The following is a 72089-nucleotide window of genomic DNA, read 5'->3' on the forward strand; positions in this document are numbered from 1 at the left end:
AAGCTAAGCAGGGTTGGGCCGGGTTAGTACCTGGATGGATCAATCCTTGATTTAATTTAATGTTGTTGTTTTTTTACATTTAACCGAAGCCTTCATGCAAATCGATTTATATACATCTGTCTAAGTAAGTGAATCATCTATCCATCAGTAATTATAAGAAATAATAATCTGGGCCAAATCCAGGGTCCAGTTACAATGCTGGAAGAACATAATTTACTAGTCAGAAAGGCTTCAAACACCATTGTAATCGTGTCAGTTCTTGTAAATTAGCCTACACCATCATTTTAAACATACATTTTTAGGTTAGATTCAACTTATTGCAGAGTACAAGCATCAGACAACGAAATGCAGTAAAAAGTGTATGTCAGAAGCGTGAATCAAACCCCCATCTTAAAAATAAAACTATGCGCTGATAGCAGCGACTGATACCACTCTGCCATCCAATAATTTATAGCCTGCTGTAAAAATGTGTTTTGGCTTTGTCATTCTGGGGTATTCTGTGTGGATTGATGGCTAATTATTTTAATTTACTACATTTTAAATTGAGTCTATAACACAATTTTACCCACAAATGTGGATAAATGTGGAGTATGAATACTTTCTGAAGGCACTGTATTTATAATTGTTCCCCTATCTAGTCACAATCACAAATGCAAAAACAAAAAGGAAAGAAGCTCCCGCTTGTTCCCCAAGGTTCCCTGTGTGTGCATTATAATATCAGTATCAGTACAATCATTGACTTCCTGTCCTAGCCAGACAGCTTTGGCAGAGGGAGGTCCGGCCCTGATTTGAGATGAATGGGGACGAAGCATGTTTGAACAGTAGGATTTAGCCAACATCTGCTGTTAGGTTTGCTCTCTGTATTGCGGTGTGATGAAAGCCTTGTATAAAAGCCACAATGCAAATACAGACACAGGCAGACTCACTCCATGTTTGCCTTTTGTTTGATTTTGTCCTTCATAATTGGTGGCTGATGAGTTGTTGTTTAGACAAGTGGCTTGTACTTCTGGGAAATGTATAAAACTGGAGAGGGAAAATAGTGAAGTGTGAAGAGAATAAGTTAAGGGTATGAGAGAGTTATAGATCAACACTGTAATACAATACATATTGTACACATATAATATAACAGATGACCATTCTTTTCAATAGCATTTGAAATTAAAATACAGTTGTGTTTAAGAAGTGGGTTCAAATGATAACTAGTGTACATTGAAAGGTAATGCCTATCACGTGTCTTCTTCACACACATGGATACAATACAGATTGACACTGAAGAATAGTTTTTCCAAAGAGGAAAATCAGCTCAACTTCACATGAATTTTTTATTGCCTCAGTAAAGGCAGACTCTTTTCATCTCAATAGAACGCTATAGTCAAGCTCAACCTCTGGAGGGCACTATTTTCACAATGTGAACAGTGAGTTTAATAAATCCATATCACCATAGCCTAAGCTTTGATGATACAGACAGTGTTGTGTTTATGGAGTGATTTATGTAGGAAATCTCATTAAAACCATGTCAGCCTTGTTGAAATGTAAATTATTAAAATTATTATGAATGTGACCAATGTTTTTTGCACTGCCAACACTATTTACTGTAGCAGTATGATGTCATGAGAATACACAGTATACTGTGAGTATGTGTATATAACTCAGTTGTAGATATCTGACATTTTATGTGTAGTGCTGGTAAAAATGTCGAATTACATTACATTATATGTAGCAAAAATCATATAATGAGAATGTTCAGTGACAATGATTAATCAATGATACATAGTTGTATCAGTGTTACTCTGGACTTTTTTTTCCAAGACCAGTTAACTCAGTTAACTCATTGTTGCTTAGCTGAAGGCATGTGGGGAGCAGCAGCGTTGTAAGAGGCATAGCTCAGGTCACTGCTATCACATATCCATGTATATTTAATAAGCAGATCAACCAGAAAACAATTGTGTAACCTGACCACCTAATAGATTCATGGGTCTTTGAAGTTAGACTCTGAGGTGTGTAGAGGATGATTATCAGAACCCTGCACTATGGTAAAACAAACATATTATGTTCACAGACAGTCAAGAGAGGAAATTAGATTACGGAATAGTGTAAATAATGACGGTTTCACCTTTTACTTCAAATAACAGTCACATAGTAAATCTGGATCTACTGTAATGTGATGAGTTGTGGGTTCATAGAAATACACTAGGCTTATAAGTCAAAGGGAAAATGTAAGCATGTCATGTGTACAGTGGCTGGTCAAGTGCATACATACATACAGTCCATGAGGACTGTGCCGTCCCCTGTAGCCTCTCTCTCTCTCCCCTTTTCCCTTAGTGGATTCTTAGAGAACATCCTGAGCAGACCATTTACCCAGTCAGCCCTCAGAGCAGCTCAGTGTGGGGGGGCAGGCCCCAGGGGCCCCCAAAGACTGTCGCTGCAACCACTCCTGTCTGCCAAAACCCTCCCCAGGCCTCCCCTGTACTTGTCAAGAAAAACTGCCATGTTTAAGGCCTCTCCCTCAGGCCCCCCACTTTAGCTACTGTTTACTGTGGTGGTACTGATGCATCTGATTTTAAAAACACAAATATTTTGCTATGGCGCAGATTTGCTTTTTTTGAATGGTGGTGCCACAAAGTACCTAATGGAAAGGTGTAGCATTTTTAGCAGAATGTTTAGTAAAAGGGGAATTAGCTGGAACCGCACTGAATTGTATCATTATACACTTTCTTGGTAGTTTTTCGCAATTAAAATGAAATGGAAATGATTTTCTCAATCAAAGTTAAGTTCTCAAGTTAGGTGTTGTAAGAAATACCACTGGTATCTATGTTTTTCTGGACAAGAGGACTTGGCTGTACTAGTTTTGAATAGAGATGCCATAGTGGACTGAAAGCTAATGGAGAGCTTCAGGTCTCACAAGGGAACATCCTGACCCTTTTTGTAAAAGCTTTGCCCCCCTGTACTAAACAATTAAAGGGAGGGGCTGTAAGGGAGGGGTCTAAGTGTGTGAGTGTGTTTGTGCACATTTGTGTGTACTGTACTTTGTGAGAGGCTGTCGGTGCAGATGTTGTCTGGCCCTTTTTTCACATCTTTCAACATGCCTTAATGCTGCTTTATGTAACAGAGTGGGAGGGAGGTGAAAGCTCCCAAGGTGGGACAAAGGCCCAGACACCTCAGTCTTTCCTAGACACGAGCATCTGCCGGCAGGCAAGCGGCCACTGGGGGAGATGCATCAACAGATCCATACTGGAAGGATCGTTCAGTCTTTACCAGGGACCTGCTCACCCTTTTGTAAAATCGGCATTTTGATGACAATTACCAGTGTCGAGTTGTTGTCCCAATCAATACACACAGAGAGGCAACCTTAATAGACACAGATAACTTGCTGCCTGCCATGCTGTATGTTGGTGCTGTGGAGACTGACACCCCTGTCTGGCCATGATCAATAAACTGGCGTGTGTCACAGGCTCACAGGCATGGCCAAGTCCACTCTCTGCTATGGTGTGCAAAGGCTTGGTTACCCCCGGCGATGGAGCAACTCCCCAAGGTGGAAGAATGGGAGATGTTACATGTGAACTGGCTGTCAAAGCAATTCTTTCTCCAGTGGTTAGAGATGCTGACACACTGTGTTTGGGGTTCCAATGTCTTGTTGGAAGTGATGGAGGCTTTTAGCCTTTTTTTTTTAACTCTCTTTATCTGTTTAAATGTTCGCTCAAGTGTTAGAATTTCTATTCCACCTGCCAAAGACATGTCTCAGGCACCTCCGGCCACTGTTCCTTTCAGGTCAACTGATCCTCCCCTTATTCGATCTTCAATAGAACCACTGACTTACAAGAAGCTACTTTCTATTAAATCTGTTAGGGTTAGGGTTACTGTAACCCTACATTTACATTAATTAATTGTTGATTTAAAAAAAAAAAAAAAACATAATTGTGATGATACTGTATGATGGATTATATATTGATTGTCTTTCATTGCTATTTTGAAAATCAACACAACTTTTTAAGTTTTTGATTAGTTTAAAATATTGACCTTTTATAATGTACTTTCAGTAGGCTACTGCTCACCCGGGACTGTTTTTTCAGTGTTGTTGCCAATTGGGGCGTGGGGAGTGGGGGTAAGACTCTGAGTAGAGTTGGCCAGATCAGATTCTCCTTGTGATCATAAATGTTTCAGAAGGTGCCAGAGGGGGAATGGTGGAGTCACAGCCCTGCCAGAGACACCCTGCCTGGATCCATTTCCTTTTACTGTGGCGTTGTCATTTAGGAAGACTCCTACCGCACACAGAGCCATGGCAACCGTGGGCCTACTACTGTACGGAGGAGAATTTGGTAACTCTTCTTTCACACTCAGATGAAGATAATAAAGGGGATATTGTATTACTGTTTCTATGTACTGCACATCTCTTTTCAAGACAGAAACCTACTAGTATTTGTCTCATTTCAATTACCCCTGATTAGGGTTTGATGGCCACACGTTTCAAATGACACAATCATCCTATAGCCTTCTCTAGTAGGCTGTGTACTTCAGTTTGTTCAAGTCACTGGTGACTAAACTGAACTTTTTTTTTTTTCAGCCCTGAATGCAATGTGGTTATGTGTGTTTGTTGAATTTGACCAAATGTGAAGATTTTTCAGGGGCTCTTTCCTGCATAGCACGGGCCCAGCACGGGCCTCTGGGGTTGGGGAAGTACTTACCGGCCCTCTCCCCTACGCTCCGATCCCCCACGCTGGCATTACTGAGCTTTGATCCTGCTGCAGTCTGACACATGACCACACAGCCCCCTGAACGGGCATTAGTGCAGGCTTCAGCAATCCCAACATCTGTGCCTCCCAGCGCCGCCGTCGCTCAAATCATACATTAAATCAGAACACAAAAAGTAACTTTACTTGAATGCCTCGGCATAAATATTTGATCATTGCTGGGAATAAATCTTTTGTCATTTTGTCTTCCTTCCTGCCCGTTCTACCTCCTCTTTTAGATCCCCCACTCCTCCTTTCTCTCTGTGTCCTATTTGGATACACGGGCACGCTTGGCTTGGTCATTTGTGAAATGGATCTTATGAATTTTTCAAAGAGATTCATAGCTGCAATCAGGCCTGGTTAAGTTGAGGACTGTATCACAAAGCTACATCTTGTGCTGCTACACTCACTCTCTCTCTCTCTCTCTAAATCACATGCTGTTTGCATAGACAAGATTTTGGCAGATAGGGGAGAGGGGCGTGGGTTGCTTGGGTGTGAGAGGGTTGTAAACACTGTGAAATTCAACTTTGTGTTCTCAGATTGCGTGTTAAGATCAGAAACGCACTGTGTAGTAATAAGACTTGGAATGAGCCCTCTGTCACTGTGCACTCCAGACACGGTCTCATGTACTGTTAGATGACACATGGTAAGTGGTGTACGAGGCAGAGCGCCAGTGTTTCGTATCAATGATGAACAAGAGGATTCAACTCTTACATAAAGGCCTTTAAAGCTCTAACTTCTTGTCACTTATAGGTTTTCAGGATTTCCCTGTCATATGCAATCCCATCCCAGAAGAGAACCCTTTGTTATCAACCCCCTTTTAACCAAAGTGAATCCTTTTAGCACCCTACTCAAGATTCATTCACTAATAAAAATTGACGCAAAGGCAACGTGACACAGGGATGGTGTCAGAGCCGACCAGGTAAAAGGATTCGGGGGGAACGCCGCTGTTCTAAATGTTGTATCTGTGCTTTGCGAAAGAGGTACAAAATACAACACGAGTACAAACGTAGAAAAAGGCTTGTCTGTGGAGTGAGAGCAGAGGAATCTGTGACACACAGTACTGCAAGCTGAGCAGTCGAAGAACCCCCTTCTTTTTTCCTGAGTGACAGCTCACATCCAAATAGTGTAGTGATATGTAATGCCAAATGAACCAGATAAACATGTCTTTAAATGAGCAGACAGCCCTTGCAGACCCCCCCTTCCCCCTTTCACCAGAGCGGTGGGTTTCCCCCTGGACGCACGCTGTTCAGGGCCTCAGACCCTCGGATGCGGGGCTAATGGAAAGCTTTCAACGCATGCTTGAGAAACACGTCGGCTCTCATTTGGCCTCGGCCAGGGCTCTGATGTCGCTAGCTTGCGGTCACTTGCCACTGGCCCTCTCTCGCGTGACTGAGGACCCCCACTCCTCATAGACACACACACACACACACACACACACATACATACAAACCACCTCACAGCCAAGGGACATGCAATGTTAAACAGGCCTGAAAAGAACAAGGAGCCTCAAAACAAAAGTCTTTATCACATGGGGACGTACCAGAGCACACTGAAAAGCCCACCATCTCCCTGGCCTGGAGCAGGGATGGAAGTGTCCCGTCAAGCTGGGAGAGAGCCAAGAGGGGCCAGATTTTTTGCCGTCTTACTTTCATTTCAAACTATCTTGAGTGTCTCTGAAAAATCCATATGAAGAGATCAAATGTATAGGATGGAGTTGGAAAACATCCAACATCACATGACACCTTGCCATTGACCTAATTGACATCTGAATAACATGAATTGACTGCAGAGTTGCATACAATTAAATAACTAGAAAAAATATAAAGCATGTTAAGTTTCCAAGTGCATATCTGTTAACATTGTACAGTATATTACGGAGGTATGTAACTATTACTTGAGTGTTTGAGAGAACGTGAGCTTAGAATGATAAGGTTCTATCTCCGTTTGGGGTAGTTCAGAGATATTGAGTGTCAAAGTGTTGACATTCCATTATGTTTTATGAGATGGAACCTTTGTATTTTATGAATTACTAACTCAAAAATGTCAAAATTTTAAAAAGAACACCACACAGGCATTAATAAACACCTAATGGATCAGATTATGTAAAAAACTAAATTTTGACCAAAAATGGAGATAGAACCTTATAAATCTAACGTCACGAGAAGCCAACGGCCTGTCAGTAAAACAGGATTTGTCCTGGGCTGGCCCATGCTCCCATCTCTTCAGAGAAGCCTTGTTACCCTGAACCGGCCAGCTTTCCCACACACGCCTGTGCAAGCTGTCATCTGCTTCAGTGATGTCCTCCTCTTGTTATTATTTTTCTCTTATTCTCTTCCCTTTTCTTTCCAGAATCATGAATAGTGTGGTGCGTTTGCCTTGCTGTTGACAGCTGTGCAGTTGGCTTGCAGTCTATTTTTCGGATCAGGTTAATAATGAATAACCCCCTTGCAACAAAAGAACACTTGGGTTCCTGTATGAGCTGGCAGGTGAGGGGAAAAGTTGCTCTCTTTCTCAACTGTTGACTGATTAATCAAGGTCACCAATTAAATACACAGCTGCACAGCAGAAAACTCTTCGTCATTGACCTCATATGATAATAGTTAATTTTTATCATGTTTCAAATTATAATAGAGATTCAAACATCAACAAATATCCTCTTAACAAATTTAGTCACAAAAATGACTTTGTTGTACAGTATTGTTCAGCTATCTGATACGTTTTCCAGATTCTGGTCTTCTGTCAATGAACATTTCTAGTGATTAGCACTTTTAAAATAGAATATTTTTCCTAAATACATTTTGTGTCTGAGATTGTTTTGAAATCATTACCTATTATTCTGGCTTCTAGGTAAATTCTACCTCAAACAAACATGTGTAAAATCTACTGATCCATGTGTCTATGGGACTGTAGACTGGTGTGTATGGGGATATAGACTGGTGTCTATGGGGATGTAGACTGGTGTGTATGGGGATATAGACTGGTGTCTATGGAGATATAGACTGGTGTCTATGGGGATAAAGACTGGTGGCTATGGAGATATAGACTGGTGGCTATGGGGATATAGACTGGTGTCTATGGGACTGTAGACTGGTGTCTATGGAGATATAGACTGGTGGCTATGGGACTGTAGACTGGTGTCTATGGAGATATAGACTGGTGTCTATGGGGATATAGACTGGTGGCTATGGGGATATAGACTGGTGTCTATGGGGATATAGACTGGTGTCTATGGGACTGTAGACTGGTGTCTATGGGGATATAGACTGGTGGCTATGGGACTGTAGACTGGTGTCTATGGGGATATAGACTGGTGTCTATGGGGATGTAGACTGGTGTGTATGGGGATATAGACTGGTGTCTATGGAGATATAGACTGGTGTCTATGGGGATAAAGACTGGTGGCTATGGAGATATAGACTGGTGGCTATGGGGATATAGACTGGTGTCTATGGGACTGTAGACTGGTGTCTATGGAGATATAGACTGGTGGCTATGGGACTGTAGACTGGTGTCTATGGAGATATAGACTGGTGTCTATGGGGATATAGACTGGTGGCTATGGGGATATAGACTGGTGTCTATGGGGATATAGACTGGTGTCTATGGGACTGTAGACTGGTGTCTATGGGGATATAGACTGGTGGCTATGGGACTGTAGACTGGTGTCTATGGGGATATAGACTGGTGGCTATGGGACTGTAGACTGGTGTCTATGGAGATATAGACTGGTGTCTATGGGGATATAGACTGGTGTCTATGGGGATATAGACTGGTGTCTATGGGGATATAGACTGGTGTCTATGGAGATATAGACTGGTGTCTATGGGGATATACTGGTGTCTATGGAGATATAGACTGGTGTCTATGGGGATGTAGACTGGTGGCTATGGGACTGTAGACTGGTGTCTATGGGGATATAGACTGGTGTCTATGGGGATATAGACTGGTGTCTATGGAGATATAGACTGGTGGCTATGGGACTGTAGACTGGTGTCTATGGAGATATAGACTGGTGTCTATGGGACTGTAGACTGGTGTCTATGGGGATATAGACTGGTGGCTATGGGACTGTAGACTGGTGGCTATGGGGATATAGACTGGTGGCTATGGAGATATAGACTGGTGTCTATGGGGATATAGACTGGTGGCTATGGGGATATAGACTGGTGGCTATGGAGATATAGACTGGTGGCTATGGGGATATAGACTGGTGGCTATGGGGATATAGACTGGTGGCTATGGAGATATAGACTGGTGGCTATGGCGATATAGACTGGTGTCTATGGAGATATAGACTGGTGGCTATGGAGATGTAGACTGGTGGCTATGGAGATATAGACTGGTGGCTATGGAGATGTAGACTGGTGGCTATGGGGATATAGACTGGTGGCTATGGGTTGCCTCTGTCCTTCCAACTAAGCGAGTTACATGCCCTTGTATACTGTGCGCCGGATGGCTAAGTTAACATGTATTTGTGGGAGATGCAAAGAATGTCATCAAAAACCAAAGCATGGCTAAAAAAGTATGTTTTATATTTCATGTGTTATTTGACATCAATAATAAATTGCTCAAAACCAGTGCACTCAACTCTCTAATTGCAAAACTATGTTCACCCAGTCAAGAGAGATTAATTTTGTTAATCACACACAGCTGTCTATTAGGTGTGGTTGGGCACTGTGTGTGTGTGTGTGTGTGTGTGTGTGTGTGTGTGTGTGTGTGTGTGTGTGTGTGTGTGTGTGTGTGTGTGTGTGTGTGTGTGTGTGTGTGTGTGTGTGTGTGCGTGCGTGCATGTTTTGATGGAAGGATGAGGGTCAACACTTTGGAACAGGACTAGATTTGAACCTCAGAATGCAGCGCTCTGATTACTTGCCCACTCAAATCGATTGGGCCGTTTCAGGACTTTTTCTATTCATATTTGATATGCCTGGGGGCAGTGGGGTAAGGCCTTGGAGGAAAATCTGGCCAGCCTAATGGCTCATTTGAAGACTTTGCTTGAAAAGCCTCTTTGCTCAGTCAACTACACAACATTGGAGCAGCCGAGATGATTTGAAATCATGTCCAACAGAAAGAGGAGGGGCTCTCTCCCACCAGGATCATACAGTTAGGTCTATATACAGTATACTGTATTTGGACAGAATCTTTGTTATTTTAGCTGTTTACCAAAACATTCTAGTTACAGTTATATAATGAATATAGGCTTTAAGTGCAGTACCCTCTCTTTGAGGGTATTCACATCCAAATTTGAGGAAGGGTTTAAGAATACAGCTCTTTAATATGTAGCCCCCTCTTTCAAGCGACCAAAAGTAATTGGACAATTTCTGACTCAAAAGCTGTTTCATGGACAGATGTGGGCTATTCCTTCGTTATTTCTTTATCAGTTAAGCAGGTAAATGGTCTGAGTGGCATTTGAGTGGCAAAAGTGTGGCATTTGGAAACTGTTGCTGTGAACACACAACATGCGGTCAAAGGATTTCTCAATGCAAGTGAAACAGGCCATCCTTAGACTGCAAAAACAAAAACAAAATCCATCAGAGAGATAGCGGGAACATTGGGAGTGGCCAACAGTTTAGTACATTCTGAGAAAAAAAGACCACACTGGTGAGCTCGGCACAAAAAGGCCTGGGGCCTCATTTATAAAAAAAGTACTTGAACGTCATCTTTGACTTTCACGTAAGGACATTTTTCTAAACGGACGTAAGCATTATTTATAAAACGGGCTGCGCTTGTTTAAAGTTGCGTACGTGCTTCCTTCTATAAATACCAACGCAGGTAAAATGAACGCAGGTGAATGAGGTTTGTATTAACGCCCTGTGATAGCGGCTCAATTATAGAGGCTGAATTAAGCCAAGTGCTATAATATAGGGTAGGCGTTTGTCGACGTAGAGCTATGATCGTTTCCACGGTCAAATTGACTCACGTTGAAATTTTATGAATCACTACGTTGATGTGGTTTTCTATGTACGACACGGGTAAGATCAAATGTGATCCTTTCTATAAATGAGGCCCCTGGACGTCCACGGAAGAAAACAGTGGCGGATGGTCGCAGGATCCTTTAGCCTACATGGTAAAGAAAAACCTCTTTCACAACATCCAGCCAAGGGAAGAACAGTCTTCATACTTAGTTTTAACTGAATATCTATGACCCTTTATGAGAGATTGGCCCCTCTTTTTTCTGGAGGATTTGGTTTAAAGGTTCTTGCTTTAAGTCGCTTTGGATTAAGGCCGTCTGCTAAATGCCAAAAATGTTAATGTAAAAATGTTCTTGGCCATTTTCACTTGACTATTGTTTACTCATGAGCCTTCACATGTTGTCACTCAAGCCACGGAGACTTGGGACCTGGGATACCATTAGTTTATGGGTTGTTTTATACACAACATATGCATGGTGCATTAAGAAGTAGGGTGGCCGATGTGTTAAAGGCACTTAATGACACCCCCAGAGCTCAGAGAGTTTCAATCAGAGACGAGTGAAGAGGACTCTGGTCAGGTTGAGGGTATCTCAACCTTTACTGTGCATATGTACTCTGAATGTTAGGATTGTCTCTTTTCTTTATTTTACATCAACTTCATTTGATGCAGCATGTTTCATGTCAACCCGGTATACTCCAATGATCTTTCTCTGTGTACCTTGCCTTTCCCAGTTTAGATCCCATTCCTAACCACCCCACAAACCCAGATCGACTCTACTCTCTCCTTTGGGCTATTCTCTCTGAAATATCATAATTATTGCAAGGGAGAGAGGGAATTAGTGATTACCACTGCCATATATATTTTTAAAAACTACATTCCTTTTTCCATTCATTACTTAAAGGCACATCCCTATAGTATTATCATATCCCAACATATGGTCTACCTGCAAGAATTGTAGGCCAAAAGCATTTACCCGTCTCTCTCCCAGAAACATCTCTGTCTCTGTCTCTCTCTCCCCCTTCTCGTTAAATAAGCATGTGTTTCCCCGTACTCCTCAGTCTATTCATATGGGGGTTTTAAAATATTCAGTATTTTCACAGGCCTGAATGTTGTAAGATTTGTGCAAAATAAAGCATTCGAAATTCTTCTTTGTGAGTCAGTGATTTCAATCAATGTAGAGAAATGAGCAGTTCCTGATTGAGGCGTTTCACTCTTAGCAGAATGATGACGATGATGGAGGCTACCACAGAGATGTTCCAGATGCTTTAGTCTAAAATAAATGAAATGGTTTCAATTTCGGCAGCTGGCAAGATAAAAGCTGCCGAATAAAAGATTTCCTCACACTATTTAGGTTAATAACATTCGAGTTGACTCTTGTTGTGATGTGGTGCCATGTGATGAGTCTTCCAAGTTCCACAGGTGTAAATCAATCCTGTCCGGCTTTAAATCTCTAACTTTATAGCCTACGGTGGGAATACAATTGTGTTAACCGTTAAGCTCAGTTTGTTTACGGTTAAAACAAACGACTCCTTAACTGCCTTGGTAAAAACAAACGACATTTCTAGACCTACAGGCGTTTTGGAGGGATCGACTGACATTTTGCAGCATCATACAAATCTTTATCTTTTCTTTTTTTAAAGCTATAGATTTTGTACGTTTTTCATTACATTTTTTAAAATCAACGACATCAACAATTAACTGTGTAGTTACGGTAGCTCCTATCTAAGCTGTCAGAATCGCATCCTTCGTTAATCGAAACGAATTCCTATTTGCTTGAAATGATCGAGGCATCCTGAAGCTCTGCATGGGGCCAATGCTGTGCTATAAAACTGCCCCTCTCGTGGTTCAGACAAGAGAACACAAACTGGTTTGATGAATTAATAATTTAGGAAGATAAAATCTTACTCTAATCCTATAGTCTGAAGGCACTTGAAGACTGTCCTTGTGACACTCGACTTATTTTGTGGTCTGCTCTCAGATTTCCAGTAAAATAGCCAAAGGCAAGAAAGCACTTTATGGAGCTATTACATGAGTGAAGAATACACCAGCCGCATGCTTCTCCAAATCAATGTGTGCCCAGTTTGTCTACAATTAATAACACTCAATAAATAGAGGACAGAAAATATGTTTTCTATGAAAGCTCGCGGCATGTGAACCACTGGGCCAGTCACTATCCTAAACAGAGGAAATATTGGCACGATATGATGGTTAAAATAATAGGATAATAATACCTAATATAGGCTAATATCAAATAATACTACAAATCATAAAAGTTATAATAATAATAATAATAATAAACCATTAACATTAATACAATTCGTGTTCGAGGTGTTCTGTGTGAAGGAAAGTATATGAAACCAATCACACAATTATTCATTTTGAAGGTTGTTGATAACGATCCCAATTTAGCACTCTATCGATCACGTCCGGAATAAAGCTGACATGTTTACATAAAATAAAAGAAGATTCAACCAAAATCTCTATGAAATGACATAATAGCCAACAACAGATTTACATGTTTTATAAACAGAAAACAAAGTCATGTGTGCTAAGAGTTACATGGTGCATCGTGGTAAGGATATTTGCACTTTTCTGGTCAATGAATTCGGACTTTCCCTGCTTGAAAACCTTTCAGTAAGATGCTATAACCAAAGACACATAAACAATAACCGTTCCAAATAAATGTTTAGTATAGTTTTCATATTTTATTCAAACGATAATCTGGTCAATAAATAAGATTTGACATGTATGTTATAAACGACATATAGGCTTACGTTGATATTCTCAATATAAAATACAAATGTGCAATTTTAATTTGAAGACGTAGGCTAAAATGAATAAAACATTCCTTGTTGTGTAAGATACATACACAACCCTTATATTCATTAAGTCCATTGTGTATAGACTGTTTCCCTATTATCCACAGGGTTAAACAAAGGGACTATAGAGAGCGTTGATTTTCAATCTCTATTGTCAATTGGTTTAACCGTTGTTTTTGGAAACACATGATCGCACTCTTGGTGGATATATTCAATATTGCCTATCTGGTTATTTTGTATCAATATTTTGGGTTCAGACAGTGCAACTCCCTGGGGATTCAAACCCGTTTTGACTTAGACCAAGCCCTTTCACACCCCATAGCCTACAATCCACATTACCAAACATTGTCACGTTTACGAAATTGCTAAACAAATCCAAACGTATAGGCCTTAGTATAAACGTAGGCTAAATCATAATAGCTTATCTGTGGTTTCCTGGCTGCCAAAAGCAAGTGGTTTGTTTGTTTTGGTTTGTTGAATAGTGTTTGGTCCACTCTAATATGAAAGTTTCAGTCTTGAAAAGAGAGGAGTGTTGATTCATTTGAGCCCATGTTGTGTCTCTTTGTGCCTTCTCAAGTCCACCTTGCGCTGGAAGCCCTTGCCGCAGAGGTCGCATCCGAACGGTTTGAAGCCCGTGTGTTTGCGGCTGTGCGTTATGAGGTTGGAGCTCTGGCTGAAGGCTTTCCCACACACCTGACATTTGTGCGGCTTCTCACCTGGAAAAGAAAAAAAATCATCATCAGGAAAATGCGGGTCTATTAGCCTATATATAATAATATCTGAATTAATGCAAATGCATCTGATATCTCACTAATGTCCATGTTGTAAACGGCACGCCGAATGCGTAATTGGCGAGGCTATGTATAGCCTCGCCAATTACGCATTCGGCGTGCCGTTTACAACATGGACATTAGGGAGATATCAGATGCATTTGCATTAATTCAGATATTTGAGTAGGCTACGTCCACTTGCCTGTGTGAATGAAGGTGTGCTTCTTCATGTCTGATTTCTGGTGGAACCTCTTCCCACAGTACTGGCACGGGTACGGCCTGGTGTCGGAGTGGATCAGGAGGTGCGTGGAGAGAGTGGACGACCTTTTAAAGCTTTTACCGCATATTTTGCAGTCAAAACTTCTTTCCTGTGGAAGTATTGGCAAATTATTCTTTACACGTCGGTTGAGCAATATGTTTGAATGAATGAATGAATGAATGAATGAAAGCTTTATTTCTAACATGTGAAAAAAGAAATAGTTATAACAAGAAAAAACAAAACAAAAACAAGAAAAAACAAAACAACAAGAAAAAACAAAACAACAAGAAAAAACAAAACAAAACAAAAAACACTATGTTTTGTTTATCAACCAGCCAGGCCTACATTATTTGAGACCATAATAGACTTGCGTATTAGTGTAACAGTCACCTGAGAGTGCACAGCTTTATGTTGCTCGAGGCTGACAGCGTGGCCAAAGGTTTTCCCGCAGATGTCGCAGGCGTAGGGCCTCGTCCCACTGTGAGACCGACGGACGTGGACCTCCAGCCCGTGCGGGGTCGAAAACACCTGCGGGGGGAGAAAGTGAATGAAACTATTAGAATTTGAGAACATAGAGGATGTTTGTGATTGGTATAGAGGAGTTAGAATATCCATAGCAGATTGTAATGCACTGTTACACCAGTTCGTGACATTAGAATTATAAGGTTCTATCTCCATTTTTGTCAAAATTGAGTTTTGTACATAATCTGATCCATAGGTGTTTATTAATGCCTGTGTGGTGTTTTTTTATTTTTTTTAAATATTGACATTTTTGAGTTAGTAATTCATAAAATACAAAGGTTCCATCTCACAAAACATAATGGAATGTAAAAACGTTGACGCTCAATATCTCTGAACTACCCTGAACGGAGATAGAACCTTATAATTCTAAGCTCACGAGGTGATGCAACGAATTGATTGCGAATAACAAATGGTATTTATTGATCTATTTTTACCTTACTGCATTTTATGCACTTGAAGGCACCGTTGAGAATGAGACGTGAACATAGCAGGTCAGACTCGGGTTTGATTTCGGGACTTTTGCCATGCGGGTTCCCGTCCGTAAACAGCCCGGCAGCAGCCCTGTAGTCACTGTAACTTTCTGCCCCAGGACTCCTCTCCGCAAAGAGGGATGATGGCTCGATGGCCCTGTCACCGTAGAACCCCAGGGATGAGGTCCGCTCGAGGTCCATGTGGTGGTGGTGATGGAAGGTCTGTTGGACCAGGTGCCTGATGTCCGATCCAGAATAACCGTTCCAGGTGTAAGGCCGGAAGGGAACAGCGAAGGGCTGCGTCTCATCCACCGAGGGCGACAGAGATTTCTCGGAATCGACTGTTATATGGAATAAATACATACATGTTAATCGTTGATGCGCTGTAAATAGGGAAACACGAATGTCAGAATGTTTGTCTAACATGTTTTTATTGTGTCATGAACATGAAAACGTTTGGTTTAAATTGCATAATAAAAGCATGTTTGTCTATTATAAAATTGTCTTACTATATTCTTATGAAAGATTAATGATAGCAAAACATGATTTTATTTCATGCAACCGATGTCCATGATTCATTTAGGTAGATTCGACAGACTTTTTTTTTCAGTGCATCATCACCGATTAAATTGCTTATCATATAGACTTATTGCTGTCTGTTGCTTTCAAATATGCTGTCTGTTGCTAGAAATATTACCTGGTGATGCTGAGGGAGATGGAGGCCGCCAAAAGTCTTCATAATCCGGGGAACGACCACATACACTATCCCCACAGCTGAGGGGGGACTTGGAGGAGAAATCAACGGTGTCCACCAAGTGAGAATCAGGGGAGAACCCGCCTGTGTCCACCGTCAAGGCATCCGCGTCCTCTGGAATCTTGCTTTCTGTTAATAACATGAGCAAATGATTGTAAATGATAATGACAGAAAAAGTGTCATTTACAACAAAGACAAAAACAAAACAACAACACAAAACGGTGTAATGATGTGTTATAGGCTAGACCATGCAGTATCCACTTGAAAACAACAAACATAAATGAATTGAAAACTAAAAACTCTTTATTTTTTCTAAATAATCAGCTAGAGCTTTGGACATAAGAATTCCGAGGACATTGTCTCTCAGGTCACTGTCACTAATAGAACTAAAGAACATTTATTAAAAATGAATATGTAATCCCTTAGAATTATGATTTTAGATTTCAATAATCTAATGTCTTAAATTACATGACATGCAGGCTATCACAATTTCCTATAAATAGCCTATAACTATGCATAATATGTAGACAACACATTAAGTAGCCTAACAATTCAGGAGACATTATAAACAATATAATCTTATGATAAAAACAAAAAAGAATGTATTTATAACTTAGATTAGCCTAATGGTTTGTAAAGCAATGCATTTTAGCATTACAAATAAAATGTGTATCTCACAGCAGCCACACATAAACAGACAAGGATATAATTCCCACATACCAGCACAGATATGAGCTAAGATCGTATCCAGTCTGTTGTAGTCATCTTCCAGGGACCGGGGTTGGTGGTAGCTGTGCGCCTTCTTACTCTTTACCAAAAATGACCGAGGCATTTTCAATCTCTCTAGGCCGACCTCTGCGATATCCAAAATCACTGGTGGTGGTACAGCAATCTGCGTGCTCTCCTCGGATGCAGACAGTCGCTCTGTTTTTATCCCTGAAAAGATTTCAAGACCACTGGTTGAGATGTGTGTGGTCAAGTATAAGAGATTTCGTCCCGAGAACGGAGCATGCGCAGAGACCCTCCCTCGTCTGCCAGGTGTTACCGGGACAGGTGCCTAAGGAACAGGGGCGTGTCCAGGGGGGGGCCAGGGGAAATCTGATTGGCCACCCTAAGGAAGCTGCTCTTCAGTTGTGTGCCGCCTCAGGCTTGTGATTGGTCCTTTATTCCCTAGAATAAATGCGAGCCAGCTCTCACGGATCAAGACTCTAACGCCCGGGGAATTAAAGCCCCATGGCAATCAGGATAAGTGATACACTGCTTTATCAATGTGTTACTCAATCCCTAGCTCCAGGGGGAGAGAGGAAACGCGGAGACGAGCACCATGGGTGCCAGCCAGCCTTAACTGTTGCTAAGGGTTGTGCCATGTGTGTTTCTAATCATGAGATGTGTTATCTGCTTAACAATGGTAGAGGAGCCTACAGTAGCCTATCCATATCCCTATGTGTCCGACATTGATTGGTTTAACTTTAACATTTGAGAGAATTTTTTAGGCTTTGGTGATCAAACGTGACTATGACACATTATTCAATGAAGAAACTATATAGGCCCCTACGTCGTTAGACCCCCTAACATTATCATTGACAAATATTCACCACCCAGCCTGTCACAAGTCGGTTTTTACTTTATAGTGTTCCCCAGTGGCGGACTCAGGCTGTTTGAATGGCAGGGGGGGCGAAAAGAAAAAAAGGGCACCTACTGCACAACATGGGACCCCATCAGTGCACATGGTCAAGTTTAGACCATTGGAGGGGCACCAGTAGGGCACATCCTCTCATTTTCGCCACTCAAAAGGGCATTTTTGCCACTCAAAAGGGCACTTAAGCGAGACGTTTTTCAACCGTGGGGGCACCAGGAGGGGCGGTCGCCCCCACTGCCCCCCTGAGTCCGCCAGTGGTGTTCCCTGTTCGATAATAAGAGCCTACTAGACGGCAGCACTCTGTCCACACGCCTGCGGGCTATTGGTAGTTTCGTATTTCCTTTATGTTCAATGAGTAAACAGAGCTGGGCCTTGTTCCCGGTTAGTAGGGAGGGCGCTGATTACTCGTTCAGGCCAATTATGCACAGCAGATATATATAACAACAATTAGAACAACAGAGCAGCGTATTCAGATCGCACGCCAGACAGCCAGTGGGGACCGTGCCTGCCAGCGGTGCGTCACATCGTGACGTTAGAATTATAAGGTTCTATCTCCATTTTTGTCAAAATTGAGTTTTTTACATAATCTGATCCATTAGGTGTTTTATCTTTATAATGGTTTGCATATAGGACGAGTGAAGTTGTGAGTTGTGAAGACATTGTATACGCCTGGATGGCCAACAGTTGTAAAAAAAAAAAAAAAAAAAAAAGTGAATCAACTTACCCAAACTGTAAGACATTGACCCATGCATGCACAATTTCAAGAATGAATACAATTTAATCAAGTTACACTTGGAAAAATAACGCGTTTTTTCATGGCCACTATTCCTGTCCAGTAAAGTGATATATAACTTACATTTATTTTACATGGAAGTGAAATATTTATGTCAGCTATGAACATAAACAACTATTTTGTTTCCTAAGCCTAATAGTCCTATTTCTTGATTCAAATACATTATCTTTTGATTTAAATTGGAGGTAGGTCCTAAACCCCACTAGCTTAGAAAAAACACCACTGCGTGAGTTTAGAATGATAAGGTTCTATCTCCGTTTAGAATGATACGGTTCTATCTCCGTTTAGGGTATAGTTCAGAGATATTGAGCGTCAAAGTTTTTACACTCCATTATGTTTTGTGAGATGGGACCTTTGTATTTTATGGATTACTAACTCAAAAATGTCAACATTTTAAAAATAACACCACACAGGCATTAATAAACACCTAATGGATCAGAGTATGTAAAAAAAACTAAATTTTGACAAAAATGGAGATAGAACCTTATAATTCTAACGTCACGACTGGCAGGAAATCAAAGCGCCATGTGCCCTCTGTCGATTACCACTAGGCATCCGGGCCTGTTCGAGGAGATAGGATGATAGGGTACCGATCTATTGCTCAATTTCTGGGACACTGCTGTGCCCGGAGTGTCTTTCCTAATGCTTGTTCTATAGCTCGATTTATCTAATTTAACACGATATGCATGGCCTTATCCAAACATACATGAAGGGAGAAGTTCCTTCACAGCCTATTTCAATAGACAACTTTAAGGTCAACAAAAAGGCCATTCATCCTGTTGTTCAGATGTTGTTAAACGTCAATAGTAAACATATCGCATATAGGGCTAAATGTTCATGTTTTCAGATCAACATATTCGGCCATACAATTGTTCATCTCAAAGTGACAGTCTTTTTTTTATTTAAGCCTATTCTCTAAATCTACCCTAAGTGTATACCATGCGTGTATCAAATGAAATGTAGGCCTAACGTCGTTCTTATTGCTACATTGTAACACATTTTATGACTTAATCTACTTACTACTCACTTAATCTATTTACTTTCCAAATTGTGCAACGCCATATTTTAACATTGGAGTCATTACCATAGCCTGTATTCTTCTGTCACAACTTCATTATGTGCATTGGGCTATAGGCTATTTCTTTGTGAGGCAGTAGACTAAATGCACAGGATACATTTATTGGGCATATTATTCTGTATAATTTTAAATGTTTGCTGATCGAAATGTTCAAAACAATAACAATTATACAGTGAACGAGGACATTATGAAACTGACCAACTGTATGAAGATCCATCATCCATGGTCGAATCAGTTGGCCATTTAGTTGGCCATTTTTCAATTAAATTTGTGACGCTTTTAATCCAAAACGATTTACAATTACGAATTACATGGACATTCCCCTGGAGTAACTGAGGGCTAAGTGCCTTGCTCAAGGGCACACTCGTGGTGGTGTTTCAGGCGTGATTTGGACTCACAACCTTCCGATCACCAGTCCAACTCACTATCCACTAGACCTCCACTACCCCCCTATGTAATACCCCTATGTACCCCTATGTCCTCACATTATAGGCTACAATACGGACTGTATAGCCTATCAATTGCACACCGCATGAAGTCGATTCATGTGTTAAGGTTGATAATGCTACATATAGCCTATGTAAACGTCCATCAATAGAGTTCCTGCAGATACTACAGTAGACCTATCAATCAAATGCCATGGTAATAATAAATAAAAAAACATAGTTTATCAATCATCAGTCTAGCCTCGTTGAGCTGTAACTTCCAGAAATCGATGTGTGCTTGCATAATATTAGATTACACTAACATTCAACCATAGGTCTATTTATTATTATTATTTTAAATATCTTTCCCACCTCACATTTTCTTTTCAACTGTGTGTGAACGCAAGTTGTGAGCGCATATCTGGTTTTACGCTACGCAATACTAGCCACGTGTTATAGTCTACGAGACATAATCAATCGTAAGCTTTTATATGACCACATTTAGAGTGAGAAGTTTAAGATATTTACATCTTGTATATCCATTTTGTGTCATGCATTTACGTTATTATAATGACGGCGTAAGGCTACTTCATTCAAATGTCACAGATAGACAATCGTGTTTTCTCAAGACAAACCTGAGGGAGCGTCTCAAGTAAGATCCTCAGACCAATCCGAACCAGCCCGCTCCAATGCCGCTGAATGATCTGATGTGTTGACCCAGTCCCATTGAGTGGTGCACCTCCAGGATACGTCGTTCTTAAAGCATCTGAATAACTTCCTTAACGTTATATCAGCAACTTCAACTTAATGTTGAGGAAGAAAGGGGGTGTTCCAGCATCACCTCGTCGTATAGGCTGCAGTTGGGCTATTATAATAATGTATTTACTTATGGATGTAGGATCCACTGTAATAACAGTCATGCAACCTGAAAACGATCTTAAAGTTGCTCATACATACATGTAAACCAATCTGATACCAAGAGGAAGTGAAAGGCATTCTATGCTTTACTAATAGTGATCATTACAATACATTGTAACACTGTTGGATCAATAAAGAAACGCCACTGAATACAGTTTATCAAATAGTTTGTTTATTGTGAACTCATCACACACATCAGTCTCACATACATGTTTTCAGAGAGTGATAATCATTCCATAGTGTTAACGGCTGTCATATTTCTCTTCTTACTGCATTGCATTTCCTCTGAAAGTGCCAAAACGGAAAGATGCCTCTGAAAAAAACACATTATATCTTAGATGTCTTCCTCCTCCACCGACCAAGGGACATCATTATCACAGAACCCCAATGATGATCCAGAGGATTGCAGTGCATTCTGGCTCGAGATCCTGTCATTATCGCCAAAGCCTGACTTGTCTGATTGTGGTTCTATACATGAACAATTAGTTGTAACTGGAAACAGAGGAGTTTTTTCTAGTGTTCTGATAATTTAGAAAGAGGGGGATAATATTTATCCCATATGAAACAAGTGGTGCGGACTCCTCTCCACCCATATAACGGCTGCACTTTGGTAACACTCGACACAAAGCACTTTGCTTCATTCACAGAGGAAACAGCCCATGTCTTCATTCTCTTCTTAGTATTATAAAGTATAAGTGTTCACTTTAATGTGATCTTTTTGTAAAGCTTTTTCCCCAGTAAATGTTCCCATGGACTGTTATACATTTCGTGCAAAAGAGCGACATACCAATACTTTTGTTCAACATTATTGATTCACAACACAGACAAACATACTCTCTGCGCTCGCACAAGTTTCCATAATTCCATTTCCTTAATTCCTATTTTTCCGTATGTCCATAAGTCAGTATGCCCACTTATTAAGAGAACCCTCTACATCAGTGATGGTTTACTTCAACTAGTCACATGCTCTTGTAAAACAGCATGCTAGAAATATTCTAATGAAGTGAGACTATATTAGTTCTTCCTCCAATGGGAATATATATCTCATCTGTCTCCCCCAAGAAGAATGGTATCTAAAAACATCTACAGTAAAGAGACCATGTTTGTGAAAAAATACCTGCCAAACCTGTGGGTCTTGACAACACCTCCAACTAAGAGTGATATGTCCCTTTCTTTTCAATTGTACAATACATTATAAACATTAGATACATATTTTCAAGTCAATATGGAAATGAAAAAAGAGAGAGAAGAAAACGTCCAAGAATATTTACATATATACATGGATGCAGGGTTCTCACTGGCCTTCTGGTACACCAGCCCTGATTGAAGGCATGCGGTATATATGCCAAGGCCAAAAAGCCAACATTTTATCAAGTCAATGTTGGTTGATATGGTTTTCTTTGATACTGGGCTCTTAACTATTTTTCATTGTGATTATAATAATTACAATCATCATCTTTCATTTCCCTCTCCTGATGATAAAGGGACAGAAAAGGGATCAAGAAACTTTTGATGCTGCACTTAAAAAAGCAATACAAAAATTTAAAAAAGGATTGAATTGAAGTGTCATAAAGCATAAAACATTATATTGCACAGTCTCTCTCTGTGTTGTACCAAAGTGTGGTGCTGAGGGAGTGTTAATAGTTTAGTTAGTAGTTCCTTGCTTGGATGGGGTCACCCTCTGGCAGTAGGTCTGGCTCTGTGGAGCTTAGATGGCTAAAGCCCCTAATGCTGTCCTTCTCTGACTCTGCTGTCCTTCTCTGACTCTGCTGTCCTTCTCTGGTTCTGCTGTCCTTCTCTGGTTCTGCTAGGCTCCAGAGCAGTGCACTTATGTGCATCAGGGTTTTGGCAAAGAAAAGAAAGCAGATGCAACACAAAGACAAACAAAGTCCAGGGGTGTGATTCTGCTTAGGGTGTGAAAAGGTGACACATTCCATTCTGAGCTCCCCGCTTTAGAGTCCTAGATGCTGCATTTTCCCAAGGAATGGCCCATACCATACATGGACACCCCTTCCATACATGGACACATGCCCCTTCTTTCACACTGTATCAAATGAGTCCTGCCTCCTCCTGGCTCCTGGTGGACAGTCACACAGTGGTGGTCTTGTGGCTGCTGTTGGGAGGCACAGAGAGGAGCAGGCCCTCCCCATCTTCGTCCCCCTCACTGTCAGTGTCCACCAGGCTGGGGTGCAGTGTCAAGCGGCTGTTGCTGCTCTGTTGGATGTCCAGGTGGGCGGGGGACTTGACGTCCTCTTCGTCTGAGGAGTGGTACGACTCGTCATCCGCCACATAGTGATTGACGATATGAATCCCGTCAAAAGTGGGCGGGTTGGGCAAGCCCCTCTGGCCTTTTAAGCAGCGAATCTGTGGAGACGGAGGATGAGAATCATTTAAGAGAGGAGCGCATAACTGTGTAAGATGTGCAAACATGCAAACACATTGTCAAACAAATCAGATTCAAAGTTGTGACGATGGGAAGAGATGAGAGGGGAGGAGAATATCTTATCACATGCGGTACACATGGGGAACATTCACTTTTATGTGGTAGGTATGTGTCAGTGTGTTAATCTAACGATCATGCCACACAACAATAGACAGATAAATCCAAATGTAGGTTAGGGCTGCAGAACCAGTGAGGTGGGTCAGACTATGGGGAACATGACACACCTGCCCCTGTCCAGGACTCACCTGGATCAGCCTGCCTCACAAAGACAGACATGTAGGGATAGAGGCAATCAAGTGGGCAGTTAAAAGAAACACACACTTGGATGAATGTAGTTATTACTGCTTATATAACGTCTCTAAAATACCAGTACTTCAATTAATTAATCAATTAATGCCCACAGAGAATCATGATTTTAAACAGTATTTGTACTTCACTGATACAAAAGTCGAGAGACTTTCTGATCAAGTCAAGCTACGGTTTTGTTTTGCTCAGTTCCCCTTGGCTGACTGTGAATCTCGCACTATTATGAGAATTGAGATCGCAAATAACTGTAACTGGCTGGTAAAAACAAATGTTCTTTCTTATCATTTTCCTCTCCCTGCCTAAACTGAGCCTGTGTTCTCATTACTACTCTCATACCTGATATAAATGTCTATTATCAGCCATGTGAGGCAGCTCCAGGACTAGTTCAGGTCGCGTTTTTTCATGTTATTCACATCCTTGCTGTTAGGCCATTTTCTCACCTCTCAGATCTCTACACCATAAACACTTAAATCAGCATGATTCACAGCTGCCCCAGCGTCACACACCCTGACCACCGAGTCCAACAGAAGAGAGAAGGCGGGAGTATTGCGACTGCCTCTGTAGCGCTGCCTGACTGCACTGCATCGATACCAGGCCAGGAGGAACACAATGCATGATTTAGTGCAGCTCAGTTTAACCACAAGCCACCAGCCTTTTGTTGCAGTCTTTTTTTTTCTTTTTTTTTTGTAGGAGGGGGTACAAATCTGACTACATCCTCCCTTGTAAATCATTAATCTGCAAGAGGAAAACAAGTTTTTTTTTCTTTCTTTGTTTTTGTTATTTCTATTTCTGCATCAAAGGTTTTTATCAAAAGTTTAGGGAGAAACCCATAACCCTAACCCATGTCATATTAAAAAGACAGTATTGTGTCTATCACACACAATGCACACATATGCACCACTGAATGACAGGATGCCACAGGGCTTGCACTTATAATCTCACAAGGGAAGAGCTTCATTCATGTCCTCCCTTTGTATGTACCGGACACTAATCTGATCAAAGATGGCTCACACTCTGCTGAAGTGATTGTGTCAAACCATCAAATCTGTGGGATTTCTAGTTGATCCTATGGATGACTATTTTCGTTATGAAATTCATAACCACTGACTTTATCCTCCTATCTATCTATTCAAAACAGAGAAATACACCAGGTGTAAAAGCTGATTAAAAAAGTGGCTCTTCCATTTAATCTGGGTCTGGCTCTGCTAGATGGTGTCCACCTTGAAAAATGTTGCAACTCTCAGTATGGGGAGTAGTGGCGTATGTTTGAGAAGATAGCGGAGGGGTGTGTACCCTCAGTGCAGGAAGCCTCTAGGCGTAGTTTACACTTCTACTAACCTGCTGTTGCCCTCAAAATAAAGCAAATCTGAGCAAAACAGTGACAAAAATAAGTAACATCACATAAAAAAAAAAAAAGAAGCCACCAAGGTCACAGGTAGAGATGAGGTATACTTTGACTAAACATGTTTCTATTCTAGAGCATGTCACACTACCAACGGGGCACATAAAAGGTGAAAACAAGAAGAGGAGGAAATTGCTATATCTGACACATGATGACAATTTCAATCTTTGTCAGTGTTCTGTACTCACTTCATGTTTCAACTCTGCTATCTGGTCTTTCAGATCGCGGATGTACTGGCTTGAATCTGTGTTGTTTAGTTGGCCTTGGACCTTTCCTTCTTCTTTCTGCATTGCAACAACAGAAACAACATGTCAAAAAGCAGATCTAACAACCTCACAGGTGACAGGTCAGCTACTTGCATGAGCACTGGAAAAGAGAGGACAAGAATATGTGATGGGTGGATACTTGAAATAATAGAAACAAGAATTTTAAAAGAGAACCGGAAAAGACAAGGTTGAGGAAGGTCAGTGAAGGGCTCAGAATCACTTTTATTACATCTAAAGCGTGGTACACACAAAGACTTTCTAAATCTTAACTGATTTTTTTATCTGAGAGAGACCCCACACATGAAGATAAAAAATCCTGGATTGAACAGTTTTGATCTTCCCAATACAGCACACCACATCCATAAAGATCTGTCCTACGACAGTCTAGAGCAGGGGTCTTCAACTAAGATTCAAAGAGGTCCAGTTAGAGAAAATTTCCTCAAGGAATGGTCCGGAACATCATAATGGCTAGATTGCATTATGATTCAGTGCCATATATATATATAACCCAGTCGTAGTGTTACACCTGCTGGAAAAGTTAGAACGTATCAGACAGACAGATAATGAAGCCACACCACTGGAAAAGAAGCATCACAGATGTTATGTGAAGAGGTGGCTGTTGACTGTCATTGATGGAGGGGGAAAACGAACAAAAGGGGCGTTCATTGTCGTTTGTGTTTAATTTCCTCCTGGGGCCCTGGGGATGAGGCTAGTAGCTGCGTTCAACAGCCAAACATAGCCCATGTGCTGTTTACCTTCTTTAGAGAACACATCTGCAGGCATAGGAGACAAACACATACCCCCATTTACAAACCTCAAATCACTCCCTAAAAGCAGCCGGTGTAAGTTACAGTGAGCCACAGAGAGGGGCACACAGGCTGAAGTTCAGACTAACCACAGCCTACAAAGGCGGGAACAGGCGTGAAAAAGGGGAAGATGTACATGCAGGGGGGAGGGAGTGGGGAGGTACTGTAGTGAGGTGTGATTGCCATCTCTGTCTGACCAACACCTCAAAATATATGTGGTGTTTTCGATTCCTGTGGTCAGGTTAGGTTGAGGGTGCAGAGCCCTGATAGGGTGCTGACAATGAAGGATCTAAACAAGCGGCATTCTTCCAAGAATCTGTGTTTTTCTTGAGGTTTCCCCCCTCCCAAAAGTTGCAGCGATAAGGGAGAGGCAGTTAGTTAGACTTCCTTGTGTTCAGCAGTGTGAATCACCAGGTGCCAGGCTGTGGCCAGGGATGTCAAACGTTTTTTAAGTAATGGTTTCCTCGCCTGTCTACACCCTTGACAACCCCAAAGATGGTTGTCCTCTGGCTGTTAGCTAGTCACATGCCTGTTTGTTTTTGCTTTTTGCCATTCTATTGTGACTATCATTTTCAATTATTTGACAATTTTATGATTCTGCAGAAACATCAATGGAGTCGGTGAAGGGGTTAACAATGCAGATGCACAGTGCATCTATTGGTGTTCATAAACACCAAGTATAGGACAGGAAATGTGACCATTTGACCCATTAGCAATGATGGAAAAAAATGTATAAGCAACCAACCTGCAGTACAATTTACCACAGCATTTACCTACACAAATGATTGCATTAGCTCCTATGCTCCTGTTTTCAGAGATATCTTGGTTATATAGAACTGAATTATAATTGTACAGTTCAAAGCAAAACATCAACAGCATTAAATCTCTGAGTATGTTGCGGATGCGAAACAACAAATCATACAAGTAAGTCACGCTGTCAGCGCCTTTGATAGGAAGTGGTTTCTCATCTTAAAATGAAGATAGCTGAGCTGTGGTATCACCATGGGTCACACATACAGGCTACGGAAACACTGAAATAGCCCTGGCCCTTATCACCAGCTTCGGTGGGCTTGTACCTCTTGAAACAGAAAGGAGTACAGCAGCAAGTTCTTTATAACTAAGGAGTTTGAAAATCTTCGCAAACCAATCGGGTAACTCAGCTCTTCCCCAGTCTCAAATGTAAAACAACCACGGACAAATGGGTTCTCTTGCGTATAGGAATGAGTATTCTTACAAACATAACATGTAGTGATATTTGTTCCACAGACGTGTACAGTGGGTGGGCCACAGTGATGTGTCTAGCAGGTCAGGTAGACAGACAGTGGGGACTAAATATAATCAAGCGTGTCGAGGTAGGCCGGGTGACATGGTACTGCCTACTGAATAAAGTCATTCAAATGGCACGTGTCTTCCATCCTGGTTCAGAAGAAAGTTGAGTGTTTTTCCTGTAACTCGGGCTGATAACAGAAGAGGGTATTTTAACCATATAGAATGCCCCTATAGCATTTCTCACTTTCGATTCTAACTTTCTTCAAGACTAGTGACCAGGAGAGTATTGAAGAGCTTTTTCTCCTGAGACACTGAAGGTTAAGTTGAGTCAGTATCGAGCTACCCACAACCTCAAGAGCTGCAACCAGGTACCCAAACCACAGACCAAAAGCTCACCGCCGGCACGGGTTGGCATGAGCTCTGACAGAAGTCGTGACGGTGGACCGTGGAACATTCCAACAACGTACCCAGAGAACCACTAGCTTCACAATACAATACGATTGAAGGCATAGTGATTTATATCTACACATCAAATTAGGGTTTCATAGAATTCCCCCGAAAGAGGATGGAGGAGGTGGTAGTGGTAAATTCTGGTGTTGATTCAACGTTGTTGTTGAAGCACCTAGTAACAAAACCTCAAACCACACACACTCGGTGTGTGTGTGTGTGTGTGTGTGTGTGTGTGTGTGTGTGTGTGTGTGTGTGTGTGTGTGTGTGTGTGCTGTAAAAGATCATGTCAAATGGCTGCTTATATGTGTGGGTGCATGGAAGCCTCAGAGTGTCAGACACTTGCTCATATGTGATAGCAGTCTCTGACTAGTGAGTTGACTCAGCTGGCTCAAAGTTAGAACATCTGCATTAACCTGTTTCTTACCTTACGCACTTATGGCAAGAACTGAATCAATCTCTGTCAACCTCAAACTCTCTATTCATTCTACTATCAAGAACGCTTTCTTCAATAATCAACCGTTGCTGTTTGTTAAATGATCGTGAAAATAGAATAAGCCACTTAAATCCAATCTAATGAATATGTGGTCCGTAAAATGAGTAACTCATGAATACATTCTGTGATTCACAGATGACCCCCAACACCAACTTCACTGGACTAGATAAGGAACCTCAAGATGGATATGAAGAGGCGGAAATCATTTTTAAAATCATGTGCACAGGAAGTGCACAGTTTATTTTCTTCACATTGAGTCGGCTATGCCATCTTGCCCTGATTACCTGCTCTGGTGTTCAACATGCATGCAGCAGGGTCCTTGTCCACCTTTCACAGGCTGCTGTAGAAGGACTTTTTCATTCTCTCAACACAAACACACCCCACCTTCCTCCTCACATCTATGAAGGCACTGAAATAGACATGGCTGCTTTACTATGCACCTTCCTGTACAGGGGCCGTCTCTCTGAAGGGCTGCTGCACTCAAAGTTAGCCTGTCTAGAACACAGTGTTGTGCTGTTCTAGAGGGGATGGAATGGTTAAAAACAGGGTTCCTACAAGTTTCAACAAGTCAAATTTAAGAGGTTTTTTTTAGACCTCTTTGGATATCATTTTAGACCTATTTGTGACACCATGTGATAGCTTTTTGTCATCCTCGAGGTGATGAAATTAGGGATTTCACTGCCATATAGACAAAAAAGGAAGCAAATTGGCATTTATTTTGGTTCCAACTTGATTACGGTAATTTCCACGTATATACTGTAGATGTGGTCGGACTGATTTCCTTGCAGGATCTAATTTTTAAGACCCAGCACCTCGTTTTTAGACTGAATAACTGAAATTTGAGATCTTTTTAGGCCTTGTGAATTGGATTGCTGGATTTTAGACATAAAGGCTTTTTAAGACCAGCGCGGGAACCCTGTAAAAACTGTGTATTGGATAGAGAGGGAGCTGTGTGTACAGTAGTACAGAGCCAGGCTAGTGGGAGAAAGGCTGTGGCAGTACTGTACCTGGATCACCAGCTCAGAGATCTGTTGTTGGAGCTCAGCCATAGCAGCTATGTTGTCAGCCTCTCGCAGCCTCACCGCCATCACCTCCTCCTTGTTCTGCAAGACAAAAGCAGCCGTCCGGCCAGAGTGTGACAAAAGCAGCCATCCGGGGGAAGAGTGTGAAAGGTCACAACATGCATTTGTGAACTTGTTAATTCTAATGCTAACTTGGAACCTTCTAAAACATGTGTGGACTGAACAGTTACTTGGTATGATTCTGGCAGTAATTCCTGAGAGAGAGAGGGGTGTTGCTGAGCAGCAGAGTGTTCGTTTAACAGCATCAGCAGGCCCGTCAGCACTGAGATGTTATCTTCTCAAGCAGCAAAAAACTAAAAGCAGAACAAACAGCTTCCCTTTTCTGGACCTGGACAGTGACTGTCTCCTTAGGTGACAGATCAGATAAGCGGTAGCAGATTTTCTATCAAGTCATCAAAACTGATACACTGATAATATTTCAATTTGAACTGAACATAGGGGCTCATACAATCCTGCAACCCTGACGCAATCTGAGGGTCCTACCCATGTGTCCATTTCATCACTGTTAATAAACCACGTCAACACATTACATGACCGCATCATGGGATTCCAGAAGACTAAACAGACAAACCATCACATAATTATAGTAGAGGCGTAATACTTGGTGGTGTGTCCAGAGTCAGATTTGCAGTTATTTTCTGTTTGACCTAACTTGACCATACTGCAGAAATCCCCCTAGGTGTCTACTACATGTTCCAACAGCCAGACTTTTACCTTGCAGTCGACCTCAGCCTGTTTGCGCTTGATCTCCTGCAGCTGCGTGTTCAGACCCCTGTTCTGCCCCGTCAACATCTGCACACGCTCCTGGAGACTCCGCCCCTCCAGCTCTGCACGACGCAGATGGTTGCCATGGATCTGGTTCTGCACATGGTTCACGGGATGTAAATATTGGGAGGAGGGCAGTTTACCCACTTAAAAGTTGCACTCGACATTGTCTCTGTTCATCGTAATCACAGTGTAAGATCGCTCAGAAATACATTTTAAACTCAGAGGGCCAATAGCCTATTCACCTTTTACATTTCACAATGTATTAGATCACTGACTGGTTTCCCTCCATAAACCTCAACACACCACAGCTCTATAAGATAACAGCATATTAGGAGCTAGTGTTCCTTTCACCGTAACAGATTAGTGCTGCCATCTAGTGGTTGTTGTCTGACAATGCAACAAGGACACTTCAGTTCTATCTACATTTTAATTCACTAGTCATTTGGTATATGGCTGTCTGTAGTTGATTCGTGATTCAGGCTGAATACAGACGAGGCAGTGTGACCTCTGACCTGCGTCTCCATCTCCAGCATCCTCTGGCGGGTCTCCCGGAGCTCCGCCTGGGCCTCGGCCTCCCGCAGCCTCACGGTCATCAGCTCGTCCTGCAGCTCACTCAGGGCGTTCTTCCTGGGGCTGTCCTTCCAGCGCCCGGCCGTGCGTGCTAGGTGACGCTATCGGAGAAAATCGGGCATGTGAGCAGTCACAAAACACAAAAAAATTACTTTAAAAAGTTATTTTTACAAGTTATCTTTTCTGAGTGGGGCAGTCCCACTCATATTTGTAATTTTTATTGACAGATATAGTAGAGATTTAGACAGGAAGGATGGGTGAGAGAGAGAGGAGGGATGACATGCAGTTACATGGTCAACGCTTAACCTGCTACGCCACCTAAGCGCCCCTATTTTTATTTATTTAACCCGGGACAGTGCACATTAATCAACAAATCAGTTTCCACGTCGATGTAAATGTGTTTAGTCTGGTCCTCACCTGCCAGTGGTCCTCCAGATCTCTGACCTGCTGTCTCAGCTCCTTCAGCCCAGTCAGAGCCTCCGCCTCCCGCAGCTTCGAGCCTATCAGCTCCTCCTGGAGATGCACCACGTTGTTCTCGTCTGGCAGCGACGTGTTTCTCTGGGACGGACACACACACACAACCAAAACAATGACCGAAAAGACAGTAAACCATAGCACCGTAGTTGTCCGGAGGTTGTGTCTAATTGGGGGTGGGGACCGTTTTATTCTCTCTGTGTGTCACTAAGTAGCGGGACAGTGATTGAGCTCATGAGAGGCAGGTCTTGGCCTAGGTACCACACCTGCTCCATGTCTAGGATCTTGTCTTGCATCTCCTTCAGTGCACACTGGGACTCTGCCTCTTTCAGCCTGGCCTGCACCATCTCTCTCTCCAGCTGGAGGATGGACTCCTCTGTGTATCGGGGGTTGACCTTCTACAAGGAGGGAAGGGAAGAGCAAGGAAGCGGAAAAGAGTGAAGAGTTGGTCTATTGTGTTGTTATGGTTGGTCTCAGGACAGGGACAATATTTGAATCTCAAAATGTTCTGTCTGATCAATATAAATAAGACACACAAGCATAATACTACACAGAATAATTTTTAAGCAATTTCATTTTTAAATGCATATCTCATGTACCTTTATAATTGGCTTGTTCAAACTACTTTGACATATACATTCTCAGTCCGATGGCACATATTCTCAATTTCACATTCGCATTTCGTCAGACGACAAATTTGTCTTCCTCTTTCAACCGCCAAATGAATATTTAATGTGATTTAATTGTCAAAAACAGCAACATTATGTAAAACAGCACATTATTCCCTCCACACATCAGGATGTTTCTCCAAATCCATCTCATCAATATTTCAGTGTTTTCTCTGTCTGCTTGGCCAGTGGATATAAACTGAGAGGGTCACGCTGGTTCAACACAGACGTCTGACACCCATGTCGCATCTACAGCTGCTTACACATTCATGAATCGTTGTCTGGAGATGTTAACGACTGCATATGGTGGCGGCACTGTGTGGAACAGCATGTCCCGATTTGAGGTCATGCATGCAGAAAGGATCATTATGCATAAGTGAGTGTGCTGGGAGGAGGTGGGAAGAATCCGTCTCTGTTATCGTCACTGACGGAGATTTTGCTGCTAGGCGTCATTTCATAAGAGACTGATAATCAACTACATTCAAGACATGAACATGGACAGCTTTTTCTTATGAAAAAAACAAACAAATTCTGATGAGCTCTGCATAACCTGCAGACTATACACATGTGAATAATGTCAACAACAACAAAAATGACATCATAGAATAAAGAGCACCACATCAACGCTATGGTTCCTGTCAGGGAGTGGACCACTGTTGCCTGCCTGATTAGATGGAAGGCTGGCTGGTCTGGTGGTCCTCCCTCCCAGTTGGGGGCACTGTGGTCCCTCCTTACCCAGTGTGGCTGCCGCTGCTGCTGGAGCTCCCTGACGGTGCTCTGGGCCTGCTCCAGCTGAGCACCGGCCTCCTCGCTCTGCTGCTTGACCGTGGCCAGCTCCCGCTTGACCAGGTAGTTCTCCTCCGCCTCCTGGGCTCGAGTCACTTGTCCCTTGGGACATAACCAACCAGGGGGAGGGTGAGCATGCCCGGGAGTGAAACGAACGGGGGGTGGGCAAATAAAAAATAAATAAATAAAGCGGGATTGGTAGTTTTTCAAACGCATGTCCTTTTTTCTTTTCTTCAAAAGGTTTTTGATTGAGCCTCATTGGTTGGTTTGGATTGATTAGCTCTAAGCTTTTCAGCATGTTTTTGATCAACTTGGACATGGCTGTATTATGAGCATGCACTACTTGAATTCTGGATCTCGTTCAAGCGATCGGATTCTCTCTTTTTTCTCATTCACTGATTCAAAAACATTGTAATCTAACATTTATTGTGCTATCATTTTAAGATAAGAATTAAGAGCATGCAAAAGCTAAAGTGAGCTAAAAGAAATTTGAAAAGGGGGAAAAGTGCAATGTAGGTGAAGGGGATAAGGAGAAAATAAAGATTATACCTGGATCAATCTATCTGCCAAGGAAGCACTTTCCTACAAAACAGAAATATTGACAAAAGAAAGCACAGAGAGAGAGAAACCACAGAACACAGTTTATAACAGAAAAAAGACAAACACTTGATTTTTTTGGAAAGGAAATGCAATGTTCATTTTCCTTCCTCCGTTGTTTTCACAAAAGTCTAAACGTATGTTCACATCAATGACAGTGTCACATCAATGAATGTGTCATTGGTCTGGGAGGTAGGAAAGGAACATTGGCTTGGGGGTGGATGTGGTGATAGGGATGTGGGTAGAGTGGTGGTAAGTGGTGGTAAAGTGAAAGTTAAGTGGTGACGACATGGTAACAAGGTTTTAGACAGGCAAAGCAGAGGACGGCTAAACAGACAGCCAAACAGGGAAAAGCATTACAAATCAACAGCACAATAACAGTGTTTTAGGTGCCATGCTCTTTTAAATATAGATACTCTTGGTTACTTTTAGTGTCATTCTGTTACGTTTTGGAAGCTTTTGAACCGTTTGAGTTAGTCAATATACATATATAGGCTAAAGAAAGTTAAAGTGAAGAGGAGGCGTTTGGGGACAGAGAGCTGCAGCCTTTAAGCGATGCTGTGATATAAGTGGTCATGCCTCCAGGCAAAGCGGCCGATGGGACAGATACAACACAGGTTATACTCTGCCCAGGCCTCATGCATGGTGCCCTGGCCGGGCCGTGCCAGTGCATGTGTGCCCAACACAGAGAGAGTAGATCCCAGCATGCACGGCTGGCATGCAGTGCTCCATGTCATCGCAACAGTGACGCAGTTGCCGCACTCACATTCCATCAGGCTTGTTACGATTACTACGGTTAGTAGTGTCCAAGGGAAGAACGAAACTCCCTGCATGTAGCTACAGGAGCTACATAGCCACAGATTCAAAGCATGACTTACCTGGGTGGTCCTGGGCTTGAGACTGAGACAATTTACATTCCAAATCCAACTTCCTCCTTTACACTAACAGTAAACCACTTCTTAAACACCAATTCTGGCTGCCAGTGAGAATTCTAGCTTGTCTTAGTAAGTGGACAGCCCCACACCAGCGCAGCCCAGTTAGTAAAAAGAAGACCCATGCGTCTTAGTGACCAACAGGAGACGCATGATGCATGAACAAGCACTTGATGGGTTAATGTAGGGGTGATGGCCTTGTGTGAATGCCCCTGGACAAGGGTTCACTGGTGTATATGGCTTGTGATGACGTGAATGACATGGGTATGGAGAGCAGAGCCAGGTGCTCGACCTCATCCACCTGCAACAACCTCGACTGCACTCACTTTCTCCAGCGTGTCGATCCTTTGCTTCAGGAGTCTGTTCTCGTTGCGCAACCTCTGCAAAACAAGGACACAGCCATCACACACCATCACAAACACAATCAAATCAATCCAAACATTGCGCAATACTGGGTATTTCTGAAAATCTTTTCTGACTGAACACATATTATTGCTTCTAATCTCACCTTAATCTCCACCTGCTCCTCCATCTCCTTGGTTTTGATTGTAGTATATTCCTTTTCCAACCTGAAACACCCTCTCCAGCGTCAGTAAAAAGAAGTAGTGCTGTGACTACTTACAGGTCAAACATCTCTGTTCCGTCACCCTGTAAACACTGTTGGAGTGGAGAGTACTCACTTCTTCATCTTCTTGGCGTTGTACTTGACTTGATAAGCTGCCAGGATGACCTTGTCCGGTCCGCTTTCCAGCTGGTGTGGGATGACCTTCTGAAAGTGCTGGAGCAACGCAGAGAGAGAGCAAGACACTGGATGAGTGCCAAACATGCGCAATACATTATGACCATAAATATTGATATCAACTCGGGGGTCATGGGTTCATTAACTAATCAAACAGGTTACATTATCTGTACCTGTATGCTGTAGGAGTTCTGTCTGAACATACCTGTAACATTCCCTCCATGTCAAGCTGTATGAGTTCTGTCTGATTCATCTGGAGGATAGCCAGACCCACACGGAACACAATCTCCAGACCCTGAGAGAGGCACCACATTAATGACTTGGAAGTGGAACTACATTTCGTGTACCAAACATTTAAACATGTATTATTTATTTATATAGGCTATACTGGTAGTCTATATAACAATATAACTTGTATTATTTATTATTGAATTGTTCATTGTTGACAGCTGACTGCTGTTGTTAAGCATGGAGTAAGATCCCAAAGCATTTCACTGTGTCAATTACCGGTACAACTATATGCAAGTAAGTACATTTTGATTGGATTTAAACAGATTTACACTCCACTGGCAACTGAGCTCACAAACCCACACTGAGTGTTCATTTTAGACCAGAGGAGTCACCAGATATTAGCATTGAAAAATGAGTCTAGACCAGAAGGTAATAAAGTCTAAGCATCGGATGAGTTAGTGTGTCTTTGTCAGCAGAGGGCGCTAATTGCTAGCATTTACTAACACTGACCCTGGAATTGGCTGTTGACGCAAATTCTGACCATTGAATGCTGACCAGATTCTCACTCACTTCAATATTTTTTTGTCTTTTGTTCATTCGTTTGACTGACCTCACACATGAATATGTCAAAGATCCTGGTGGCGACGGGCAGAGGGAAGGAGGTGAGGAAGATGGTGAGGAACCAGGAGGAGGCGTACATGGAGGTGTGAAAGCTCTGGGCCTGGAAGTGCACGTGAAGCTCAGGGAGATGCTCCTGTGGAGGAGGGACAGAGGGAGACAGACACGGATATAAACACAGTTGGCAGAATGTCCCCCTGTTTCTCTGTGCTGTAAGAGAACGAGTGATCTGCAATTCATAAGGTTGCTATTATAAACTTGATTTTGCCAATCTACATTAGGGCTACACTGTATCTGATAAGACAAACCATTCTCTCTTCAAACATCCCTCACAGCTCTTCTCACCACCTTGTGGTGGCTTTTGGCAGCACTTCACAATATGTATACGTTGTGGGTGCAGTGTAAGGTGCAGTGTAAGGTGCAGGGATTAAACCCCTGACAACTGTACATACGTAATCGTGAATAGAGATGACTCATTGGTATTCATAATACTGACTCACTAAATCAATGTCGACTTAAGTACTGATCTACTGCCCAGTGTCAGGTCTTACCTGGATCATACACTCAAACTGGTACATGCAGAGGCCCAGTTCAGCCATACTGGGCTTGAAGAGTTCTCTCAGTCTGTAGTCCTGCATCAGTTTCACAAACACACAGAATGCCTCCTCCTCCGGCATCTGGGCGGGGGGAAATTGGATATCAAACAAATTCCCCCAAACCATTAAATGTCCACATATTTCACCATACACACACACACATAAATCACCACCAAAAGGATTTAAGAGCCTGTATGCAAGTGTGTCTGTGTGTGTGTGTGTGTGTGTGTCTGTGTGACAAGATTATTACCTGCATGAGCAGCAGTCCGACAATGAATGCACTTCCTTGACAGTAACCAACCTCCCGGTCCACCAGGGAATAGGCCTGTAACAACAGGAAGTGAGCCTCAACAGTAGTCACGGGAGCATAGCTCTGAGTTCAGAATAAACTGCACTGCTAAGGGCTTTCAGGGTCAAGGTGTAACTGTGGATTCGACACTTTTCTACCTCGTATTCAAGCCATTCAGCAATTCAGAGGGTTCCGTCCTCCAATTAAAACTTGTACCCTGACCCTACTACCCTGAAACTCTCCTTGTGAACAACATTCCTGCTTCTGTTGAGCTTTGAGCTGCAACGTTTGCAGGAAAAGTGCTATACAAATAAAAGTTATTATTATTATTATTATAATAGACAAGGCCATTACAACAAATAGCTAGGCCAAATAAGACCTCCTACAATGACAAGGTTTGAGAGCACTGACCTTCATGACGTTGAAAAGTACTTCCTGGCCCAAGCTGTCCTTCTCCTTGAAGAATTCGTGCTCTGGGTAGGTACGTGCTATGTCCCTGCGAATCAGCTTCTCGCAGGGTGATGTCATCTTCAGGAGCTCAGAGTACTGGTCTTTGATGGGCATGTTCTGGGCGTTGCACAGCAGCTGCCATACTATTGCCCGAAAGTGGTGGGGAATCCCTTTTCTGACAAGATCCTGAATGGAAGAAAGACTAGATCAGAATACATGCAGTCTATCTAGCATGGCTTAGTGCCCTCTCAAATCAGCATAGGCTGTTTCGAGATACAAGTCCTTGGGCACAAATGTTTTCAATTATTTGTTAAGATAGAGGAAAACAAGTGGTGCTCGAATAAGAATTAATGTGCCTGTGTGTTGTCATGCGCCAACGTTTTCCCAAAGCACATCATGTACTGTACTCTCAGTCATCATAATACAATTTTCCGCCACTAAATATAATGTTGTCAGCAAGGCCTTCTGAAGAGCGAAATGTTTTTGTTGCGTATTACCGCTAATGTGACTCAATTAAGCAATTTCCTCTGCTGAGAAGGAACACTGGCGTGCACGTGTGTTTGGTGTGTGTGGTCATCAATCTGAGGAGCAGGGGGTCGGGAGCAGGGGTCCACCCACACAGGGGCTTTCAGCAGGAGAGGTCTCTTTCCTCTCTCACTGAGGTCAGCCTAAACAGCCATGCTTTGTGTTGGAACAATGCACTCGCCTACAGTACATAAAGCTGTGCCTCTGCGCCTCTCTGCAGCAGCTGCTCCCATCCTTCCATCCCACAACTGGATGATACTCTCTCACACACACACAAGGGGAAACTCATGAATTACACATATACCCGTGAACACGCCTGGAAAAGCACCCTCCCCTCCGCTCGCAACTCAGAGACTGTCACTATGGTGTTGCTCCTCTGCCTCTGCCTGTTGTAGACAGGTTTTCTTTGTCGACACTCGTGGAAAATCGGCTCAGGGGGTAGTATGCAGCGTTGAATACATGAATACATCACGGCTGTGTTAAATTAAGGAAAGTGTTTTGCTGACATTCAAGATTAGTATTCTACAGTTTTTCCTCCTACCGTGCAGTCGAACGCTCACTAGGTCAAGAGAGGGGTAAACAATGTCCTTTAAGAAATAAGTTGCTATAGGACTCATATGGGTCACTACAAATGCAATACCGGTCGTTCAGCATCTATGATTTTTTTATGAAACACAAACTACCGTGACTCCTTGATGACAACACAGAGGGACATTCGTTCACGTGGGAAAGGAGTTCTTGTGCAACCGGGGAGAGACACCGCAGAGTATCATTTGAGCAGCTCGCAGGCTAAAAATAGACAAGTTCAAGGACAACACAAACTGAACAGGGCAAATGAGGGACAACGTTGACCATGGGGATTACCCTTCAAACCAAACCAAACAGCAGAAAACAAAGAGAACAGAAACAGTATTGTACACTACAGGATCCATTCACTCAATTCACTGGTTTAGCCTACAAATATTTGAGATACTTTTGTGTAGGACTGTAGTAGTAGTAGCTACACTATCGTACAGTGCACGTGCATGACAGTGTTGGCACCCTTTCTCAGACAGGTTAGAGTGTTGCGGTAAGCTCATAATGCACTCTAAGCAGGCGTCAGCTGGCCAGCCTGCACGAGACTTGGTTGCGTCTCTTATAGGAGTGTATTATTGGGGCGCTTAGGTGGCGTAGTGGATTAAGCGCTGACCATGTACCGCAGGGATCCCGGTTCGATTCTAGCCGCGGACATATCCTGCATGTCATCCCTTCTCTCTCCCTCACCCATCCTTCCTGTCTAAATCTCTACTGTATCTGTCATTAAAAAAGGAAAATATGAGTGGGACTGCCCTAAAAAAAGAAAGAAAGGAGTGTATTATTAGGCCTGAGTCTTACCTTCAGCTGCTTCTCCTTCTTCTTCCGCACGTCCTCCCACTCGTTGACGATGCGCCCCCAGAGGATCCAGGTGTCCTCCTCCAGGTGGGAGAGGTTGGAGGAGGCGGAGGAGCTGGACACCAGAGAGGAGCCGCTGTTCCGCCGGGAGCCGTTCACAGACTTTAAAGACTTACTGTCCGTCTCCAGCAACCTGCATAGGGCAAACACAGGGAGGGAGGGAGTCAGGCTTTTTTACCATGATTTCCCTATGACAACAACACACACACACACACACACACACAGATTACTAAGTAACTCTGATGACACTACGGTATATAGCCTGCAGTCTGACTGCGGGAGCATCTTTCATGTAACACTAGCAAATGTAACCGGAAACAAAATGTTCAGATGTGAAAACATGTGAAGGAAAAAAACACTAGGCTGAGGCTACACTGAGGCTGGAAGTGGCAGTTGCACTGTCATTACAGGCTAGACATAGGGTTCTGTTGAGGAACCAGCATGCCATCGTTCTGCAAGCCCAAGCCTATGAGGACTGCAGTGAGAGTACATCAGGCTGTCTCTGAGAACATGACCGTCTACGGTGGGAAGTGAAACACACTTAAGTCACTTAAGTGAAACACGCCAAAGTTCAACATCACAGAAAGGTTACCTTGCTTATGTAAGAGAGTAATTGAGTAAACACCAGTACATCAGACAATCTAAATCCTTTCACTAGTGTCAATAGCACACAGACAAACTTTCTAGACACTGTTTATGGGTCAGTGAGTGGAACACTTTGATATAAAACAGTTGTGGCGGTTTAACACTGTGGGTAAACACCCTTTTAAGCAGCCCAATAACTGAAGCTGAACATTAATCCGAATCGTGCTGGCACTAGAGCCATTAAAATGTCCTAGCGCAGTGCTAAAAATGGAAAAGCTCATTTAAGAAGGCAGCATTTCTAGTGAGATGCATCACCGCTCTATGACAGCCACAGCTGAGCCACCGACTGCAGCAACATTAAAAGCTCTGGATATACCGTAGCGTCAATACAAATCTTTCTTTCTTTTACTGTTTTTTTAATACTGCGTATATACAGTGGGGTGCAAAAATGTGGCCATCCCTAGTCATGCCGTTCTTCTTGGTCTTCCAGATCTTGCCTTGACTTCAATTGTTCCATTGATTTTCCATTTTCTGATGATGTTTCTGACAGTGGAAATGGGTAGTTTGAAACGTTGCGAGAGTTTTTTGTAGCCTTCTCCTTGATGGTGGAAGTGAACTATCTTGATTCTGACATCCTTGGACGACTGTTTAGGAACCCATGGTTTTTAACATCAGACACAACAGCCACCGCAGTCGGATACTTTAGAAGGCATGGAGTTACTTCAGAATTATAGCTCAACCCTGGAATTATATTCTCCTCATTGAAGCCCTAAGGAATAAATCACCTTGGTCTGGGCCTTAGTAATCATCTTCTCAAACGGTAACAAAGAATAATCCAAAAGGGTTCCCAAACTTTTCCTTTTTTATCATTTAAAAACTCAGGTGTCAAGGTGTCATGTTAAACTTTGTAGCATGTAGTATTCAGGTTTGCTTTCAATCACTTGGAGATTAATTGTAACAGACATTTAAAACAGGGGGGCCCACATGTTTGCACCTCACTGTATAGTGCCCTGTGTAAGTAATAGGACAGTGAAGCATTTTCTCTTTTTTTTGGCTCTACAATCCAAAAGTTTGGATCTTAAATCAAACACTTACTGTGAGGTTAAAGCAGAGATTCTCAGCTTTTATTTGTGTACATTTTGGTTTCACGACTCCGAAAATACAACAGGCTTTATGCGTAGTCTCCCTATTTCAGGGTACCAAAAAGTGGTGGGACAGATTTAGCAAATGAAGCACTCATGTTTAGTATTTGGTTGACAATCCTTTGCATGCAATCAGATAAAAGCTGAGAATCTATACTTAAACCTCATAGTAATTGTTTGATTTAAAATCCAAACTTTTGGTGTAGAGCTAAAAGAAAAAAGAAATGGGTGGTAACATAAAGGAGGGTTAACACTATTCAAACTTATATTTTTCTAAACACCATAAACCTTTCAAATTCTCTGATGTTGAAACCTTTAGATGCCTTCTAAAAAGTTGTGTACACTGTCAAACCACAAGTATATTTCACAGTCCAAACATAGGCTATTTAAGGACAATTTCACTTGCAATAACGTATTTCGTCCAAATGACAAAAAACGCCTATTAAGGACCTCTACAGAAGAGTGAAATCATATTTGTCTGTAAAAAAGCAATGAGTGAAGTAGACTACAACAACGTTGTCTAAATCCATGGCATGGTGTCATCCATAGTGGGTTTGTGAATGGTGAATAAAGTCTTGAGGAGTGTGTCTCAGTTCACAGAGGGCTGACCTTGTACTGGACCACTGTCCCAGGTAGTCACTGGAGCCTCTGGCAGGGTGAACTGACCCTGGATCAGGTCTGAGGGGGGGGGGGACTGACCCTGGATCAGGTCTGAGGGGGGGGGGGGGAACTGACCCTGAATCAGGTCTGAGGGGGGTGAACTGACCCTGGATCAGGTCTGAGGGGGGGGGGGGGGGAACTGACCCTGGATCAGGTCTGAGGGGGGGGGGGGGGAACTGACCCTGGATCAGGTCTGAGGGGGGTGAACTGACCCTGGATCAGGTCTGAGGGGGGGTGAACTGACTCTGGATCAGGTCTGAGGGGGGGGGGGCTGACTCTGGATCAGGTCTGAGGGGGGGGGACTGACCCTGGATCAGGTCTGAGGGGGGGGGGGGGGGGACTGACCCTGGATCAGGTCTGAGGGGGGGGACTGACCCTGGATCAGGTCTGAGGGGGGGGACTGACCCTGGATCAGGTCTGAGGGGGGGGGGACTGACCCTGGATCAGGTCTGAGGGGGGGGGACTGACCCTGGATCAGGTCTGAGGGGGGGGACTGACCCTGGATCAGGTCTGAGGGGGGGGGGGACTGACCCTGGATCAGGTCTGAGGGGGGAGGGGACTGACCCTGGATCAGGTCTGAGGGGGGGTGAACTGACCCTGGATCAGGTCTGAGGGGGGGGGGACTGACCCTGGATCAGGTCTGAGGGGGGGGAACTGACCCTGGATCAGGTCTAAGGAGGAGATGTGCCTCCTTACAGCACTGAGGACTGTACAGTACTGAGGAGCAGCCCATGGCTGGGACACAAAAGGCACAGAAACCTGATCTCGGAAAAAAACACAAGGGCCTGGGCCTCTCGCTAGCAGCGTGTGACGTCACAGTGTTCCCAGACTGGGTAGGGTTACAGCCACATTTGGGTCAGGAGGGAGGGGGTTGGACACAGGGCGAGCAACCAGCAGAGGCGGTTTTAGTTACAGTTACAGTCAACATTTGGGAAAGGTAAACATTCTGCACGATACAGCGTCATGTTGAGGGAACACCAGAACAGCAATACCAGCTGGCTTAAATAAAACATAGCCTAGTTTTCAATGGCAACTATAAAGCACTGCAGTAATATGAGAGTATCTATAAACTGAAAAGGCTATTGCAAGTGCTGTAATTCATTACAGCAACAAGGAGATGGTAGGGAATACAATCCCCTATATTATAACTTGTTGTTCACAGCTCTCTAAAATTATAATTGTGTGGATATTTGCAGGCAGTTCTCATAAGTCCATCTGTCAATTTGGCACAGATTCTGTTTACTTCAGAAACACATAGGCTACAAAATGTGTATGCAGTGTTCATGCAATGCATAAAGACTAGACAAATTCACAATGTGGGCTACTTGCTCCTCCTCTGCTAATAATTCACCAGTAGACAAACAGGGACCGCTGTGTTTTCTGACAACACTGGTAAACAAAACACGTTACGTTTTTCTGAACAAGTAGAGTAGCCTATAAGTTAAACTACAGATATGGTATAACAGAAAATAATTCAAATAATATGGTACAACAACCACAACCACAACAAAGTATATTTCACCGTCCAAACATAGGGTATTTAAGGACAATTTCACTTGCGATAACTTATTTTGTCCAAATGACAAAACCTATGACTACAGAAATGAGCATCAAACATTTGCCTATAAAAAAAAGCAATGACTGAAGTAGGCTAAAACAATGATGTCTAAATCCATGGCATGGTCTCATCCTCAAAGTGGGTTCGTGAAAGGTGAACCCAGGATGGCAAAAACAAAAAAATAACACCTTGCGTTTTTCTAAACAAATAGAGTACAAGTTACACTACAAACATGGTATAGGCCTAACAGAAAACAATGAAAACAATATGATACTCAAAGAGGGACAAAAGAGAAATATGTTATCAAAATGTGTCAGTTACACTTTGCCCTTCTTGATAATTAAAGAAACAGGAGATTGTAGAAAGAGGAAATCAGCTCCTTTGCTTACCAAGACAAACTCATAGCTCCCTCCTCATGCCTTTCGTAGTTCTGTAGAAGCCACGAGACTGGCTTACAGACTGAACCACTGAGTGTGGGTCTCCCTTGTCTCACACACACACACACACACACACACACACACACACACACACACACAGCTTATCTAGTACAAAGTACAAAGGCCTTCACCAATCAAAACACTGGGTAATGTCAACCTTTAGACTGCTAACTTTGGTCCCTGTCTGCTCCACCTGTGAGAGTGTTAGTGGAAACTAAAGGTCTCGGAAGAGTTTTTTATTTTTTATTTATTTAACCTTTATTTATACAGGTAAAAACACATTGAGCCCCAAGGGCTCATTTTCAAGTGTGACCTGTTCACAGGCATACAACAACAACATCCACCACAAACAAATACAATACAAAACCTGGCCTACATAGTCTAAAACTAAACTAAAACTACATAGTCTAAAACTAAAACTAGTCTAAAACAGTCTAAGATAGTCTAAAACTAAACTAAAACTACAAAATCTAAAACTAGACAGCTAAAGAGCTAGGGACAGGGAGGGGTCAGCAATGGGCAAAAGGGAGGGTCAACTCAATTGCAAGAACAAATCATAGACTCGCACTGTACGGTATGTCTCTCAGCAAGAGCTTAAGTAACAAGGGGATTGTAAATGATGCGTCACCTCAAGGAGAAAAATAGCACTTCATATATAGCCTACAGTATAGGTTACTTGTTGTTATAATCAAGGAAGGACATTAAGTGAGAGAAAAATCTACAATCTTCACAGCACCTGTTTGAAGCAAGATCTCCAAGATGGGTCCTGTCCTTTGCCTCTAACCCCCTGACACTAGACCTCTCAATGGCCTTCCTTAATTGGAATTTCATGACTGCCTTCGTGAGATCTGGCAGATGACGGGGCATTGTCAGTCATAGAGAGCGTGTGATAGCAGGGACATGTGCCTGGCGAAAAAAGAGCCCAGCTGTGGCCCTGCTTATAGGGGTGGAGGCAGGGGGGTCAAAGGGCAGATGGCCCACAAACCCTTTAAACTCACGCCTTATGTCCACCCTTTGTGAGGGTGGTGTTCAGAGGTCTGTCCAGGACAACAGAAAGACAATGAGAAGTTTGCCTCCCAACTCAAATTCCCTCAAATCTCTCCCTCTAACAAGTGGAGGCATTTCCATACTTCTTTCCGATAATACTGTTTGCTGAAAAGTAAGGCTGCCACGATTAGTCGACTACCAAAATCGTCGCCGACATATTTGGTAATCGCCGTAGTCGAATGTTTTTTTGGAGCTGAAATAAGCGTTTTATTTTTTTTATTTTTTGCCTAGCACCAGGGGAGCCCCCCCCTCCCAAATTTCGTTGTTTGGTACCTGTACTATATCAATGACAATAAAGACCATTCATTTCATTCGATAAGCATTCGTTTTTCTTCCCTGAAGCTGCCACTGGCTAGCGTCTCCCAGTGTCTTTGATGTACATGCGCAGTGTCGGTCATCCGGGGCACACGTGACTTCCCCGGAAAAACAAACAGAGAAATGTCTTCCTGTCCTCGTACCTCTAAAGTGTGGGAGCATTTCAACCACAACGTTGAAAAAAAGAATGTAAAATGTAAAATTTGCAAAGCTGAACTCGCTTATCATGGCAGCACGTCTATGATGCGCGAGCATCTAAAAAGGAAGCACGTTGTGGCAGATGACGAGGAAGACGATGGCTCGTCTCGGTAAGCTAGTTAGCTTGTTATTGGCTAACGATATCGTTACGTTAAAAGCCTTCTTACATTATTTTACGTTGTCATCAAAGCGATACTTATCAAATAGCTAAAAATGTTGTCTTAACGTTACAGTGCTAAGAAGGCGCGTTCTACTATGAGATGAGTGAAGCAAAGCAAAACTTTTGTACTCTGTACAAGTATTTATTTTTGTTTTTGTATTCTTTTGGTTGCCTAGTGCCTAGCCTACCTCATTTTACTCAGCAGTTTGCACCCTCTACTACTCTTTACATTACATTACATGCAAGTGATGCCAGAAATAAATCTGCAAAGTTCATTAAAATATCTATTTTTGAGTGAACAATCATTTTAATTGTCTTTATTTTTAGTTAGCACATGCCTACAACAACAACTAACAACTTCAAGCTAAATTTAGAAGCTGATTTAGAAGATGATAGCTAAATAAGAGCGATTGAGTAATTGTGCGATAAGCTGTAATCTATGATCCGATTAGTCGACTAATCGTTAAAATAATCGGTGACTAGTCGACTATGAAAATAATCGTTTGTGGCAGCCCTACTGAAAAGACAGTTAGATCAAGGTTTATATTCAATAAATCTATCAATTCTTATGGTGTAATACATGGTATTCAGCCAAAGCTTTAAAAAAAAAAAAAACTAACCCCACTAATGGAAGCTGGAAGCTTCAGCTCCATTTCCTCACACAGATAATAATGTCTTGTGTGAAGTGCCAGAAAATATAGAACAGAAGGCCAAATCGCTTTCACTTCAGCTTTGTCTTACACGAGCAGACCTGGTCTCACTAATCACATCCACTGGTGCTCTTCTAACAGCAGAACCGGAATCCCCTCCGGAGGCCATTAACACTACAGGCAGAGCTTTCAACCCCTCCGGTAGACTGGAAGTCTCAGTTTTACAGGCAATAAGAGACTGAAATTCACTTTTCACTTTTTAACTGCAGCTCTGTAGGAGGTGTCGTACAAGCTTGTCATCCCAGTCCCATGAGCGTACAGTAGCAGATCTGACACTGTCTGACAGATCACTCACTCCTCATCCACTTGAGTCGGCAAAAGGCGGAGGGTTGAGCAGTCTTCATATGACGGAACTGTGAACACAAGCCCCTGCAACTGCACTTCTCAGGACCTGTTTCCATGTCAACACAGGGCCCCGATTTCGCGTGTGAGTGCAAAGTGTTGAGCAGAGCAAAAGATACCTCTCAAAAAACCCTCTACAGCATGAATTTGATTGTACCAGGTCTTCAACAACATTTAGAAGAAAAAAATGCATTTCAGTCATTTTCTATATGCATTTGCACATCATGGAAATGCTAGACGAAGTATTCAAAACTCCCATTGGATTCTTTCTCATTACATCTACCAGAACCGACGGCCGACTTTTCTTTTCTCGTTTTTAAACATCTGTGCACATGCATGCAATCGGAGCCCTGAGACTACTAAAAGCAGAGTGAGCCACAGAGGAGTGACTGCGGAAAGTGGTCCTTTATCACAAGTTGTACGCCAAGTGCTCATGAAAGGCTGTTATTCTAACAATTTGGTGCAATGTGACACATTATCCATGGAAAGGAAATGTGATGACAGATTGATATGTTGACGAAACTTGAGTGATGTCTCAGAGTATGGATGTCTCAGAGTATGGATGTCTCAGAGTATGTGATGTCTCAGAGTATGGATGTCTCAGAGTATGTGATGTCTCAGAGTATGTGATGTCTCAGAGTATGTGATGTCTCAGAGTATGGATGTCTCAGAGTATGTGATGTCTCAGAGTATGTGATGTCTCAGAGTATGTGATGTCTCAGAGTATGTGATGTCTCAGAGTATGGCTGTCTGTATGGCTGTCTCAGAGTATGTCTGTCTCAGAGTATGTCTGTCTCAGAGTATGTGATGTCTCAGAGGATGGATGTCTCAGAGTATGTGATGTCTCAGAGTATGGCTGTCTCAGAGTATGTGATGTCTCAGAGTATGTGATGTCTCAGAGTATGGATGTCTCAGAGTATGGCTGTCTCAGAGTATGTGATGTCTCAGAGTATGGATGTCTCAGAGTATGTGATGTCTCAGAGTATGTGATGTCTCAGAGTATGTGATGTCTCAGAGTATGGATGTCTCAGAGTATGTGATGTCTCAGAGTATGGATGTCTCAGAGTATGTGATGTCTCAGAGTATGTGATGTCTCAGAGTATGTGATGTCTCAGAGTATGGATGTCTCAGAGTATGTGATGTCTCAGAGTATGTGATGTCTCAGAGTAGGGCGGCTACGATTAGTCGACGTCGTCGACGTCATCGACTACGTCAATACGTCGGTTTGCGTAATATGCGTCGGTTAGTCGTAAATAAACAAAATGGCGATTTTCTTTATTTTTTTTATTTTATTTTTTTAAACCTTTATTTTACCAGGCGAGACAATTAAGTGTATGAGTGAAAAATGGATAGCTACTAGCTAATGTTACACAAGCAATGTAGCTCACCACAGTTCGTATGTCTTGTCTTCTGGTGTTAGTAACGTTAGCTATGTAGCTGGCTAGCTACGGTAGCCTATTGTCATTGTGGTGCTCGCACCTACTGTACGTTATCTAGCTCGTAGCTCGCATGCTACGTTAGCATCAATTTAGCTAATCATAACATAGCAGCGAGAGTAACGTTAGCTAGCTATGTAGCTACTAGCTAGCTATGTGTTGTGGTGATGGACAGACTTCTAAATGGCCATGTTGGCATTCAAGTTGGCTAAACATAGCAGTGAGGTGGAGACAAATAAAAAAATAAAAATCTTTTTTCCCCCGATCAGTACAAAAATGATCGTTAGACTTACCGATAAATTAGTCGTTAGACTAATCGACTAACCGACAAAATAATCGCTAGATTAATCGGTAGAAAAATAGTCGTTTGGGACAGCACTATCTCAGAGTATGTGATGTCTCAGAGTATGGCTGTCTCAGAGTATGGCTGTCCTGGGTGCCTACCTGTTCTGTTCCTCCAGCTTGGCCAGCAGCTCCACCTCGTCGGGGCTGAGTTGGGCGGGTGAGGACGGGGAGAGGGCTGGCGAGGACAGAGAGGTGGAGGAGGAGGTACCAGTGGTCGGCAGGGACATGGGCGTGGCCACCTGGCTAGCCATCTGACTGACCGTGTGCGACACTGAGTTCTTCACCCATGAGAGAGTAGAACTCAGCTTTCCCGCAACCTTGTCTGTCGCCACCTGCAGAGAGGGAGGTAGAGTAGCACCTGAGCATCATAATCTGAAATCTTTCGCATTATACAAATATGAGAAACAACAGGTGGACCTTTAGTGGCATCATTTATAGAAAAAAAGATCTGGAGGAAGAAACACAGTTTAAAGGATCAGAACAATATTATTATTATTATTATTGTTGTTATTATTATATAGTACCGTAGTCTATTGGACAGAGGAAACTGTAATTCATGGTTCAGAGTTGTTTAAATGGCCACTACTAACTTGAGGCATGAGCCACCGTTAACAAAACAAGGAGTGATTGGGTAACAACGAAATAGTACATTTTTGTGGCCATAATCTAATCACCTCAAATGAGCTCCCTGCCTACTTCTGGTTGGAAGTAACTTAGATAACCATGAATAGCCATAGATAACAGTTTCTCCTGGGCCATAGACTACTTTGTAAGGAACCATCTGACTGAAATACTGAATTTAACTTCCTCCTTTGTCTGTTATTTGGGATTTCCCGCCATGCTTTGACTAGTACGTCCGTCCCAGAATACAACAAGGTCAATGTTCTATGCAAAATATAAATGAGGTTGTAAAAGAAAGACTAAATGTGAAGCGAGTTTAATTAAAGGTGTAATTATCAAAGAGGGGGCATCACTTTACATTACAGAATGAAAGTGGTAATAACAGAGTAATAACACTGTAATAGTGTGTTAGTGCTGCATCAGTCATTTTCAAGGAATTCAATACAAGAGTAGCAGCACAAAGCCAGAAAAGCAAGTAGATCAGTAGGTCATGTGTGAATGTATTCTGTTACAGACTGATACATCTCACCACTCCTCTAAATGAAACGGACGTTACTAATGTTAATGAGATCCAATGAAGTGCACTGCATCATGATATAGGCCTACACAGGAGCATTAGCAGCCCAGATCTGTGCCATACTGATGCCGTTAAAATATGGATTATTTCACTGAAGCCTTGAAGACAATGTCTGCTGAATTAAACTGATAATAATAATAATAATAACTCTATCAAAGGGGAGAGGACAACATCCAACACTAGACAAATAGACTAGACTACATTCTAACACAAACTCACCAGATAATATCCTGCAGTCTCTAATCTGGTTACAAGGAGAAAGCTACAACTACAAACAGCTAAGATCATGGAAATCCTCCCATTAATTCCTACCTGAGATCGTCGCTATTCCGAATGCAGTCTACATTCCATGCAGAAGTAGGCTATCAACAAAAAGAAAGTTCATGGAAAATAAAACAAACACTCAAACACCCAACATCAGTAACACTGCGGAAATAAAACAAATGTAGCCTATTTGAAGGTTAAAAACATAGAGCCTAGATCAAATCATTTCTTCAGAGTGTTTGTCTTTTGGCCTCCGGCTGCGTCCTTAAGCACCTAGTCATATGCTGATCACGGAGTCGCGTGGGGTCAAAGTTCTCCTCACAGGATATTCATAGCCAGCCTCTAGCAGGAGTCAGTGGCCTGTGTTCTTTCCCTACTAGCGACAGTAGCTGAAGTCAGCAACAAGCTCTGGAATTCACCTGACAGTGGATCCTCAGACAAAACTAGCCAACGTCAGTTATGTTACACAAACGGCAGCAGTGTGCTGTGCTATATCGAACAAGCTTCATTTGCATGCATCTTGTTCTGTCATACATGGATGAGTAATTTTTCTACAACTTCAAATGCTTGCCTATGACAAGTCAATTCCCTTTAATTACCAGCAAATGTCCATGGATTGTTTTTATGAGAGGGAGTTATGGTGAAAATTCCCTTTAATTACCAGCAAATGTCCATGCATTGTTTTTATGAGAGGGAGTTATGGTGAAAGTGACAGAGAGAAAGATTAAAAGAGAGTGAGAGAGAAACAGCAGCTGTTACTACAACTACTGGAATGAAAACAAAGACAGCTGTTTCCCTGCACACACAGAGGGCAAACGACACCACACCTACAACCATTTTCCATCTAGTGCTGTGGGGCCTCCTCGTTGGCCTTAATTAACTGAGGAAGATACTGTCGACTAGGCAAGGTGAGTGTAGTGCAGTGACTGTTACACTTCTCTGTATAGAGGTTGAGGCCTCTACGAAACAGTCACTTTTACTACCATCTCGTTCAGGTTTTTTGCTGTGACATACACTTCTACAAAGGAAACCCCAGGTTGAAAGACAGACTATAACCTCAGTCACTCAGAGAGGCTCATGGGAGCAGATACTTCCATGTACAGGCAGAGTCGAGGCTTTTCACATCACAATCTTCTGCCTTGACATTCTCCATTATTCATACGGAGGCAATTTGCCGCGTCCTGAGAAGGCAAGACACTCGCCAGTCGCCAATACCTCATGCATTTCGATTGAGTTTAATGAGATGGCGGGTTATGGAGCTCACTCACGTAATGAGGGTGCTTGATTTCTCTTTCTTTCTCATCTAGAAGGCAAGTCTATTCATTGAAAAAAAACAAAATACCCAGTAGCACAATCGTTAAGTGTTCCTGAGTCTGTCCAGCTATAAATCAACGGAGCATCAGGTTGGTCTGCCTCCCTAGTGTCACTCTAGTTGTTCCCCTGGATTATCAAACTTGGTCACTCTCTGAAATACAACAATAACAACAACAGAAAAAAAGGTATGGAGTGTTTGGGCCAAGATGCTCACAAAAAACGGATTTGCTTTATAATGTGGCAATAGACTTTCTAGTATCTGTTTCTGCATGCATGTAGGCTACAGGAGGGGTTTCCACTCTCCAGTGTAAACCAGGGGAATCCCAAACAGCCTCTGCAGTCTGCACTGAAATAACCTTAGACAAGCATCATGTGTCAACAGACTTTTACGATGATATGCAGCTCTGTGGGATGAAGTGAGTTAGTATTCTCTACGAACCACTACCAAGGAAGTCAAGGTGGGGTTTTCACTAACAGTCTGAAACAATGATATTCGAGACGTGCCTGCAATGTGTGCCATTGAAAGCATAACATTCCTCTATTAGATATAGGCCCTAGGTTAGTTAACAGAATGTGTTATTTTAGCTGACCAATCATTGCACTTTGCCAACTTTACTATATCCTGCCTTACACAGAAAAACAGGAAATAAGAAGGCTACTCCAGACCACCACCAGTTTTTAAAACTACACCCTATCCCTGACCTGGCTGTCTCAGAAGCACAAGGATATTTGGGTGGAAACTAGGTGACGTCACAACACCTAGGCCTATGTCAGCAAAAGCACAAGCATGGATGGAATGAGGCAAGCGTTGTGGGTTTTCAGTGACTTGCCTCAAAACTGACTTAGCCAAGAAACAGACTTTACTATGAAACAAAACCGAGGTAGGAAATCAAGTAAAGGGGTGGTTCTTCAGCACACAGGCCTCAAAGGCTGGGGTAACGAATCTTGCACAGTTTCATTTGTAGTCTGGTCCAGCTGTCCAAATACCACATGAGCTAGGAACCTCCAAACAGAGTGCACCTTCCACACCAGATCAATACAGAGAGCTTGTAGAGAAGCACTTAAACACACTCAGAATGATACATAGGCCTAAGCCCTGCCCAGTCAGAGTATGCTGCTTTCGGGGGATAAAGTAACTGATCAATTTGAACAGTGGATGGAAATGCATTGGCATTGCACCTATTTTGCAGGCGACAGATTGGCTGACACAAATCACACTCTCAACCAATGAATGAATTGCTTAGCTCAGATTACAACCAAGGCCATGTCCCAATGGTGGAGCCTGCAGTGCTGAATAGTTTTCAGTTCCTAAAACAATGAATCAAGAAGCATTCAAGCAAGCATGGCATTTATAGACAACAAATGTTACATTTTACTTCAGAGACTAAGATTTGGGGTTTCTGATTTCTGGCTCTTGGTGTACCATTGAACCAAGCCAGCCTTCCCTTTTTCCTGGGATCCAAGAGGAGGATATGAGGTCATGAGGTTGGTTTCTTTAGAGACACATCCTCAATGTGTCATGCTAGGCAGAACTAACTGGCAGGATAAAAGATGACTATCTGAGATTAAGACTGATAGGGAAGAAGAGGAGCAGTGTGTTCCAGGCTTTAGATCTCCGGTGCCGAGTGCTACTGGTAGTCTAGATTACTGACTAAAGGCTCTTTCACACAGAGTTCCCTGTAAATTGCATGGAATTATACATGGTCTCGACCAGGGTAATTGCGTGAGCGGATTTCCCTGGTCAGTCCCATTCACACTTACGTCAACCCTGGAAATTGCATGGAATCTACTGGGAAGACTTGTATGTCTGAAAGGGGCTTAAAACAGCAGCCTCACCCATGTCTCTACCCTCTACTGAGCCCATCTTCAGTTATCAAAAACATAGAGGCTAGCCTAGTGGACATATTTATGTGCAAATTAATCTGAGGAGAGAAGAACAAGTGCATGAATATGACCATAAGGTTCACAGATATTATTAAGATGTGCTTCCAAATTGTATGCCTGTCTGTCTATTACGTTAAGGGGCCTAATCCCTAGTTCCAGCCATGGATTGCTTGTTGTACAAAGTTGTTGGTGCACAGGTGGTAGACTAGCCAGACTATCCACAGGTGGTATACTATCCAGACCTTTTTCTCAGCAGCTGTGGGAAGAGGGAGGGTTGTCCATAAATCCTGGGTTGTGATCGTTTCCTTCTTTGTTTGCCAAGGAGGGGGTGAATGGGCCCCCGAGACGCATTCAGCATGGCTAATGAAAGCCAAAGCAACGCAATATGTAGTCTGAATAAAGCCTCAGCAAAACAACACCAGTGAGATCAGGGAACTGAAACTCACCATACACTCAGTTAGAGGCATTTCCTCTGTCCCTCCATCAACAGCAGCCAAGAGCAATGTCTCCCAGTGCAACTGAACAGGCCGACTGAACCTAAAACCCAGCCCAGTTCTAAAGTCACAATGAAGGTACGAATAGCCTAGCCTAAGCACTTACTTACAGGGATGCACTGATAGCACTTTTTTATTGCTGAAACAGATTCTGAATACTGAACTTAGAGTATCAGCCGATACCAGGTATGGATTTGATAAAAGGCTTTATTTTATTTTTTTAAACAGCTGTACGCTCTGTGTGTGTGCTATGCTTGGCATCATTGTTGTCCATTTAAAAACAGTGAACACCATGCTAAAGCTGGGACACGTTAACTTGTTGATTTCTTAACTTTACATAAGAACAAATACATACAACATGACTGAATTATGCCATACAACTTATAGTAGGCTAATTGTTGTCACTGCACTTGCGTGTCATCTCAGCTGTGAAGCTGTCCTTCAAAGATGCATGTGTTTGGCAAGTTATTAAGGACAGTTTGCGTCATGGCATCGGATCAGCAAACACTGTAGCATTCCCTATCTCCGATTCCGAATCCAGCATTTTAGGCCAATACCAGTACCGATATTGTATCGGTGCATCTCTAAATACTAGCATTTTCTCTTTGTTATTAATATGTTATAGCTCATTGTCACTGTATTTAGTAACAGGCAGTGGGGTTAGGCAAGTGTCAACCCTGTAGCCTAAGGTATATAGCCTAGTCTAATTTGAAAGATTCTAAAGATAGTTTGCTTTGCTTTAGGCATAGGCTCCACGGCGTCGGATTGGGGCGACGGCCCCATGTCTCTGCTGATTTCGAGAGCTGACACCGCAAACTTATGAAAACTCGAGGGAGTTTCCGTGTAGGCTAGTATTTCCTTGGATTCCGCCGCCGTGTGGTCAGCGATACGGGAGCGTGTGTTGAAAACGATGATGCAGAGTCATTGGATAAAACAAGCATCTACTAAATATCAAAAATTAAAATGTACACATCAATATGATACGTCTGTATGGTGTAAGTCATGGCTAACTACAATCTCAATGTCCACACTTGTACACGACTTAGAACGCATGGCCAATACCACCATGACAACAAAGATAAGGCTATTTTAGCTTCTTCTTTTTTTGCATGATCAAATGTTAGTATTTGATATTCGATACATGTGTACTGGTGCAAGTAGCGTAATGTTATCAGTCACTAATACAGCTGAAAAATCTTTGGTATCTGAGACCACAATAAATATCCTACACTTGATGAACCAGTGCTGTGATATTGTTGAGAATCAGAACGTAAGCAACCTACTTTTACTGAGTTTCAAGAAATAGCCTACATTATATCTAACCTTGAAAATGTCTCAAAATTGGACTTTCAATCAAAACAGCGAGTGTTAAAACAATGGAAGACCAATGGAAGACCTATGCGTGTGCAAAGAATGCTGATATGAAATGTTAAACATACGGGTGCCAATAGTATTGTGCAAATTGAATGGCGAATTTAAGCGACCTCTATCGGGTTCATATATGTGTGTAAATCTGGCTCTGAGAGCCAGTGCCAGTGTTTTGGCTGATAATAATGTATGCACTAGACGATATTGGCAACACTGGCAACACTGTCAGCACGTCACTGCAGCACACATGCCCAGTGTACTTTAATACAAGATTCCATGTGGCCAGAGATTCTTTCGCGCAACGGTGTGAAAACACTTGTGTGGCTAGAGATCAGATCGGCTCCAAAATGGTGTATCGACACCGTGGAGCCTACGTCTTAATCTCTTTGGGATAAGGATATTTTTAACAGAATATTTGCACAGGCAGACAAATCTCTCCACATGAACACAACTACAGCAGGCGGTAGTAGACTGGGCACAGCAGGGGACTAGAAGACTGAATTTAAACATGGTCCACCTTCAGGGAACATACAATCCGTTTGCTGTGAGGGCATAGGAAAAGAAGGCTCACAGAAAGGGCACTCTCTCACGCGTGAGAAGAAAGGGCTTTCAGTTCACACACAGGGGCCATCTTAGAGTTGTGCAGTGTACATTGAGAATTTCAATGGCCTGCCTGAAGGCTTTTCTTCAAGACGACACAATACAATACAACTTTATCAGACAAGCTGAAACCGTTAGGAACCTGTGGGGTCTACAACATAATTCCTGTGATAATTTTTAACAAAATGACAAAACTGTTTTATAAGAGAATAGGCCTAGTTCCCATTGAGTAACAGCGATCATTGATTCAAGGCTTGGCCTAATGAATTAGCCTATAAGGATATGGGGCTGTGAACTCAACAAACATGAAAACGCAATTTCCATTGGAGTTATGTTATGTTGCTCTAATAAAGCACTGTTTGAAATTCACACCGAGCACACCATCAGCCTTTTGGTTCGAGGAGGACAGAGAGGGGAGTTTTCTGTCAGAACAAAGACAGAAGTGTCTGACAGGGGCGAGTACAGACAAGTGATCCTCTAGCCTCAGTAGAATGATCCTATCTCAAATCACACTCCCCCCTCACTGCCAGCAAGGCAAAATACACCAAGAGATTAGGATGACAGGAATATCTAGCCAAGTCTAAAAACGGCAGACCAGCATGTGGACCACCACTACAAAGTCATGTTTAGTGTCCTTAATGTCTAACGCAGGTGTGTCTCTGAGGAATTCAGTGCTATGGCTAGTTTCCAAGTGTTGACTACCTGACTAGCCTATAGGAGGTTATCAAAGTTAATAGTTTTTTAGGCTGGAGTCAATCATGGGGCATAGCAAGTCGAATCCAATACACAGAAATACTCTGCACTCGGCATAGCAACAGATGACTGCATGGCTGGATCAGCAGTTAAGTGGATCAAGATGAAAGGGGGTCTTCTTCAGTAGCCTAATCATAAGAGAGCTAGGGGTGAGAGTAGTACATGGAGAGTGCATCTGTGTACCTCCAAGGATCAGAAAGAAAATGTGTTTACCGAAACATTAGTGTTCAGTATCAGTCACCTATAGAGAGCATGAACTGTTGTAGACCCATGAAGTAGGCCTAAACAATAGCTAAGAAGAGTAATAGGTAGGCTATATGGCAATGCCTAGTGTGGCTATACTCAGTGTATAACCGTGAAATATAGATGTTGCTTTTCCACAAAGTTGATCTTCTCTTGAAATGTAACAAGGCTTTTAATCCAACCAGAGTGGATGCCATCATCATTCGTTCACTTTGCACCAACACACCACTTTACCATCTGAAGACAACATCTATGAAAACATTCAAGTTGAACAAACGTGATAGCCAAGTGACTAGAAAGGAACGTATTTTAAGAGGTCACTTGTAGGCTAATCATGATGACAGTGAAATTGTAGTTAGCCAACTACTGCTGGCAATCCCTACTGTCTCTGGCTGTCTGTGTGGACTGTCTCTGGCTGTCTGTGTGGACTGTCTGTCTCTGGCTGTCTGTGTGGACTGTCTGTCTCTGGCTGTCTGTGTGGACTGTCTCTGGCTGTCTGTGTGGACTGTCTCTGGCTGTCTGTCTGTGTGGACTGTCTCTGTCTGTCTGTGTGGACTGTCTCTGTCTGTCTGTGTGGACTGTCTCTGGCTGTCTGTGTGGACTGTCTCTGTCTGTCTGTGTGGACTGTCTCTGACTGTCTGTGTGGACTGTCTCTGTCTGTCTGTGTGGACTGTCTCTGTCTGTCTGTCTGTGTGGAGTGGACTGCCTCTGTCTGTGTGGACTGTCTCTGGCTGTCTGTGTGGACTGTCTCTGGCTGTCTGTGTGGACTGTCTCTGTCTGTCTGTGTGGACTGTCTCTGTCTGTCTGTGTGGACTGTCTCTGTCTGTCTGTGTGGACTGTCTCTGTCTGTCTGTGTGGACTGTCTCTGGCTGTCTGTGTGGACTGTCTCTGGCTGTCTGTGTGGACTGTCTCTGGCTGTCTGTGTGGACTGTCTCTGGCTGTCTGTGTGGACTGTCTCTGGCTGTCTGTGTGGACTGTCTCTGGCTGTCTGTGTGGACTGTCTCTGGCTGTCTGTGTGGACTGTCACTGTCTGTCTGTGTGGACTGTCTCTGACTGTCTGTGTGGACTGTCTCTGTCTGTCTGTGTGGACTGTCTCTGGCTGTCTGTGTGGACTGTCTCTGACTGTCTGTGTGGACTGTCTCTTGCTGTCTGTGTGGACTGTCTCTGTCTGTCTGTGTGGACTGTCTCTGGCTGTCTGTGTGGACTGTCTCTGAGTCTGTCTGTGTGGACTGTCTCTGTCTGTCTGTGTGGACTGTCTCTGTCTGTCTGTGTGGACTGTCTCTGTCTGTCTGTGTGGACTGTCTCTGGCCGTCTGTGTGGACTGTCTCTGGCTGTCTGTCTGTGTGGAGTGGACTGCCTCTGGCTGTCTGTGTGGACTGTGTCTGGCTGTCTGTGTAGAGTGGACTGTCTCTCTCTGTCTGTGTGGACTGTCTCTGACTGTCTGTGTGGACTGTCTCTGGCTGTCTGTGTGGACTGTCTCTGTCTGTCTGTGTGGACTGTCTCTGGCTGTCTGTGTGGACTGTCTCTGGCTGTCTGTGTGGACTGTTTCTGGCTGTCTGTGTGGACTGTCTCTGTCTGTCTGTGTGGACTGTCTCTGACTGTCTGTGTGGACTGTCTCTGGCTGTCTGTGTGGACTGTCTCTGGCTGTGTGTGTGGACTGTCTCTGACTGTCTGAGTCTGTCTGTGTGGACTGTCTCTGAGTCTGTCTGTGTGGACTGTCTCTGTCTGTCTGTGTGGACTGTCTCTGGCTGTCTGTGTGGACTGTCTCTGGCTGTCTGTGTGGACTGTCTCTGAGTCTAGTCTTCTAGACAGAACCAGGCCAACAAGCCAATTCCCTAGCTATCAAAGTAGCACGGAGACACACTGACATATCAAGATTGGCTAGTTAGATAGCTACTACCACAACAGTACTACAGTAGCGAGCTAACGACGTTTTCAAAGCTTCCACGAAATGAGCTAGCTAGCAAGACACTGCAACGTGAAGCCAGGCAATATGGCAACGACAGCGATAAGGTTACTAGTGGAGAAGACATGTAGCTTGTCCGCTAACATCCATCCGCTAGCTGGCTCTCTGGGCTCGCGAAAAGACAAACGTGACGTTAGAATTATAAGGTTCTATCTCCATTTTTGTCAAAATTGAGTTTTTTACATAATCTGATCCATTAGGTGTTTATTAATGCCTGTGTGGTGTTATTTTAAATGTTGACATTTTTGAGTTAGTAATTCATAAAATACAAAGGTTCCATCTCACAAAACATAATGGAATGTAAAAACTTTGACGCTCAATATCTCTGAACTGCCCTAACGGAGATAGAACCTTATCATTCTAAGCTCACGATATGACAACGACAGCTAAGATAAGATAAGGTTACTAGTGGAGAAGACATGTAGCTTGTCCACTAACATCCATCCTTTAGCTAGCTAGCCTGGCTCTCTGGGCTCGCGAAAAGACAAGAGTCGGTGGGTCAGGAGGGAAAACCCATAGTCCTAGCCCAGCTAACCCTGCTTACCTTGGCGTTTTCCGATCCAAAAATTCAAATGTTAACTTCCCACGGACCACAGAGAACAGTTCCACTATCTTTGCCAAATTGAATTGAAAGAGTTCAGAGTTGTTGGGGGTTTATTTTCAAGTCGAGTTACGCAGCTGAGCTCGTGAACAACGACCTCAAGTTTCCACCAGCAGCTCGAGCACGGTCCAGCCCACCCAGCTGAAAACGTGTACACACAAACCTGCTGCTGCTGAATACGTGTACACACAAACCTGCTGCTGAATACGTGTACACACAAACCTCCTGCTGAATACGTGTACACACAAACCTGCTGCGCGACGACGACGGTCTCGCTCATGCCAACAAAAGGGCAGCCTCGGTGTTTACATCTGTTCTACTGAGCATGCGCGTGCCTGCATATTCTTGTTATGATACAGTACTGCCATCTACTGTTTGTAACAGAATTTTGCCTACTGGGAAGATTTTCTCTCGAATTAAAACTATGTATATTCTAATTAGGCAGAGATTATAATTACACTATGAATCCCAAGTCTGTACTGTATAACGAGTGTTATTTAACCTATGAGAATGAATAATGTTGCTGGCAAAAGGTCTTTATTTTTTATAGGATCTATGTAGGATCCTATATTGTTGTCCATGCTGAATCTCCTTACAGACTGTCTTTCTCTGTACAACAAAAAATCACAATCAAGGCAACACGACAGAATATGGTCAAATGTGGCTAATAAACCCACACATAAATATGATTATGATGATGAACTAGCTGAAAACTGATGTGATATTTAAAGTATATTTTCCTAGTAACTTAAGTAAAATATTTATTTGGCTGATGCTTGTAAAGTTTGAAAGTGGACTACATACTGGCCTCCCTCAAAGACTGACAGAGATTCAATTCATTCAATAATAATAATAATAATAATAATAATAATAATAATAATAATAATAACTCACCATGAATCACATTTGCTTTCTATGTGAAGTTATCTGATTCACACATGAAACTAGGGTAATCAAACCTACCTTTCTGGTTTTGTGTTTTCTTATGTTAGACACACCCTTGTCTATCAACTCAAAATCACTGACGTAGCAGTCTTTCCTACGCCATACTTGTGTAATTGCTAATCCAAACTAAAACGCATTCAAAGAGAAAAAACTCTCTTAATAACAATGTCACAATGTCAACAATTCTGTCCACCCTTGTCTAGGGACGCAGGGTGATTATTTCGCTGCCTATAATGTTATACTGTGGTGATTCACATTAAGTCAATAGGAGAGACATTCACTGAGGAGAGCTTGTACCTTTAAGAGTGGGTGTTAAAGGGGCTATGGTTTCCGGTTCCGGGATATACTAGTATTGTAACTATGGTTACTGTTGTTGTTGTTGTTGTTGTTGTTGTTGTTGTTATGGTTACGGTTGTTACTTACTGAGTGTATGTTTTTGATGTATCTAAAAGTGAGGAGAAGTAAACAACCTCGACTCCAGCCTACGTCTGTCTATCTGTTCATACCAGTGTATCGTTCATACCAGTGTATCTGTTCATACCAGTGTATCTGTTCATACCAGTGTATCTGTTCATACCAGTGTATCTGTTCATACGAGTGTATCTGTTCATACGAGTGTATCGTTCATACCAGTGTATGATTCTGTTCATACCAGTGTATCGTTCATACCAGTGTATCGTTCATACCAGTGTATCTGTTCATACCAGTGTATCGTTCATACCAGTGTATGATTCTGTTCATACCAGTGTATCGTTCATACCAGTGTATCGTTCATACCAGTGTATCGTTCATACCAGTGTATCTGTTCATACCAGTGTATCGTTCATACCAGTGTATCTGTTCATACCAGTGTATCTGTTCATACCAGTGTAGCTGTTCATACCAGTGTAGCGTTCATACCAGTGTATCGTTTTTGATTGATTGATTGATTGAAAACTTTATTAGAAGATTTGCAGAAGTAGGTACATGAAAGTACATATTACATACAAGGTCAACTAACAGGATAAAAACCCAAGAAAGCCACTGGCTTATTTCAATTGGGGTCCTTGATACTCAATTAATCGTTACATGTAAGACAGACAAAAAAACTAGTACTATCTACAAGATAATACAGACAAATAACTAGTACTATCTACTAGATAAACATACATCCAACATGGGAAGAACAATACAACAAAACATAAGGTATGTACAGCGGGTAGGACAGGTGGGGACATACACCACAGGTGGGGGCGGGGGACAAAACACAAAGTATGTACAGTGGGTAGTTCGGGCAGGGGGACAGACATATAATATGTACAATGGGTAGTTCGGGCGGGGGGACAAAACAACAAGTATGTACAGTGTGTGGTCATGGTGGGGGGGGGGGTACAAAAACACCAGTAGATTTAGGCGGGGGGGCGACATAATAACATTGCGTTTGCTCAGAGTGTAGACCAGGTAGGGGGGTGAGGATTGGGGGCTGGGGGGGGTTGTCCATTGTTCCACGGTTTCGGTAGAGAGTCTCCGGGTGGTGGGGGAGGGGGGGTCGTCGCCGGGTGGGGTCTCCAGTACTGTCTCCAGTATAGATACGAGCTTTGCCTGATTTCAGTCTTTTGAGATCTAAACCCAAATCCTGCGCTATGTTACCGACTAAAGAGCCTTTCGCCATTTCCTCGGGAATGGAGTAACTGACCTGCCCGTGCACTGAACTGAGAGAGAGGACCGAGATGAACAACAGTACTTGCCGTGTCATTGTTCTGCCCGACATTTTCTCTGCGATGTCAAACAACAAAGACGCTATAATCCGTATATCAGTCGTTAATATCCTTTCAGTTTGCAGACAGAACAAAACACCAATGAAACATTAGTTTACAATCCACAACCCGAACAAAAAATGTCCAGCTCCAAGTATCCATGCAGTGTTCTCGGTAACCCGGTTCTATCGTTCATACCAGTGTATCGTTCATACCAGTGTATCGTTCATACCAGTGTATCTGTTCATAACAGTGTATCTGTTCATACCAGTGTATCGTTCATACCAAGAATTCGTTATGTGAATGAATGTAAGTAATAAGATATGAGTAGCGCTCGGCCACTTACATTTTTTCAAAGTAGCTCTCAGCGATGAATTGAGAATCAAGGACCCCAATTGAAATAAGCCAGTGGCTTTCTTGGGTTTTTATCCTGTTAGTTGACCTTGTATGTAATATGTACTTTCATGTACCTACTTCTGCAAATCTTCTAATAAAGTTTTCAATCAATCAATCAATCAGATGAAAAAAGGTTGGAGACCCCTGCTTTATGCTGATACATGCCTGCCATCTAGTGGACATTTAAGGGTACGACCAGGTAGGGGGATATTGCTTGTAACACAATCCTCATTCCTTCTCTCTCTCTAACCTAATCCCATAGTAACCTTCATAATTCAGTTCTAGATATGTATTTTCTTTATGTGGCTAACACAACTCCAATTAAACTGCTTCATAAAGTTAAAGTTAATAAATGTATAGTAATAATCACTTTAATAGTAATTACTTTGTTGTTTAGTATCAGGGAGGGAGGGAGGGAGGGAGGGAGAATGGATGACCATCTTTCTTCAGTAGGCATACCATTTCTAGCTCATGTATATTTCTAATGATTCATTATATGTCTTGTACATGATTCTTGTTATGATTCTTGTATATGATTCTTGTATATGATTCTTGTTATGATTACATTTCTATTGGGATATTGCCTCAGGCATAGCTGTAAACATGCTTAGCTACTATATTTGTTGCTGTAATCGCAGTTGCTTCTAGCTATGATATTTAAGATCACTTATCTAGTTACACAATCTTCAGCATAACAAGTTCATAAGAAAAATGAAAAATGCACAAGCAAAAGGAATGGAATCCAAATTATTTTTTATTCACGGTGGACAGCAGCTCCGGCCAAGGCTGTTTGCAGTTGTGAGCGTCCTCTGGAGGAGTCGTGCCGGGTGCTAGAGACAGGAGAGAGAGTTCATATGAGCTTCACCAGGCCTATAGCTACAGAATAGAATATTTTATTAGTTTAGTTAGTATGTCTTTGGTCTATGTGTTCTATGTGTTGACTTACCTCTGCTGTGTCCATCGTCGTGAAGACGGTTACTGGGGGGACGGAGGCTGTCTGCCTGAATAGCAGCTCAGCAGCCCAAGCATCCTCTGGAGGCGGGAACGCTTCTGTTTCTTTGAAGCTCCGCTCTCCTCACAAGGCGTCGTCTCAGCTGTCACTGGGCTGGCCGCTAGAGAGAGGAGAGAGAGTTCATATGAGCTTCACCAGGCCTTTTTCTTCTCATCAAACAAGTCTTCAAATAATCAACATTCTACAGGGAGAAGTCAACAGAAAACCCTCTCACCTGCATCAGTGTTGGAGCTCTTCTTAAGGTCCTTGGCGCTCTTCCTAGCGCTCTTGGCGCACTTCTTAGTGCTCTTGGAGGCCTTGGTGGCCTTCTCTGAGCTCTTAGCACTCTTCATGCCACTACTTGTTCCGTTCATCTGCAACACAACAGAGTTCAGTCTACTTTTCTCCACCTCCCTGTCAAGCACCAGAGCCTTCTCAGCTGCTGCCAGCTTGTCCTCCAGGGCCTCACTCTGCAGGGCCTTGATGTGGTCCTCTGCCTCCCTGGTGGCGTTGGCGGTCTCCAGGAGGGTCGCCTTGACCCCGGCCAGGCTCCCCTCAGTCTCTCGCTGGGCAGCGAGGGCCTGGCTCATCTCCTTCAAGACTCCTCTTCTCCTGCTCAAGACAAGACTCCTCTTCTCCTGCTCCATAACATGGACTTTTCTTTTGAGGTCTCTCTCTCTCTGTCTGCTTTTCTCCACCTCCCTGTCAAGCACCTGAGCCTTCTCAGCTGCCGCCAGCTTGTCCTCCAGGGCCTCTTTCTGCAGGGCCTTGATGTGGTCCCTGGTGGCGTTGGCGGTCTCCAGGAGGGTCGCCTTGACCCCGGCCAGGCTCCCCTCAGTCTCTCGCTGGGAAGCGAGGGCCTGGCTCCTCTCCTTCTCCAGGTCGGAGTTGTCACAGACAAGACTCCTCTTCTCCTGCTCCATAACATGGACTTTTCTTTTGAGGTCTCTCTCTCTCTGTCTGCTTTCCTCCACCTCCCTGTCAAGCACCTGAGCCTTCTCAGCTGCCGCCAGCTTGTCCTCCAGGGCCTCTTTCTGCAGGGCCTTGATGTGGTCCTCTGCCTCCCTGGTGGCGTTGGCGGTCTCCAGGAGGGTCGCCTTGACCCCGGCCAGGCTCCCCTCAGTCTCTCGCTGGGCAGCGAGGGCCTGGCTCCTCTCCTTCTCCAGGTCGGAGTTGTCACAGACGAGGCTCCTCTTCTCCTGCTCCATAACGTGGAGTTTTTGTTGGAGGTCGCTCTCTCTCAGTCTGCCTTCTTTCACCTCCTCCCTGCAAAGGACCAGAGCCTCCTCTGCTGCCTCCTTGTCCTCCAGGGCCTCACTCTGCAGACTCTTGTCCTCTGCAGTGACGGTCTCCAGGAGGGCCTGGTACTCCAACAGGGCCCTCCACTTCTCTACAATAGCTACAATGGCTACAATATAAAAAACGGAAGGAAGAGAATGTGAAATTACTTAATGTGAAATTACTACAAGGATACGGCCAAAAAGCCGTATCCTTGTAGTATTTTCTACCTTCCTAAATTATGGCTAGAACGTCGGGTTATAAAGCGAAAGCTTCTTTATATAAAAAAATGTGTTGGCCTACACTGGATATTCACTTTAATTCTGGACGTTACAATTTGCATTTCTCAAAAACAACAAACTAAACTGTCAACTTCTATGACGTCTTGCCGGGACCAACTAAAGTTAATCATGTAACCTATAACGTTACAACAATCTATTAATACAGGCGGGCCGTCAAGCCCATAGACTTTTACTTGTCAAGGCAAATGTTTTAAGCGAAAATCTGTAATTCAAGACTCTCTGGTAATTTACACACAAGACCCACATTGATCTCTACTCAGCGCACACACACACACACACACACACACACACACACACACACACACACACAAACACACCTCTGGCCTTCTCAGCCTCAAACGCAGAGTCCATGGCCTCCAACCGGGCCCTCCACTTCTCCTTCAGCTTAGCAGCCTCCTCCCTCCGCCTAGTAGCCTGCTGAAGGCGTGCCTTCTGCTCATGCTTCCTTCTTGTCGTTCTTGAGCTATCGTTATACATGGCTACAATATGAAAAACAAGGAAGAGAATGTGAAATTACGTATTTTAGATTTATATATTATTATTATATAATTACTTGTCCCCTAGTCATTTCTCAAAACCAACAAACTAAACTGTCAACTTCTATGACGTCTTGCCGCAAGGCCTTCTGGGACCTGCAGTTCTACCTATTCTTAGTCAATACAACAGAAATGTACTTCTTTAAGTTATGTAACATATTAATCAATCTCTTTTAATTTTCAATCATGTAACATATTAATCAATAATGTAACCTATAAAGTTAATCATGTAACCTACAAAGTTAATCATGTAACCGATAAAGTTAATCATTTAACCTATAAAGTGAATCATGTAACCGATAAAGTTAATCATGTAACCTATAAAGTGAATCATGTAACCGATAAAGTTAATCATGTAACCTATAAAGTTAATCATGTAACCTATACAGTTAATCATGTAACTGATAAAGTTACAACAATCCTATTAATACAATCCATTTACACCTAATATTATTTTCAGCTGTATTAAGTTTATTGTTAAGTGTAGTAACCGGTATGTATATTGTGGTATGTAGATCCGCCTTCCCTTATTCTGTTATCCATTTTGGCCTTGTTATGGTTGTGATGTTTTCAATGTTTTCAATTGGCAATGTTTGTCTCCTGTTTGTCTGTGTTTTGTCATGGTTGTGTCTTTTATTGTTTCTCCTGTTATTATAGTTAGGGAATCTTACCAATAGCTTCTTTCACCAATGGGTTCATATAGGTGTCTAGTAACACCTCTAAAAAGATGCAAACTCAAATCCACTGGGAAAATCCAGGAGAACCAATCAAAGTTGGGGTACCCAACACATTTTCAGGAGTAAAATATTTCTGCAAATCATTCTAGAATTTTACTGTGCAATCTAGAACTTCCATTAACTGCAATGTATGATGTCTACTGGAGTGCATTATGACATCAAATGGAATATTTAGAATGTATGCATGAACATTCTTATAACATAGTACATTAATAAATCAATTTTAGCAAGAATACTGATCTGTTTCTTGCATTATGTCTAGTACTTCCAACAGAAAATAGATAAATAAAAGAAATTTAGAGAATACAGGCGGGCCGTCAAGCCCATAGACTTTTTACTTGTCAAGGCAAATTTTTAAAGCGCAAATCTGTAATTCAAGACTCTCCGGTAATTTACACACAAGACCCACGTTGATCTCTACTCAGAGTGCGCGCACACACGCACACGCACACACACACACACACACACACCACACACCACACCACACACACCACACACCACACACCACACACCACACACACCTCTGGGTTGGTCCTCCGGGCTGGCTGCTCTGTGGGCCAGAGATTCGGTTAAGGTGATGTCGTCATCGTGAAACTCCTTTTCAAGCTGCCAAGCAGACTGGAAATTGAAGGCATCTCCCTGGTTCTTCTTCTTATTTGGCATTTCTATAACTTTCTACAAACAACTGAACAAGGAAGAGAATGTGAAATGACGTATTTTATATTTATATATAATTATTATAGAATGACTTGTCCCCTATGAGTTCATGGATGACTGTGAGGCTGTTTGAACTTCAAAAGTGACTGACGTTGATATTGCGTGACATTGTGATTGAAGCATCAGTTGCAGGTGCAACGTGCCAAAAAGCCATTATCCTTTTCGTATTTCTACCTTCAAAAAATATGGCTAGGACGTCGGGTTGTAAAGAAAAAGCTTATTTATATAAGAATCTCTGTTGGCATACACTTTTGATCACTTTCAAACAATAAACGAGCTAGACTTTGACACTCAGCGGAGTCAGCGCTCGCGCACACACACCCGCGCAGCCACATCCAGACCCCCGCCCCCCCCCCCCCCCCCACACACACACACACACACACACACACACACCCGCGCAGCCACACCCAGACCCCCGCCCCCGCCCCCCCCCCCCCCACACACACACACACACACACACACACACACACACACACACACACACACACACACACACTGTATACAATACACACACACACACACACACACACACACACACACGCTGTATAAAATACATAAATACACACAAACACACACACGCTACATCTCCAAAGGTGACTAGCTTCGGCCACACGCGCTTACCTTGCGAGAGCGTCCAAGTCAAATGACCTGACAGAGGCCGTGCGCTGCTTTATAGTCTGATATTATCATCTGTGACGTCAAATGTCATCTCGACTGATGTTGTCCAATCAAATTACTTGGTTCCATTATGACGTTGAACCCAGTGTGACGCTCCAGCGAATTTACGAACGCGGAGTAACCAACTGTTTCATATTTCCTACTAGATAACTTTATGTCTCTTATTATTTCAATACACCAGATCACCCCTCTGTCATTTCATTGCTAATACACAGTCCAGAAACTACTCGCAGACTCGAAAATTAAAGTGAAAGTTATTGTGTCAATAATATCTGGTTTTCGTTTTTTTTCACAACACACAATTCGAAGTTTTAAAGTAGGCTACCCACTCGATATAATAAAGAACAGTTTCACGATCACTAAATACTTTGTAGATTGGATTCACTATTCTCGTTTGCTGTAGGCTACTGCTATGGGAGACATTAGCTCATTCGTTACTTTCGTTTTGGGACGTGTTGTTCAAAAGCAAGGGTTTTGTTTGATCATCTAATAATGTGTAGTTATGTTGTAATGGAACAGTTTCCATGTATTATTTGAGTCCTTCTTCTGCCACTAGGGGGCATTATAGTCTAGCAGCAAGTCCTCAAAAAAGGCTTTAGTTTTCGAGATACCCAGGGCTACCCGAGGTAGAGCAAATGACAACAATGTTTTTTCTTATCTTTAAGGTCTCCCATTAATTAAATTGATTGTTGTCAAATGTTATTTTGGGGGGGAAATATGTTTTTTTGGTTGTTCTTTAGAGCTACCCCAATCCCTGAAAAAGAGCCAAATTAGACCAGGCGGAATATGGGGAAGGTGACAAAAAAGCCCATAACTTGAGAATGATCACTCCTTTCCTCTTCAGATTTGCTGAGGTATGAACCAGGTAGTTGTCCTACATCACCAAATAGTCAGACAACTATTTACCTAAATAAATACTGAATTATAGTCCTGTAAACTTAGCTTTAGTTTAGACGGAAATTGTGCTTTTTGGTGACAGGAACATAGGACTCCATCACTTTTCTCTCATTTATCAGAAAAACAGAAATCCCAGAAAAATATAGAATTACTGAATTGTCTAGGGTGCTATTGAACAATAACCAGTAGTTGTATGGAAATATCTCATACAGTTCTATTGCAAATGAGATTTCTTTAGACATAGGCCTACCTCTTCTCTGATACAGTCAAATTCCGAATGGGGGATAAGTGGCATAATAGCCTATAAATTAAGAATGCCCAATTGTCTATTGAATATGCTTGTGTGTGTACAGGTCTCAGATACGGTGGTAACGTTACACATCACATTACACGTTACACATCACAGACTGTTTTTTAGTAGAAATATAACCACTCCCAAATGCATAGACAGATCTATCGACTGACCATCCATGAGATTAAAAAAAGAAGGAAAAAAACTCTAGAAATAGAAAAGGCATTTCTAAGTAAATACTCTTCAAGAATTCATGCCTGTATTCCAGACTGGCTCTTTAAAATCCTACAAACTGTAAGTCATTGAAGACCTCCGCATATGCTTCTCTGTAAACATCTACATTTTCTTTATGCTTTCATTTGACTTTATACTCCCATCACTGTAGTATTATATTATTATTATTATTATTATTATTATTATTATTATTATTATTATTATTATTATTATTATTATTATTATATTAGTGGTACTGTGATAAGTCAGCCTGGACAATAGGGGGCAGACTAGCATTTTTGCTATTCTACGGCTTTCCAGCTGTCCATCCTGCGCCCCGGTACTTACGGCACATGCGCACTGGCATCTTCCTTTTTCAGTGCAGCAGAGTCGAGCCCACGGTCTCTGACTCTAGGCTCCTGGCAGAGGAGACAGAAAAGACTGCAAAATGGTTCGTAAACTGCCACAATATGGACCCACATCCATATATACGACTTCCATTGTGTGTTCCGTGCAATCACATGTCAAAAATATGTTTGTGGGTACACGGATGAAGATAGATTCCGTCTGTTAGGTGCTGACTGGGGTCTCGTCAAACGTGGCCTAATGGCTGCCTTTATGAGTTCATTGCTTCCTGTAGCCCCGCAGAGATCCCCCTTAACTGCTCGTTACAATTGATGACTTAGTGGACACTATCTGTAATCATCCCTCCAGGGTTTAGTCATCAATAGTTACCTTTGTGATGCTTTCCAAACGGTCGGTAGATGGCCCCTAAGGGCCCAGTACGTAGCTTTGCATCAGAGATGTGTCCATGACAGTCGTGCATTTAATACACACAGCGCGTTGCTATGTCTGAAGACAGCTGTTAGTTGGACCTTTACAGTGGATAGCTATGTGGACTGACAGCTGTCAAACGTATGTCTCCTCACAGGGTTTCGTTAAAGTGGTGAAGAACAAGTCCTACTTCAAGAGGTACCAGGTCAAGTTCAGGAGAAGGAGAGGTAAGATATTTGCTCATGCTGGTTATTAAACAACCGTATTTTAATGGGTCTTTGCTTGATGATGACACCCTTGACACTGAGCAAATTGTAGTTGGTCCTTCATTTGCCTGGGTGATGTATACCTTCGTTTCAAGACGGGGCTGAGAGCAGTCACTTTATGAAAGTGCCATTTCTCATAGTTTCACAAAAAGAGTGTGCAACAGATGGATTCAGTTGTGCATCTTGTCATCAGAGGGCAAGACCGACTTCTTCGCTCGCAAGCGCCTGGTCATCCAAGACAAGAACAAGTACAACACACCTAAGTACAGGATGATCGTCCGCTTCTCCAACCGGGACATCGTCTGCCAGGTGAATATGGATGAACTTTACTAGTCCTGTAGGAGCTGTTGACTGCTTGATGATGACACCCTTGACACTGAGCAAATTATAGGTGGTCTTCATTTGCCTGGGTGATGTACTAACACTTTATGCTGAGAGCAGTCATCTGATGCATATTATTACCATATTTAGCCTAAAGTATGACCATGCCTGGACTTTTCCTTGGAAAAAAGGCTGGCATGGGTGATTGACAGTGGTGATGGTTGAACAACAGAGCTGCTGTGTATTTGTATTTTGAATTCCGTGTACTGCATTTAGTTTTCCCTCATTGCTGTTTATTGGTTTGCCGCAGATTGCCTACGCCAAGATCGAAGGAGACATGATCGTGTGCGCAGCCTACTCCCACGAGCTTCCCAAGTATGGGATCTCTGTTGGACTGACAAACTACGCAGCAGCCTACTGCACTGGTCTCCTGGTGGCCCGCAGGGTGAGCTGATCTACTGCTGTCCTTTCCTGCTCTCTCACTAGCATCAGTTTTGCATCACACCATATCATTTTAGTTTATGGGTCGCATATATGTGGACATGCCTACATTTGATGTTTGTTGGACAATAATGGGCAGAGATGGAGAAGTTGCTGAACTTTGAACCCTAACCTGGCTGAAAAGCCTGATGTGTAACGTTACCACAGTATCTGAGACCTGTACACACAGTCCTACTAGTCCTGTAGGAGAGGTTTACTGCTTGATGATGACACCCTTTACACTGAGCAAATTGTAGTTGGTCCTTCATTTGCCTGGGTGATGTATACTTCGTTTCAAGACGGGGCTGAGAGCAGTCAATTTCAATAGAGACGATTGGTCCAGGAAACAAGCTCATTATGTTTGCATTTACTTTGTGATTGGTCATTGCAACAGTTGCTCAAGCACGGTTGATTGTTTCTATGTTTGGCCAACTAATTTGTTGATGTGGCAGGCCACAATTTTCATAAATCAGCCTTCGTTAGAGGTAAATGACAGTGTCTCTCTTTCTCCCCAGCTGTTGAACAAGTTTGGCTTGGACAAGGTGTACGAGGGCCAGGTGGAAGTCACCGGTGATGAGTTCAACGTAGAGAGTGTTGATGGTCAGCCAGGCGCATTCACCTGCTACCTGGATGCAGGGCTGGCCAGAACCACCACAGGCAACAAGGTGTTCGGAGCCCTGAAAGGGGCTGTGGACGGAGGCCTCTCCATCCCTCACAGGTAACGCCTCCCTCCCTCATCAACTTACTAGTCCTGTAGGAGTGGTTTGCTGCTTGATGATGATACCCTTGAAACTGAGCAAATTGTAGTTGGTCCTTCATTTGCCTGGGTGATGTATACTTCGTTTCAAGACGGGGCTGAGAGCAGTCAATTTTCAAACTGTTATGCTAGCTCTTGTGTTATTGTGCGTCAGTGGAACATTAGCTCTTGTTGTGGATGCTCTGTTTATGCTTTGTTTAAGTGTTCAATCATGTAAGCTCATATTGACACGGTCTGGTCAATTGGTTCCCGAGTCGGCATCCGATTTAATGTTCAGACTTTTCTTTTGAAAAATGTAAATACATTTCAGCATTGTTGATAATCAATTGACTCAACTAGTTTATCGGGAGCCTGCTAAGAATTTAAAGTAGTGTTCAGTGTTTCCTCCAGGATTTTTCACATTAGTGGCGGAGTGGTTATCTTTCGCGCCTGCACGCGCATAAAACGCGCACTGGCGCTCAAAACAAAGACGTAGTTTCACCAAAAACTAGAGGGTGGCAACAATTATAATTTCTTAAATAGCGGTTAAGTCATTAAAGCCGAGCAGGTGATTTTATATAGAAGGTGATCAAATAGCCTACCAATATATCCTACAGCTGCGGAACATGCGGAACGCGCATTACACACACACACACACACACACAGAAAGATCAATACGAAGTAGGCTTACATGAGAGTACACGCACAAAACCGGCTAACGTTACTCATTAACTGTTTACACAAGTAAAATCACAGTGTGACAGTCAGATGGAGCATTCGGTAAACAACAACAGCAAGGTAATGCTATCAGTTGAGTTAAAGAAAACCAACTCTTACCTTTGAGGACACCAACATGAGCCCTGCTTACCCGTACCTCCGCCGTTCTGTTCGTGGTG

The 72089-nt window shown here is 42.8% G+C and overlaps 3 protein-coding genes across 5 annotated transcripts in view; 1 reads left to right on the forward strand and 2 right to left on the reverse strand.

The window, feature by feature from the left end:
• Positions 1–13996: 13996 nt before the first annotated feature.
• Positions 13997–17066, reverse strand: gfi1ab (growth factor independent 1A transcription repressor b; the record flags this gene model as incomplete). The annotated part of the gene is made up of 6 exons (XM_080535438.1): positions 13997–14175; positions 14432–14597; positions 14879–15016; positions 15445–15821; positions 16178–16363; positions 16955–17066. 6 exons carry the CDS (start codon positions 17064–17066, stop codon positions 13997–13999), a joined length of 1158 nt encoding a protein of 385 aa, XP_080391564.1.
• Positions 17067–21247: 4181 nt separating this feature from the next.
• Positions 21248–49767, reverse strand: evi5b (ecotropic viral integration site 5b). 3 transcript variants are annotated; one of them, XM_080535435.1, is made up of 20 exons: positions 49724–49767; positions 48313–48545; positions 39222–39411; positions 37284–37508; positions 36834–36908; positions 36539–36664; positions 35980–36123; positions 35344–35433; positions 35080–35177; positions 34908–34968; positions 34726–34779; positions 33420–33452; positions 32820–32972; positions 31683–31814; positions 31360–31500; positions 30885–31043; positions 30319–30465; positions 29530–29625; positions 25427–25522; positions 21248–23451 (listed from the first exon to the last, which is right to left on the reverse strand). In XM_080535435.1, exons 2-20 carry the CDS (start codon positions 48462–48464, stop codon positions 23176–23178), a joined length of 2448 nt encoding a protein of 815 aa, XP_080391561.1. In that variant the 5' UTR covers positions 48465–48545; positions 49724–49767; the 3' UTR covers positions 21248–23175. The 3 variants fall into 3 exon arrangements, with proteins under 3 accessions (XP_080391561.1, XP_080391562.1, XP_080391563.1); XM_080535436.1 differs by lacking the exons at positions 48313–48545; positions 49724–49767 and adding an exon at positions 43613–43708; XM_080535437.1 differs by lacking the exons at positions 32820–32972; positions 33420–33452.
• Positions 49768–68977: 19210 nt separating this feature from the next.
• The window catches only part of rpl5b (ribosomal protein L5b), a 5571-nt gene continuing 2459 nt past the window's right edge, over positions 68978–72089 (forward strand). Inside the window, exons 1-5 of the mRNA XM_080536398.1 lie at positions 68978–69067; positions 69548–69617; positions 69850–69965; positions 70288–70422; positions 70973–71175. Of these exons, the coding sequence (XP_080392524.1) occupies positions 69065–69067; positions 69548–69617; positions 69850–69965; positions 70288–70422; positions 70973–71175 (527 nt within the window). The 5' untranslated portion in view covers positions 68978–69064. The remainder of the gene's footprint in view (positions 69068–69547; positions 69618–69849; positions 69966–70287; positions 70423–70972; positions 71176–72089) is intronic.

This window comes from Nansenia antarctica (assembly GCF_963989245.1).
Source record: "Nansenia antarctica genome assembly, chromosome: 7".
Taxonomy (NCBI): domain Eukaryota; kingdom Metazoa; phylum Chordata; class Actinopteri; order Argentiniformes; family Microstomatidae; genus Nansenia; species Nansenia antarctica.

Excerpts from the sequence above, each read along its gene's own strand:
- evi5b (XM_080535435.1), bottom strand. The coding sequence starts at position 48,464 with ATGGCTAGCCAGGTGGCCACGCCCATGTCCCTGCCGACCACTGGTACC. Across the intron at positions 39,412-48,312 it reads AAGCTGGAGGAACAGAACAG|GTTGCTGGAGACGGACAGTA; the intron begins GTAGGCACCCAG and ends TGCCCTATGCAG. Across the intron at positions 35,178-35,343 it reads ACATGGAGGGAATGTTACAG|CACTTTCAGAAGGTCATCCC; the intron begins GTATGTTCAGAC and ends GCGTTGCTCCAG.